The 71789-nt window shown below is 40.7% G+C and overlaps 2 protein-coding genes and 1 long non-coding RNA gene across 6 annotated transcripts; 1 reads left to right on the top strand and 2 right to left on the bottom strand.

The window, feature by feature from the left end:
• Positions 1–15755: 15755 nt before the first annotated feature.
• Positions 15756–28905, top strand: SLC46A3 (solute carrier family 46 member 3). 4 transcript variants are annotated; one of them, XM_032099508.1, is made up of 6 exons: positions 15756–15847; positions 16383–16596; positions 21793–22666; positions 23080–23163; positions 24606–24762; positions 26376–26509. In XM_032099508.1, the coding sequence occupies exons 2-6, from the start codon at positions 16405–16407 to the stop codon at positions 26461–26463; spliced, it is 1395 nt and encodes a 464-aa protein (XP_031955399.1). In that variant the 5' UTR covers positions 15756–15847; positions 16383–16404; the 3' UTR covers positions 26464–26509. The 4 variants fall into 4 exon arrangements, with proteins under 4 accessions (XP_031955399.1, XP_031955400.1, XP_031955401.1 ...); XM_032099509.1 differs by lacking the exon at positions 15756–15847 and adding an exon at positions 15903–15921; XM_032099510.1 differs by lacking the exon at positions 15756–15847 and adding an exon at positions 16114–16190.
• On the bottom strand, positions 19772–21798 carry LOC116439668. Its single transcript, XR_004238225.1, has 2 exons — positions 20449–21798; positions 19772–20200 (listed from the first exon to the last, which is right to left on the bottom strand). It is a non-coding gene; the product is annotated as an uncharacterized LOC116439668 (long non-coding RNA).
• A 1373-nt stretch (positions 28906–30278) lies between the features above and the next one.
• Positions 30279–39800, bottom strand: POMP (proteasome maturation protein). Its single transcript, XM_032099511.1, has 6 exons — positions 39721–39800; positions 38205–38302; positions 37380–37440; positions 35232–35333; positions 33451–33544; positions 30279–31809 (listed from the first exon to the last, which is right to left on the bottom strand). The coding sequence occupies exons 1-6, from the start codon at positions 39721–39723 to the stop codon at positions 31742–31744; spliced, it is 426 nt and encodes a 141-aa protein (XP_031955402.1). The 5' UTR covers positions 39724–39800; the 3' UTR covers positions 30279–31741.
• Between the last annotated feature and the right edge of the window lie 31989 nt (positions 39801–71789).

Below are 71789 nucleotides of genomic sequence, written 5' to 3'. Positions count from 1 at the left end.
TGTCAGAGTGAGATATCTCCCAACTCCTTACGTGAAACCCACAACAGAATCCCTGTTTAGATGAGCTCTGGCCAATACTGGAGTCAAAAGTACCTTCGGTGCTTTTTTCATTTCTGGAAAGATCTGTGGGGGAGGAAAAGGCTGTCCTGGGAAGTAGAAGCAAGTGGCTACACAACAGTACTTGCCACAGTGAATTAGGCAGCCTCCCATATGGCCAATTCAGAAAAACAAGTATCCCCTAGTGAGCCACAGTGCTGCTACATGACAAGGACAGCCTTTCCAGCAATCAGCTGGTACAGGAGAGGGCTTTCTCTCAGTCTCTGCTTTGCTCTCAGCCTCAGGCTTTGGTGGGATGGTGACAAAGACACATTTTAAAATGTATGTATACATTCTTTCACATGGAAGTATATGAAATACTTACTTATATTTAAGGTGAATTTAAGGCTATTTGAGGTGAAAACCAAATATACTATGTGTGACCTAACATATTTTTATTTATATGTGAAAACTGTTGGCAGGAATGTGGAGGCTGCTCTGTGCATGTGCTCCCCAAGGAGAGGGAATGGTCCTTTGGTTAGAGAAAAAAATTAAGAAAGACTGTCTTGTACTGTCCTTTGGAGATTTTTAATTTGAATATCTTCATTGTAACTCCCTCTCCACGAAGGGAGATGGCAGTTTCAGTTAGACTGCCAGCAGTGTTTAGACTTATGCCCAGCACAAGGACCTAGACATGTCCGTGTGGGCATGTAGAATCAAGAGAAAGGAAAACAAAATGAGAAAGGTCCCAGCATTTACCTGTGGTGCCCCATTGCCTTCCCACTGAGGCAGCAGCGGGCTTGTGCTGGCAGAAGCATGGCTGAGGCATCAGAGGGACAGGATGCAGCAGTGGGAGGCAGTGTTGCATCATCCACATTTAAAGTTGCTCTGTTTTTCCTTCATAAACCAAGGGAAAGCACAGCTCTTAAAAGCAATTCAGAGGAGAAGACTGTGTTCAACTGTCTTTATTTTACCAGTGGGACCTTTCAGCTTTCCTACTCTATTTGAAACTATATGCTTTAGTGCTCCAAAGTCATTTTGGAAAGGGGAAAGTGTGCATCAAGCTGCATAACTCCTGCAGCAGAGAGGTCAGGAGTTGGTTTTGCATAAAGATTATGTTATCCAGTTCACGGGGAACTGTTACTGCCAGGCAGCTTCAGAGATGGAAATGGAATGGATTAGACAGATCTTATTGCTCCTGATCACATCAGTGCTGATGAACAGAAAATTTGCTTTACAGTTGGACAACCAATTAATCTAACTCCAGCCCCCTAGAAACAGGACTCCACCGTAAATCAGTCATCAGCACTCCCTTCATGATCAGTGGCAAATGGCAGGTGCTGTCAGGCAGGGTTTCACTCCCCATGGTAGCAGCCCCTGTCCCGAGATGCCACACAGCCACTGTCAGAGCAGCACCCAAAATCTGGTATTGCTCAGCTGAAGAGCCTGCAGCCAAAGAAGCTGAACACAGTGAACTCCCCAGAAGCACTTCCTGAAGTTCAAATAATTCCATTTATTTTTCATTTATAGTTGATAATCCCAAGTGCAGCTTTAAGAATGCTAGGGTCATGCAGCTCACTGTGACACATTTGCTATATTTTGTTTTCCTGGAATTATATAGCCTTTACTTCTCTCGCAGTATCTGTCCTGTGTATCCAGGATTGATGCATCAGATAGAAGAACCCCAGAACCACAGTCAGGCTTTTTGTCCTTCTTTGGGATTCAGGGCAGAGAACAAAGCTACTGAGATGAGAATTGAGCCTTAGATCCATTAAATATTAATCACTTGTGAGGTTTTTTTTGTTTATTGCATTTTGGTTAATTTGTACCCAGCTGATGAAAAATCACTCTTCCCAAAAATAAATCACTTTAATAACTTAATGCCAGACCATGAAATAGGATGTGTAATAATCTACCTCATCCTTTTTTCAGCTGGAGGATAAAATAACCACAAAACAAAACCCCAAAACACCACAAACTGCTTTGTTTTTCTGCTCCATCCATGTCACTGTTTGCTGGGGCTCATTTGCCTGCAGGCTCTAGAGACACTGTTTCAACTTTCTAGCCTAAACAAGCTTCAGTCCTTGGGAGCAGGCAAACACTGCTCTTTGAGACAGTGAGCACTCCACAGTGATTCTGAGCTGGGCTCTGCCCGTGATGCTGAGGAGGTTACTGGGTCTCCAAAACACCTCCTTCCAGGTTCTGGTCCTTTGTGTGCACTCCTCAGAGCCACTGGGCTAGAGCTGCCTGGTTCGGCTGAACTGCCTTTCCAAGTCAATGTTACAGAGCTGCAGGCCCATCAAGGGAGGCAGAAGCTCAGGCAGCAAACACAGACCACGAGTGACTGGATGTGTCTGCTGGCAACAATTTTTGAATGTTCAGTTCTGTCACAGCTGCTAGAAGTCAGGGGGGTGTTGATTCTAGATGGACAGAAAGAAGGAATGATAGCAGTGTAACCTATAACTAGGTATACCTTATAAAAGGATCAGCTCTCTGAATCTATGGCCAAATTACTTCTCTAGCTTTTCAGATAAGTATTTTGCACAGCTGAGAAATCCCTGACTCCTAAATTCCTCCCTTTCCCCTGTCACACGACCACAGTTGCTTTGTATTTGGAAGCCCATCTGAATTTCATAACCAATAATTTTGTCACTTATTAGCATAATGGTTCACATAAATAGACTGCTTGCATATGAATGCAACCATCATCATCACCCTTCACCTTAAGCAGGCAAGATGAGTGCAGTGGGTCTGCACTGATCATCCTGCAGATTGTTTTTCAGCCTTGAAAAACTCTTTTCTTTGAGAAAGGATCCTGCTGTAATTAGCAGTGTACTGATATATGGCAGCTGCTGTCTCAAAGAAGTTGCCATGCCAAAAAGATCTGACATGTATTTTTAGACAATACTTCAGGGTAAATCAACAGCCAGGTACTTTCCAGGTACCTATGATACCACTGCTTCCCTATCGAAAATGAAAGTCTGAACAGTAAAAGAACAGCTGATTGACTTTCATAACTTTTGTGTCAGATCGCTAGTGATACACAACATGGAAAGTGGGATTCTTATGCATTACTTCTCCTTCTGCTCCAAAGCACGTATGACTCCAGCTCCAGCCTTCAAATGCACATTTTCACAGACTCATTGTCTCAAACGTGCCTGTGCCCTGTTAAATTCCCAGCTGTAGCACTGAAACGTGTGCTCCAGAGAGTCTGCCTGGCACTGGTCTCGCATCCTTTCAGTATGTATATGAAGGAGGCAACAAGAATAGTGCCAGATGGCACTGGCAATGGAAATGATATGACGTACATATGTGATGAAATTTTCTTTTTTTTTTTTTCCTTGTGAATAAAGCATCTTGTGAAAAGAGGAATTAGATGCAGTATTTATAAGTCCTTCATAAACATCCCCAAATTCCAAGCAGAAGACAAAAGGCATGAATCATATCACAGCAGGCACTATAGCTGGGGAAGTGGCCTTTATGAAGATTGCTTCCGTAATTTGGGCTCCAGAATGAAAGAGAGCTGCTCTTAGGAGATCTGTAGGAAGTTGATAATGGCTTATTTAATTGTAGTATCACTAATAAAATCTGTGTTTTCATCAGGAACATTTCCTTAGCTAAAAATGCCATGATTCTTCAACTGTAGTTTGATCCTGTTCATTTTGTCTATAAATGATATAATGCCAAAAAAATAGATTAGGACATTATAGTTTCCTTTAAAAGGAAACTTTTAGACTGTGGCTGCAATCCACACCATACAAGATGATAATCCCATAATAACTGACTTGGTATGCAGAAATAAAACAATTACTCATAAACCAGAGATCATAAAGCAAGGAAATTTGTTCTCTATCAATTATAGAGGAAATGAGACCATAATTTGCTCTTTATGACTTGACAGCTAAAAATCTCCCATTAATTGGCTCTTGTCATTAAAGGAATTCTCCCCCTGCATAATTCTCCATCAGTTTTGGTGGCAGTTTTATGCTCTTAACCTATTTGGTGACATTGAACTTGCATTGTATTCCTTGTACCAGAAGAATATCACCCCATTTATATTAGTCATGGGAAAATCCCGAAATAGAAAGGATGTGGTCTGAAGCAACTCCTGATGTCTACACTGAAAAGTGTAAGACCATCTAGATTCACAGGACTGATGGACACCAGCTATCAAATCAGAGGGATCTACACATACCAGTCATTTTCAGATGCATCTGACTTCAGACAACCACAGTGGAAAATAGCAGCTATCAATATAATTTAAAAATAAAATACAAACTGCTAACCTACCTGTTTTCCCCATTATTAAACAGCAAAAGTTTGGCAAAGCTGACAGCAGATCTCAGATCATTCAGCAATGCCAGCCCTGATTTGTAGATAGACTTTTTTCCTACTGAAAGTAGGCAGGGAATTTTTGGAAAGCATATAGTTAGTGGCATTAATGAGCAGTATGTATTGCTGCACTCAGACATCTGTGAGTACATTCCCTGTACACCTACAAGAGAAGAACACAGGCCCCTGTAAATCACAGGGAGGTGTAAGGCAGTGATGGCCAACAAATACCCAATGACTAGGTGCTGATAATAGCATAATCATCAGCCCTGATGCTGGCTTTGTGCCTTGTTTTGTGGGCCCTCCAAGGCCTAGTTTGTCGTTTCCTCACCTTTGTATCATTAACCTCCAGTGCAGAGGCTGCAGCTGGAGCCAGAAGATGAACAGAGGGCACAAAAGATGTGTGGATCAAAAGGTGAAGAAATTCTTCTTCCTGAACACAGACATTTTGGCACAATCCACCTTACCCTGTTTAAGGTGCTCAGCAGCTGGGCATCACTTCATAGCATTTTCCACTAGAGAAGTGCTCAAGGTCAGGGCAGAAAGACAGGCAGAATTCAGTGAGGAATCCTGCACAGTACCACTGCCTTGGTGGCTAAGCATCAGGAAAGCCAGGCAGAAGAGGATACAATGAGATTTTAATGGGAGTATATCACTTCCAGCTTGTTAGGACTGCAGTCCAGCCAAGGGAAGATAAGGCTGGAGCATTCCTTTGCATTTCACCATCAAATCAAAGAACTGCAAATGACAGCTGACAACAGCTTTAAGGGGAAAAATGGATGAAAGCAGAGCTTTCTCAAGCAAAGCTTCAAAGCATGAAAAGCAAAAAAATTCCCAGAGCTGTCTAGTTACAAGCAGTATCAGACTGCCTGCAGATGACTCCAGACAATAACAGTAGCCTCAAGGGGACAGGCAAGACAGGATATCATGATAGCTGCAAAATCAAATATTGCCAGATACTACCATCCCAGTCCCACATAGGGAATGGCTGGAATGATAACCAGGGCTCCCTCATAGCCATTTTATGTATTGTGTGATATTGCACAGCATTCAGGAAATTGGAGCAAATTTGATCACATTCAACATTGTACATATTTTCATCAGTAGAGAAAAAAATTCTAAAGACAATATTTTGAAAAATGAGAAATTCCAAGTACAATCAGAAAATAAAGACTGTCAGTTTTTGCTGGCTGAAGGAATGATTGATAGAAAAAAAAATTACTTCAGGGAATAATTATTACCTTGATTTCAGTTTTGTTATCTAGCTGATAAGACACAGCAACTGAGACAGGCTTGCTGTGATAATGCTGGCAGGGTCACAACACTGAGGATGACAGCTTATTTTCTCATGACTTCTTAACATACAGAGGATTGTCTTACTGATAGACATTAATATGACAATGCTGCAGCTGCCTCCGTCAGATGTGTTCCCCAGGGTTGTTGAAGCATCTGTTACTTTTCACCTTTCTGAAGTAATTTCAATTGTCTTCTACCTGCAGGCTCATCATTCTGCTGAGATATTTCTACACTATGTCCATTATTGAAGGGCAATGTATAAACATATCGTCAACAAGGAACAGCCACTCGCTTTGTCTTTCTAAATTCCTTTATCACTACAGAACACATTAATGCATTGTAATAGCTACACTTGTGACCTAATCTGCATCCATTGCATTCCTTCTATTATGTGCAGTGATGATACAGTTGTTGCACAGGTATCATTGCTAATATCCATGAAATATCACAAAGTCTCTCTCTTTTTTTTTTTTTCTTTTTTTATATAGGACCAATAGATCTAGAAATCCCACCTTGCTCAGATTTTTTTTCTATCACAAATTCATCTTTGGAAAGAATTTTCATTACATTTTAACAATCCTTTTCCTCATATGCTGCTCAAAAATAGTGCTATTATTCAACAGCCTTTCATCATTCATTAGAAGATTGGTGGGAGAGGGTGGGGGGGGGGAGGGGAGGGGAGGGAAGGGAAGGGGAGGCAGAAGAGGAACCTCTATCTCACATGCTTCCCCTTAAATTTCCTGGAGTTATCCTCAGTTTTCTGACCTTCCCTGCATCCTCTTAAAACTTGCTTCTTGCAAGAAGTCTGGCCACTGAAATGGATGTAATCAAAGAAGAATTTTCAGAACTTCAGTCTCCTGTATGGTAGTAGGCATGATTCTTTACATTTTATTATAAATTCCCACCATTTACTATGGGATTTCACATTACCCAATTCTGAAACTGGGCTGAATTTTCTACTCACTTAGAAACAAAATCCACTCTTGAAATTCTAGGAATAGTATCATTCTCTCTCTCATACAGTGTTTCCTGAACCCTGTAAGTACACCCATTTCTTCAGTTGTGCTCATTAAATAGGTGATTAGTATAATGGGTTTGTAAGAGTCTGAGGTGATTCCACAAAAAAAAGTATAACTTATTTTATGTTGAGTTCAGTATGAATGAACTGTGAAATTGTATTTGACTTTGAAGAATCGCACTAGGATGGAGAATTAAATCAGTCTTTAATCAGTAATTTCAGGATGCTTACTTATTGAAAATATGTATTTTGCTACCTTCAATTAAAGAATGCTTGAGGCTACATTCATTTCAGCAGCTTTTCAAAGACAGGTAAATAGTACCAATCTTACTAAGAAAGAAGAATCAGATATAGTGCAAATTAGTTAAAATACTGGTACCAAATTTTCTTCAGAAAATGTAAGAATGAGGATGAAGTCAATCTCACCTCACCCCAATCATCCCAAAATTGAGATAGTCTATACCACATGCCCAGGGAACAGCCTGGGGAGAAGAGAGATGGGAACCCCCAGGCAACCCAGCTCCACCTCAACCACTTTTTACCTCTCTTCATCCAAGATCTGACAAGCAGTCAACAAACAGCACACAGCACATTGCCTGTGCTTTGCATATGACCAAAAGAAATGAAAAGTGCAAATGACACTGCAACAGCAATCATGTCAGATCTCCTGCAACCATTAGCTGAATTTGCTCACAGCAACAAGGAACAATTTCCAGAGAGGGCCTCAGTGTAACAGCCAGTGAAGGTACAGTTTAGTGAAAATTTTCAGTACCTTTAACCACAAGCCTTTCTGTCACATCATGAAAAAAAGTGGTATTTAACTTACAGGGCAAAGGAAGATAGCCTGTGGCTGTCATATAGGCAAAGCATTGGAGTGGTTTGGTCAGACACTATCTGATCTGCCATAAATCGTGTCAGTGTAAAGTAGCATTAGTGGTTTGGATTGGGATGAGGCATGCTAAAATTGAATTTCCTCTTTTATTAAACCAAGGCCTGAGGACAATAACAGTGACAGTCAGAAGGGATTCTCTTATTCAGACATTAAAAAGAAATAGCTGAGCATGGAGATGAGATATCACAAATCAATCCCTACTCAATTCACACAGTAAATAAGCAAAGATCTTTTAAATAGTTACATTTGTTGTCAATATCTTCTAAACATGCCAAAAAGCCAGGCCAAAGAAACACAACTCACCTGTCACCATCTCATGAACCCAAGCTTACAGGTGGGTTGTTTGTAGACATGAGCAAGGCTGGTACCTCCTGTGCTGACAGAGCTCTTCTGGAGCCCCAGAGGAGTGCCAGCCCCTCAAGAAACACAAAGACAAGCAACAAAGGGGGAGGGGGCTCTCTACCAGATCAGTCTTGTAAAAACTAAACAAAAGCCACTGTCAGGAAATTTGAAATAGAAAGGACAAACTTCAAGCTGTGATATTTCTGAGCATGCATCCATTTCTCTCTTAAAATATTTACAGGGGTTTTTATAAAACAACAGTATTGTGATGTCAGTCCAGTCTTCAGAAAGTTTGAAAGGAAAGATGAGGGGAAAAAGAGGGTATTTCAAGTACTCACTGCTTCACATGACTGGCTTTTCTGAGGTAAACATTATTTACATTTGAATACAGTATGTATATTTGAGTATACATATATCTATGGTACTGTAAATCTGTTTTATGAATCTATTTGAATCACTGAAGATATTTAGTGATGTCTTGGCTAATGTGTTTTTGTTTCAAAAATAGTAGAAATATTCAGTTTTGAAAGAGGAACTTTTCCCATGCTGCCCTGGAGAATGCATGCAAATTCAGGCTCAAAATATTATACCTGCAAAGGGTTTTCTTGCCAGTGTAGAATAAACAGAGCTTATTCAAGTTCAAAAAGAAAAGATCTGAGAAGGTATAATCACTTCAACACAGAGACTGGATTGCCAGTGTTGAAATGGGTGTGGATGGAGCAGGACAGGCAGAGAGCGAAGCCAGCATAAAACAATAGGGAAGCTAAAGACACTGGCTTTTTTGGAGAGCAGCTTGATCTGCATGGCTTTTTGGTTTCCATCTCTTTTTCATGCTTCCAAGCTTCACTCACCTGACATCTGCAAAGAGCTGGAAACAATTACTGAGGGAGGCCCAGCTGCTTCTTTGAGGTGTCAGTGTTGCGGAATAAGGCAAGGAAATAACAGTAAGTATTCCCAGGCTTCAGGCATGCCAGGGAGACGAGAGTTCCTAAGGCCATCACAAGGCCTCAGCTAAAGACAAGTGGTCAGAGGAGAGGGGATGTAGGAAGCTGGGCATAAAATGCACCGAAGGAGGGTATGGGGTAGCAGGGAGTATGGAGTGGCAAAGAGGAAAACCATCACAACACAGTCAACGAGAACTGGCAGCAGAGAAGAAAAGAAAAAGAAAGAAGATCTTCAGGAGTCAGGCAGTACTTTTTCTGTTTGCCAAATTAATTTTGCAATTAAATCCCTAAGTGCTTTATTAGCTGTTCTTTTTCCTATTAAGCAGTTTTAGCAGCCATGGGCATGCCATACAAATCCAGTCAGGGAAAGCAGAGAGCCCTGTTATGAACAGGAGTTTCAGTGTCTGTAAGGCACACTGTCACTATCAACTCCGTTATGCAAAAACACTTGATAACTGGTTTCCAGTTGCCCCACCACAAACCTTATTTTTGAAAGAGAAAGAAGGTGAAACTTGCTGCTCACAGTGAGACAAGCTCAAAGCTCAGCAAGTTCTGATCAGGCTAAGAAAGTCCATTTCAAAGCTATCTAAAAAATACTTGTGGGAGACAGAGGAGTAGAAACTCCTGCAATTAAAGGAGGCTTTGATTTACAACCCTGGAAGAGACTAGGTCTGGCTTAATTGACAGAGATTTGTGGACTTTAAGCAAAAGGATTACAAACTTGTGTTCCTATCATTATAAGTAAAATTGTACACTGGGTGTTTTGGTGAAGGGTTTTAAAATATAATAGTGTGATTTTATATAGTTTAAGTTAAGAATGTAGATGGTATAAGAGAGACATCTGTGTGTATGTGACATGAGAAGTTATTGGTCAAGACATAGCTGCATTGCAGTGAGAAGTGCCACAGGTGAGAGGTCATTAATCTAAAACAAAGTGTCATTTTAAGTATCTATTGGATTAGAAAGTTATAAATTACAATGTAACCCTAAATCTTGTGACTAGTCGCCATTACTCGGAGGTGTTGTAAAATCTCACACCTCGACTGATGCGTTTGTTATTTTAAACAATAAATTCATGTAATTGCATAGTCCCATCCCTTAAAGTTATTTTCCTCCGACACGTGAAGCGCAGAAAACGGACAATACTTGTACCTTCTCATAGAAAAAACAACCACCCCCAGGCCCATGCAAAAAAATAATAAGTTTTTCCAGGATATTATGCAAAGTCATATATTTATACAGCTGAATAATACAGGGCAAAACTGCCTGTAAGTAAATGTTATAGCCCAAAGTGTGCATCTTCATGCAAATTTATCTGAGCAGCTTCTCCTTTTTGTTAATTCATAAAGCCTTTGCCTTGTATGCTCCCATTTTTATGTTCCTGGTTTTCATGAAATCTTTCCAAAATGCTAGCTCTATTCTTCTATCAGCACTGCAGTCCTACTGAAATAAGTATGGCCATATCGAGTAAACAAAAGTTCACCTAGTTCAAATTCCCTTCTCTAGCAGTGGCAAAAAACAGATGCTCAGAAAACAGGTTAAAGAACATTTGCTGACTGTTCTCAGGATACCTTCCCTGCTTCCAGGAATCAGCAGTTCAGGAACTTCTTGAACCAGGTTATTGGGTTTAATAGGTCCCTGAAGGACCTGTTTAAGGTGCTTAACCTGAGCTTTCACACTTATCATTCAACTGGCTAAACTCAACACCTCCCCTTTCTGAGCTCCAATTTCCAAAGGAATGGAGCTGTGTTATTATTTACTTTCCCTGTGGGAGCAATAAATAGACTTTAACAGTATTCTAGAAGAAATTAATTTATGATGATGCCTAAAGCTGGATCCAAGTGCCGTAATATTTTCAGCAATATTGGCCCATCTTCCTGTATAAGAAATCTTGCAAGGAACTTGTCTGAAAACAATACATGACAAATCTGCAAATCTGCTTCAGGAATTGTGATAATCGGAAAGAACCCAGGGAATTTTCTGGTGCTGTTCTATGATACTTAAGAGACCACCAGGAGATGTACTGTCCCTGCAACTATTTAAAAAAAAAAAAAAAGAAAAAAAAAAAAAAAAAAAAAAAAAGAAGAGTGTAATTGGGATAAATACCCAGTGATGTTTACATGCAGAAATATACAGCAGAATCATACCAGGAAATTAATTATTTCAATTAAAGTAACAGGACATATCGAACATCACTTTGCAGATCTTTCTGAACAGATCTGGGCAGATGTTTGGAAAATCTGGGAAATGGTATATTTAGATATTTCTGATGTATAGAAATAAGGACTGATAATTGTGTCCCCTGCTGCTTTGAATGTCAAGAATAGTTTTGGTGGTCAATTGGTGGAGAAAAAATGCCATGACCACCTAAACCACAGCAAAGCAGACTGAAGTCCTGCTTCCTCTAAAACCTTTCACAGGTTCACCTTTGAGACCATTTTCTTTTTCCCCAAGAATCTAGAACTGGAAAGAGCACATGAAATTCCTGTCTGGGATACAGACACAGCATCACTCACCCTAATTCAAACTCCTTCAAGTGATGAAGCCTTTGTCACTGATCTCAGGAGTTCGTGCTCGACTGCACAGGTTCAAGCCTGATGCACAGTCCTGTGGGAGAACAGCAGCAAATCTCTCACTGACTTTGAAAGATGAGAACAGCTCGGCATCTGTCACCACCTTCCTGGTGATACTCAGCTTAAATACTTGTACCCTAAACACACTGCATTCTGCTTTGTATCCTAAACACACTGCATTGGTCTTTGTGAAGCTTATTGGTCTTTGTGAAGCTCCTCAAAAAGCTGCTGCTTTTCTTGAGGGCAACAGTACATGATGAGTCCTGATCTCTGAAAAGGGAATGAAGATGGCCAGTCCCAACAACTTACTAGGAATGAAAAGCACTTTCATTTAGCAAACGGGGAAAGCACTTTGCTCTAGCAAAATTTTAAGAATAGATGAAATTTAATAGCCTCCTGCAACAGAACAGCATGTGACTCAGAGGCAGCCACTCCAGCTCCGCCTCAGCTGCTTACTTTCAGTTCCTCGTTAAGGAACTGTTTACTCTAAATAAATGGAAATTTTAAAAAGTAAAGAAACCTGCTGTTTCAGATTAAAATATGCGTCTAGGCAGAAGGATGCCTCTGTCCACTTCTGCAAACGGGTGAAGTGAAATAGAGACGGAAGAGACGAGCACTTTGCTGAGTCACGGTAACCAGGGCTATCTCCAGCGCGCTGCTGCTGATCATCGCCACGCAATACACAGCTCCGAAGGGAGGGGACAGGGAGTGGCAGGCAGCACAGCATTACCAGCACCACGAGTTATTTTTCAAAGCACGACTAAGGTGCTGAACTGGAGCTGTTAAATGGCTCACTAGAAATTCTGTATTAAGCAATGCAGTCAGACGCAAACAAGTTAAATCAGCTATCTACAGTGAAGAGCTATCACATGCCCAGTACATAAATGTGGTTGAAAGCAAAACAGGAAGGAAAACAAAAGCCCAAATCACCTCAAACAGAACCAAGCAGCAGCATAAAATAAATTTCACATCCTCAAGTAGTCTGAAAGCCAGTCACAGCAGATCTAGTAGCTCTTGTAGTTTTGTTTAGGACTGGGCAAAATCACAATGGGCTGTCTGCACAAACTGCACCTGAACACAGCATGAAGGGAGCTGCTAAATTCTCCACTGAGTCATCTAAACAGAAAAGCCACCAGTGTGAAGGGCTTTCAATTGAAATATCTAAATCCGAGATATGAAATGATCAGAGATGAGCAAGGAGGACTTGCAAATACATGAGAGGAAAATAACTGAAAAGCAAAACCACTAAATAAACCACACCATTTAGAAATAGTTGCTGTTCTGTGGTGTGTGAGATGAGCGGCCAGCAAGAACACCAGTTCAGTTAAAACTGTCTTATTCAGAAAAAATAAATATATCCTGATGCCTTACATATGCTTGAGGATTCAAACAAGCACAAATTTTCAACACAACACTTTAGAAGAGTAAGAAGTGCCATAAGGCATGGAGACTACAGATAGCAGTAGGGCTGGTGCTGTGACAGAGGTGTTCAGAACACCCCATTTTCAGGAACACAAAGTCAGTGGGATGTCATTGCCCACACCTTTGCAGTTACATCTAAACTTAGGTATGTCGCTGCAGAATTATATTACTTACTCTCGTCTCTTTCTCCCAGTGGCAAGATTTGGAGAACTTCCTTCATATATCTTTGTTTGCCCTGCTCATGGGCATGACACACAATATGAAAGGTTTCTGCAGAACTGCATTTTGTATAAAACAGACTCTCTGCCAAAAATGTGTTTCTCTTCCCTTTTCAGGTTCCTTTTTTTAATTCGTGTTAGCCGTTGTTATTAAGATAGCCTTGAAAACATGAGTTGAACATTAGTAGAAACAGTACAGTAATGTTAGTCTGTAATCCATAAATGACATGTAGAGGGCTAAGGTTCTCAGTAGATTGTTAACACAGTAAATTAAAGCCAACTCAATTTTAAAAAGTACTTAACTTCTTAGAAGGCAATTAAAATCACATTTTACATGGCAATATTATTTATTAAAGCACTATTGATGTCTTCAGTATATCAAAATGTTTCAGCAAAGCATTTCTCCAAAATGTCTTCATCTTCATCAAAAGAATCTCCTAGGAAAAAAATGTTTACAGTATCAATGATTTCTGTGAACATAATTCCTTAAAGTGCACCAGGCTTTATCTGAACATTTATATCACTGAAGGTAACAATGTCTTTGACTAGTGCTGGTGGGATCTCTCAAAAGTCCCCTAATGTTCTGAACTTTGAACTTCATTGCATGCCTCCCTTTTTGAATGCCTTGACAGATAAGCAACATACCACCTTCAAAGATCAGTAATTTGTTTGGGCTTTAGATTTTTTTTATTGGAAGCTTAGAAAGTGCTCCCTGAAAGTCTGACCTCTACAATGAATGCATGTGCTCCTTTAGTTCTTCACACATTGAGGATGTCAAAACCAAAATGCAAACCAGTGCAAACTGCAGAGCTGCAGCCACCATGTGCCCATGACCTTTGTGAAGCCTGTTCATGGGCATGTCACTCAATTTGGGCCAGTGTGAATACTGGTGGCAGGGGAGAGAGAAGGCTAGCTTGCCATGTATTGTGTTATTTGGAAATGCTCAACTTCAAAGAATAAGCATCACCCAGCTAAGTCTGATCTTAAAAGTCCAATTATATCTATTGCTTTTAGTTCCCCTTGCAGGGGGGGACTGGAAACAAATGAGGGCCAAGTCTGTTCCAATGTACATGCCTGAGGGGAATATGTTGTGTCAGCACTGGAAGATATTCATGAACAGGCTTCAAGCTGTTGCACAAAGGTAAAAAGGTGCTTTGAGGTGACCAGCTCAGGCTGCAGCTTTACCTTCAGCACTGGTGAGATTACAACTTTGCTGGAGCCACTTGGCTCTGCAAACCCAAGTCCAAACTTAAACACAGTTACTAGGAAGGAGAGAAGCAGAGGACCTCTCCAGAACACAGATCCAGAGCTCCACTCTTTGGCACTGGAAAGGCTGTCCTGAAAGGAACTGTGCTTTAAAACAAGTTTGGCCAGCAACCTGGACTGCACTCAAGACATTTCTGTTCCTTCGTAAGTGACACGCTCTTCAGCACAGCTGGATCTGGCAAGAAACTTAATGGGGCTCTGGACAATATCCCTCTGGGGAACAAAAGAAAGTTCCAGCAGGCTTAAAATTCCTTCTTCACCCTGCTCAAGTAAGTGTTAACAGCTGGATGAGTGACCTGAACAGCCCCTCTCACCTAGCAGCCTCACATTATTGTTTTGGCTTTACCTTATGACAAACAAAATGCTGTCACAGGATGAGTCAGACTTTGGACTTGGACGGGTTGAGGAGAAGGACACCACTCTCTACAAGCTGATCTCATGCCAGAGCAAGCACTTTTTCGAATCAGTCTGCCTGTGCGCCTCTGTGAGCAAGCCTATATGCTAGACCAAAGAAGCTCAAGTAAATGATCAAGGCCACTGAGACTGTACATTGGGTTGATCCTATGTTAAGAGGTACTTGACAAGCCAGTGTTGTCCCTAAAGTTGGGACTGAATGATGTGTCACATGGCAGTGAACAAGTTAAAGCATTACTCAAGATCATATGACCCATGTTACAGATAATCTGTCTTCAAATCACTTTATCAAGGAACTCAATTTTTATGAAGTTTCATGCCCTTATTTTAAGAGAGCAAATACATCAGGGAAACTTTGAAGTTCTGATGTGCTTTTAGCAAAAGGGACTTTTTGCAGTACTTGTAATGGAGAACCAGTATTCAAGACTGAAAGGAGGTCCTTTGGGAATCCCCAGCTATGGCACCTCTCCTTGGTGTACCACACCTGTGACAAGGCCAGAATCATTACTCAGTGTTGTCTTGGGAGGACAGTGCAGCAGCTGCCAGGGCGTGCTCCCTGTGCTGTGTACAGCAGGGTGGGCAGAGGCTGCATCTGAACCGCACAACTGCAGGTCCGCAGCAGCACAGCCCTTCATGTGGAGCTGCAGTACGTGCCCCAGCAGCTGTTCCTACAGGGACACAGGCCACGAGGCCTTTCCCTTGACACTCGGCACCAGCTATGCCAGACCCGGAGAGAATGAGATCTATCTCTTCCTGGCAGTGCTGGGTTAATGGTTACACTTCATGATATTAAAGGTCTTTTCCAACCTAAACGACTCTGTAATTCTAATAATGAGAGACCAGATGGTGGCTAAGAGATGTTGCTTCTGCACACGCTGACAAGCCGAGAGCACACGGAAGGGGAGCAGCTATAATAAAACCTCTATGCTCTATCAGCTGAGAGCGGAGCGCACGGCAGCACGGAGGAGCAGCACGTTGCGGGCTCCTCTTCGGGCAGGGACGGCCACTTCGGCCCTGTGCAGGGTGAGCTCCAGGCCAGGGTCGCGGTGCTAAACGAGGCCAGGGATGCCGCTGATCACGCAGATCCTCGCTGTGTAAGCAGCCCAACACGCCGCGGGCCCGGGGAGCGCTGAGCGGCGGCGTGCGGCGCGGTGCTGAAATGGCCACGGTGCGGATGTGTCGGGACCCCTGGCAGCGGCCCCGGCGGGGGACAAACACGGCGGCGGGTGGCACCCGCGGGCACAGGGACACCGCTCCGCCGCAGCCCCGCCCGCGGGCCGAGACGGGGACACCCGGCAGAGATGGCGGCACCCGGCCTCCTCCTCTCGGCGGCCGCGGCAGGGGGGGCGGTGACGGTGCGGCGGGGACACTCCTCCGCTGAGGGACGCGGCCACCCCCGTCCCGCCTCCCGGTGTCACGGCACTGCGGGCCGGGCCGGTGCGCAGGGCGGGCGGCGGGGACACCCCGGCGGGGCACGGCGGGGCGGGGGCGCTGCCGGGGCCGGTGCGCTCCGGGACAGCGGGGCTGGTGGAGGATCCCTCCCCGTGCATGGGGCTGCCAGAGTGCCCGCGGCCGCTTAGGTGTTTCGCTTTCACCTCGTGAGCACTTGCGGTTTGTTTTCTGGTGCAGGGCTTGAAGCCCAGACCCAGAAATGAAGAAGGTTCTGTGCGTGGAGCCCGTCATTTTCATCTACGTTTTTGCGTCTTTCCTGACGATCCCGCTGGTGGAGCAGTTCATCTACCGGCGGCTGTGGGAGCAGGAGTACAACTCCACTTTCGTGAGCGACAGCAATGTCAGTCACTGCGAGCAGAATAAGAGCAGCCCGGCTTATATCAAACAGAAGGCAAGTGGCGGGGGAGGAATAATAATTGTAAATAAACTTGCAGCCAGGAGGTGCTGCCTCAGTATAACCTCCTGTTTTATAACCTTAACCTTTAATGCTCCGGAAAGCCGTGGTTTTGTAACCTGCTCTCACTTCACTGTCTCCTCGCTCTAGTGTCATGCTGTAGGTAGTGAGAGTGCTTTAAAGACAAAGATTTGTCTGCAGGAAGATGCTGAGATAAACTCGTATTTTAGCGGGAGTTGAAAATCGCCTGAGAGAATGGGGACCAAATTAGCATTGGGCTGACATTGCAGCGAGTACAACTGGAGGCTCCTCCTCCCACGACCATTGTGCCTGTTGTGTTTGTGAGCCATCCGTTGTCTCTGTGGCTCCTACTATGCTTTGTAACCATGTGAAGTTTAGCACATGCCCTGTCGTTTTGAGGAATAAGATCTAGCTTAAAATATATGTGTTTCAGAGGAATTACAAGAATGAAGAATGGGGGAAATTAAAATAAAGATTTTTGCGGTTTTAAAACGTGGGAAAAAAATTAACTGATCTTTGCATAATCAAATACAGTTGATGGTTTGCCATTCAGAGTACTAGTCTGCCTTGTTGGAATACAAAGACGTCAAGATGTCAGGATCCCATGGTCAGTTACATTTTTAGCACTTTCCCATAGCTCAACATGCTGGATAGCTAGTTGCTGATTGGCACCTCTTCCACTGCACTTCCACTGCAGTTTTAATGCTACACTTAAGCAGAGCTAACTGTGAGCTGCCAGCAGAAGAGATGGTCATTCTCTATTTCCCTTTCCCGTCTCCCGCCATGTGTTGTATCTCACAGTTCTGCAGTTACAGGTTATGGTTTGGATTTGAGCGGGTCACTGATTCAACAGAAAGCTCATCTCTTGTTTTGGGTTTTTCACTTTTTGAGTGTTAGGTTTTTTTCTGAAGCAGTACACTGTTCTGGCACGCTCAGTGGCCACATGATTGATGTGTCTAACATGGGAATAGCAGAGGGAACATATTTTCAGAAGAGGTGCAATAGAACCATACTTGTCAACAACAATTGGCACTTGAGTTGGATAAAGTGAAAGATGAAACCACTATAGGGTCAGAAAAGTAAATGATTCAGAGTATAAATTATACAGAAGTTGGGGTTACAGAAACAGTCAGCTGGCATTCCCTAACACTGCTGAAAAGGTGGTAGGTACTTTTTTGAAAATTTTTGCTCACATCCCTTATTTGGATCTCTGATGTGCTGCATATGGGCAAGACTCAATGCCTGAGCTTATCTGCCTCATTTGTCATATATAAAAGGACATTGTTAATGGTACATGCTTCCAGTGAAGGTGATCAAAGAAATAATTCAGGACTTGTAGTGTGGTGTAGGTTCTTTGTCATGTGACAGAAGCTGGTCTTAGTAGAAAGAATGTGAAAGTAAAAAGGTCAATAAATTGCAGTCCAACACTGGCTGGACTGACCCATGGAGGTAATTACCAATTACTGTCTGAGTAAAGCTTGTATGTTACTCCCACAAAGTGTTTTTTAGTATTAGCCATTTAGCATTAGCATTTGGGGCTGTGTCTGGCAATTTTCTCCAAGAACATCATACATGGTGCATACAATTCTAATTGCAGAGCCCATCAAGCAATCTATGTTACGAATACATCTTTGCATTTTGCAATCCCCTCAGATTCAACCTGTTTTTCAAACTGCCATCACTTATAGTTTAGGATATAAGACTTTGTATTTCTTTTTGCAAAACACTAAAGCAGAGTGCTTAATTTCTCTAATTTCTTTTATTAGATAGCATCTCTGGTGTGATGGCAAATTCACACTTTACAGGTCGTTTGGTTACAAAGTACAGCTAATTTGAGAACATGAGTCCTTCGAGACAGCGGTTGAATAATGGCCAACAGAACTTCTTCGTTTCCCTGTCCTGCCAAATTTCCATTCCCTGCATTTCAGTGATTGACAGTAGGGCATGAGCTTTTGAACAATTACGCTCTTGTCTGGATGCCTTGCTGCATTTTTATACCACATTAGTTACCATAGCGTAAGAATTTAAATGCTCAAACACGCATTAATTTAAGTGCAAATGGGCCTCTGTGCTGAGTAATAGTCCTGTGTATGGGCCAAAGAGTAGATCCAGTGACTTCATTCCAAACCCTTTCGCAAGGAAGTGTGAAGTAGGTGTTCTGGATCTTCCAAGACCTTCCTAACTGAATTAGGTTTATAGGTGTTGTAGCTTCTGCTGTAAGGCCCTGTTTGGCATTAATGTATAAAGAACATCTCTCTTAATAGTTAATTTAGTGTAAGTCCTTATGTTCTGAGGATGAAAAAGCTTTATACTAATCTCACCTATTTCGAAGCAAAATGTAAAAGGAAATTGAAGACAAAAATCACTTGGAGCCTGCAAAAAAGGTAGAATATAATTAAAAGTGGTTAGTCTTTGCAGAATTTAGATTAATTCTTAACTACAATTTGAAAAAAAATAGTCATCTTGTATTAAAGTGAGTTCAAAGTAATCTGAATACAAGATGAAGCATTCTGATCACTGACTTGGATAATCCTTTTTTAATACCTCAGAAAGAGCTATATTATTAATCATTAAACATTATTTATCATTCCATTTATTTATTATCCAATCCATGCATTTCCCCTTGCTACTCAGTAATATTTTATCTTACGAGCCTGTCAATTTATCATGTCCTGTATATTGTTCAATCTCAGGTGCTGCACTTCTCTCTTAATTTATATCCTAGTATAAATTACTTGCTTCTTCATTTTCATTCTTTTAATTTTGAAATAGGTGATTTTATTATCCATTTCTGTCCACCATGAGTAATCTTTCAGAGTAGAGTGAATTTGCAGATTAAAACACTACGCCTTTCTCTTCAAATATATGTAGTTCCATTGATTATTTAATGGAGTTATGTGATTTAAAAGCAGCTGAAGGTGTGACCTATCATTTTCTATATTCTTTTCCTTTGGCTTTATAAAACCATAGAGTGGGCAGTTGCGTGCCTTACACTCTAAATGGATTTTTCCTGTACTTAAGTCTTTAGTCTTCTTGTCAGTAGACATCAAGATTTTTTATGCCAGCAAGTTCATGGTCACGTGTGGTATCTGGATGTGGAGCCATGTTTTTTATGTTGCACAACTTCTTCCAAAATAAGGACACCCAAGTATTTTTTTTAATTTATTCGTTCAGTTTTACACTTCATTATGGTTTGGCAATAATATTTGTATTATGTGGTTAATGTAGGTTGAGATGATACATATTAACTTTTATTTTTAATGTAGTAGCATTTGTTTGATGCTCATCTCTTTGAACATGACGATCCTAGTAAAGTCATGTCTGCAACTGTATAGAGTTCTCTTTGTCAGCAGCAGAGGAATTAAAGATCAGAACATTTTCCATCTCAGTTTGTTCAGTCTTCATGGTTTTGACCCTTCAAGGGTGACAACAGTGCTGACCAGTGGACAGGACGTCTTGAGTCCTAAGGCAGTCAGACACCATAAGGGAAGAGAGCACTTCAGAGTGCTGAGGATCTTGAAGGCTTTCTTTGAGAACCTCAGGTTCAGTTGAATTTTCCTCTTGCAATAAAACCTGGTATCTTGTAAGCAAATGAAGACATTAAATTAGAAACTCATGGTCTCTGTAAATAAAAATATGAATTTATAAAGCATTCAGCAGCTTTTAAAATTGCCCAAAGTACATTCCCATACGTTTTAAAGGTTTTTGATCATTTTGGATGCTGCTCAGTCAGGATTATGTTAGCTACAGAGGAGATGTTTGAAACGTGGAGTAGAGATGGCTTGAATACAGGTTGAGAATGGCGTGGGCAGACTTGCACAGCTGTACCTGTTGCTGACTGAAGAGCATAATGCCTGCCCAAGTCAGTGTTATGCCTCAGAAAACTCCAAGAAAACTTTCAGCATGACTTTACTCTCTGCATCTGAAAGTTTAACTTAGAGAGTATAAAGGGCTTGTGTGAATAAAGTTGCTTCCTTTTTCCTTGCTGCTCTTCTGTCTGATCAGGTGGCTGTCTCTAAAGGGCTGTTGTGGCTGCTCTCTTGTCAGGTCTGCATCTGTGCATTAAAAACAAGATCTGAATTAGCTTGCTGAGTGTCCTTTAGCAGCTGGCTTCATAACAATCTTTTTTTTTTAATGAAACTTTCTTGAGTTCTTTTTTTCTGCAGCCATTCATGCTCTGTTAAATGGTTGGTTTTCAGCTACATTTTATTTTTATGCTTCTGTTAAAACGAACTCTGAAATTTTTCCCATAGTGGGTGTTTACAGTTTATTTTTTATAGTGTTAGCTGCTGTTCCTTTTGTGAATACCTGCTGTGGTGTATCTGTAGAGAAATCAATGTTTTGGACAGTTTCTGAACCCAGAGCTTTACAGTGTTTGCAAAATCAATTAATTCACATATCTCTGAGTCAGTATAATATTTAAAGTGGCATTTCACATTTTTCACTGTTATTACTCTTTGTAGAAGTAGTAGTAGTAACATTGTACAGTGGGATGTCAGAGCAAATCCTGATCTGTTTACTTGCATAATATGCTTTAGTCCATGAATTGTTTCTTGTAACCCCCTCAGTAGAATTATTTGGGAGGAAAAATTATCTCCTGTGAGGAGGAAGCATGGGGTGTGTTCCTTAATCAAAGACTGGTTTACTACTGATTTCTGGGCAGTATTAAAATTGCCCAGTGCCCTTTTGCCATACCCTGTATTGAAGGAGATACTTGCAGTTTAAGATACTTACAGTTCTTTTAAGTGCATGTTCAGAAGAATCGTCCTCTTGTCTGCATTGAAACTTCTCTGTCAACACACTAATGTGTCTTAAACACTAAGTTCTGGTTTGAAATGTAACAAGGAATGTTTGAGGAATATTGAAGATCAAATTACAAAAGCAGCAATCTGAATATGCAATTCCTTTGTATTAGTGATCACTGTAATATAATGCATTCTTATAAAGATATAGTAATGCACTGTATTTCATTATAGCCTAATATAATGCCATATAATCTTATAAAATTACATTGTATGTATTCTGTTTTATAATAGTATAATTTATGATCTATAAACATGTACAGTGATATTAATTATATTGCATACTAATAATTATGTATGTAATATTGTTACAGAATTTTTTTCCCAATGTATTATAGTATTTACAATTATTTTTATTTTCTCTTTGCAGGAAGTTCAAGAAAAAGCCTCTGTTTTTAATGTGCAGTTGGACTTAACTAGGGCCATTCCCAGCCTTTTAGTTGCCTTTGTTATTGTAGCTAATGGGGATCGCCAGGGACATAAAAGGTCTTTATTTTTGCCATCAGTGGGAGCTTTGATTTCTGGTATAAGCTTCACTGCAATATCATATTTTTCCTTGTCACTCTCTGTCCTGTTTGCAGTCGCATTTATTACTGGACTGTTTGGGAGTATGGCAACTTTCCTTGGAGGAGGCTTTGCTTACATAGCAGAGGAGTGTCATGATGAGAAGCAGAAAACAACACGAATAGCTGTAGTGGATATGATTTTTGGAGTTGTATCTGGATTGGCAGGACTGTCATCTGGCTACTTTCTAAGAGGAATAGGCTTTTCATGGACATTTGTGATAGCATCTCTGCTCCATGTCATTAATATCATCTATATTGTATTTTTTCTGGAAGATACTCTAGGCATGTCTCAATTCCAGCATGAGGCACCAGTATCCTGGAAAGAACTTTTTAGGGCGACATTTTCTGGAGTGTACATGCTTTTTAAAACTGCCCCTTACAAAAAGAGAATTTTAATAATTGTGTTACTTTTTACATTTATGACTTATTTTTTTACTCTGCTGGGTGGGAGTTCACTTTTTACACTGTATGAACTGGATGAGCCGCTCTGCTGGAATGAAGTATACATTGGATATGGAGCAGCTGCATTCACTTCCGTCTCTCTGACCAGCTTTATAGGAGTTTACTTACTTTCCAAATGTCTCAAAGACATTTATATTGTCTTTATTGGGATATTTTCTTACATTGGAGGAATGATCATGGCTGCCTTTGCCAAAACTACCCTGCTCATGTTTTTAGGTGAGTTCAGAATCGGTTGTTCTGTGGTCAACAATATATATGAAAATACTGCTGTGTTATTTGTAGCAAATGCAGGTGTTGGATATTGAACATAACACCTTGAAAGGGTCATAGAGAGGTAAAATACACATGGTTGATCAGACTGATCTAGGATTTGATTAAAAGATGAACTATGTGGAGAAACGATAGAATTACTTGCTTATGATTTGGTTTTAGTGCAATAGAAATATATTTGATTTATTAATTTTCCTGTGCTTGGATAATTGTGTCTCAGTGCATATCCAGTCTGACTTTTCTGTTGCCTTTTACTATTTGGGGAACTAAGCGTTCAAAAGTATATGACTAACACATTTGCAATATATTTGTAAAATCCTGGATTTTAATTATTTCAATGTCTCATGACTGCTTTACAGTGAGAGTGCCATCTTTATTCTGCTTTATGCCTATTCCTGTTCTCCGATCCATGCTGTCAAAAGTGGTTCTCACTGGTGAACAGGGTAAGTAGAATTTGATTTTGAACAATAAAATAATATGGTGCTTCAGAACAGAGATGTATGAAGATTACCTTTAAACAAACAGAGCTGTATTGGTATTTTGAGACTGCTTTTCTTTCAAGTTCCATATAATATGACCCTGTGTCTTGACATGAATGGCTTCTGGTTCTGAATTTAATATAAACAACATTGTGTTAAAAACTACTGCAAGTTTCAACCTTCAAACGAAATACTGCTCTTAAAGACCATGGGGAACTTGAAGCAGAAGAATGCTCAAGAATTATACAAGTCTGATTTCACAAGGGCTTCTGCATTTACAAGATCTTGACATGCAGCAAAAGATATATTTCTGTTACTTAGTGTCACACCTACTAATTTAGAAAGGTAAGCAGTAGGTGGTCAATCTTCAAAGCACTTGGAAACAACTGGACTTAGATCCTCAGCTATGGAGGAACCCAGCTTCATGCCTGTGGCTTCTAAACATGTCCCAAGAAATGTAACATACTACTTCTCAAAGTCCTTTCCTTGTGGAGCACAGAAAAAAGCATGTCAGTCCTCAAAATATGGCTATAATATCCTGTATTTTGCTTTTGGGGAGCATCTATTTTCTGGATTTTGAGAAATACCCACTTTCTATAAACATTTTCCTGAGTTGCTTTAATTTTTTAAAATATTAATCTTTGTACACTAAAAAAAGATCTCCTTGTACTAGCTGTGCTAACATACATGTTTGGTATTGCAGTTTCTTGGCATTCTTCACAGCTTTGGCTACTTGAGTAGTCTGATGCAGGAATCAGGTTCCATCCTTTTCTGCTTACCTAGTGTGATTTTGGTTATGGTCCTGTGATGACTGTGAATGCAGCTTGGGAATATGCATTCAACGAGACACTCATGGGATAGACTGCCACCCCAAAGGGTAGTTCAGTCCAAAAAATGTTGTTTGTTTCTTTTCAAAAATGAGAAGGCAATGGTTATAAGCTGAACCAGCAGTCCTGGTTGAATCAGTCTTTTCCACATATAAGAGTGAAGATTAGAGAAGGAAGAAACAAGGAAAAGTAAGAATGAAGAAGAAAACTGGAAGGGGGTAAAGGGTGGAGATATGCATAACATGGTTAGTGAGGATGAACAGGTTAAACTTCATGTGAGAAGCAAATCCAAGAAAATAGGCATGGTAACACAATAACAGTAAAGAAAAAATAGTTTCCGTCAGCAAAATGTGTTGTTTATTTGGTTTTTTTTTCATTTAAAAAAACTAGCATTTTGTAAGAGTTGCCACAGAAGACAATTTCATAGCAAAATATGATCCTCTAGTGCTTCTAACTTGCATACTTGGAAAAATACTGTCAGCAGATGTATCTTTTGAACCATATTTAAAACTTTTAGTACTTTGAAGAGTTTTTGTTTTATTTTGTTTTGTTTGTAACTCACCCATTTACTTTTGGCAGGTGCTGTGTTTGCTTGTATTGCCTGTTTAGAAGCTGTGACCGGCACTATCTCACTTTCAGTTTTTAATATTCTCTATGCAACTACTGTTGCATGGTTTTCAGGCTTTAGCTTCCTCCTATCTGCAGGCCTTTGTCTAATTCCACTGTCTGTCCTGTGGTAAGTATGGATGAGGAGGGTTCTTCGACTGCCTTTGCCAGTGATTTCTATTTTGATGTGAACTGAAGCTGAATGGTTTAGTGTGGTAGTTCTCAAACTTTCCTGTCTGCTAGTGTGCTGTAGTGGCTCTAGTTTCACACCTTTTCCCTGATCCAGCTACCTTCCAACAGCTCTGTGCTGTGAATTTCCCCCAAATTGAAGTCTATCCTGAATGTACTGCCAGTGGGATACACCACAGCCTTGACTGCACGTGTGCCTTTCCTTGGTTTGAGACCTTTACATGGTCTTTCTTACAGGAAAGCCTTTCCCACAGATCACGTGAAAGGCATAAGCTTAATTTTGCAATCTGAGCTCTTCTAGATGCTAATGAGGGTTATAAACATGACCAGTCACCCACTGGGTTTAATCGAAAGCTATATATCCTGGTCTTTGGTCATGGGTACCTTGTGATCCAGTGCCACTAAAATCTGTCAAAGATTTTAAAGCCCAAAAGAATAAACCTCTAAACATGTTTAAAAAATAGGCCTCTATAGCAGTTGTTTCTAATCATAATCTATTGACTCTCTAGTAATACTGACAGGGAAGTATCATTCACGAGTACTCATAAAGTAAAGGTCACTTTACATTATTTCTAGTATAAATATTACTTTTTAGGATGCTGAAAAAAAAATCAAAATGACAGAAGAATTGCTTTTCATTAGCTAGATTTACAGGTGGGGGAAAGATGTTTTTCTTAAGAGGGTGGCATTCTGGCTGGAGACTTGTATATTTTTTCCTAATACTTAGACTTCACCTCAGCCGCCTTTTATCTCTGCATCAGCTGCATTTTAAGATTTAAATAGGCAGTGAGAATGCTGTAGATTTAGAACATTTCACATAATTTCAAATCTATTCCTGCTTCATTATAATGCTTTACACAGTCTTTACAGAGAAGCTACACTAATGGTAATGATGGTATCAGGTAGTGATGGGTCTTAGACCTGAGGGAATTGAAGCAAAAGGGTCTTGCGTGTGTGAGTAGAGTACTTTCCAGTAAAGTAATAAAATAATTGAGAAATTCAGTTACATTAACAAAGGCACAGTAAGTACTTGTTCTATTAAATATTATCTTTAGTTTAGTTCCGTGTCGTAAGGTAGAGAAAGTTTCTGTTAAGAAAGCAAACTACTGCAGAAAAGGTAACAGATATTTACCATCAATTAGTCCATCTTGCAATCAGTATTGTAGTACATCATCGCCATAAATTTTTGAAAGTTATTTTTCTTTACCTTCTGTCATTATTTCCAGATATCTGACCCTTTGAATACCCTCTCTTTGCACCTTTCTTTTTAGCATGTCATGCGGTGTTACAGATGGAGAGCAGAAAGGGTAGTTGTTCCAGTCTGTAAGAGGCAGAGTGGTTTAGTACTGTTCTCAAAGGTAGCAGTAATGATATTGTCTGATTTGTGTAATTAGGGCAAGTAGTGTCATTGCTTTTGTTTACTAAGACACATCAACAGCTTGGTGCCACAGAGCATGGCTGTAGAGTGCTATCCAATATGTTTGTTGGTGCTGAATCAGCATGCTGTACTGAACTATCTCAGCTAAAGATACCTGTCCTATCTTTGTCTTACAGCTGGCTTCTGTGCACAAGCTGGAATGGGGAGGACTTGGCTCTGCTGGTACCTGAAGAAGTATCCAGCATAGAGAGTGCTGATAGTTGAACAAAGGATCCACACACCTGGGATTTCTAATCTGACACGCAGTGGCAGAGATCGTTATGCCACACAGAAACCACAGAGATAACACAACACAATTTCCAAGTGCCCTGTAGCAATAAGCACTAAATTGGTACCACTCAATACCCAGATTCTTTTTAGCACTTGACTAAAGCTAGCTCTTAACTATGCAAATAGGCTGGCAATTGAGATTAATGTTGCTTCAGCATGAAGGAAAAAATAAGGTAGGATGGTACTCTTTCCACTTACCCTTTCTCAAGTTTGAGAATGTCAGCTGTGGGTTGTGATACATCTTGTATCACTCTAATTTGGGTGACAGAGATAAGCCTATCAACTCAGAGGACGCTAGCAGTTCTGCTGGAGTCATTGGAGCTTGTGCCAGCTGAGGATGTGGTCCACTGTGTACATCTTGAAAGGCCTGTCTTAACAGTGAAGCCCCTACACTGTCTAAAATTAGTAAACTAAAAAATAGGTTTTTTCAGAAAGCAAGCAAACTGGAGGCAGTACTTACACCTGCTGTAAGTACACTTACTGTTCTGCAGCTAGCAGAGTGTTTGTGTAAGTTTAACATATGATGTGTGGACCTTGCCTGTGACTTAGTTCTTGAAATGGATTTTCACACAGAACTGTCAGGAACACACTGCACACTTGCAGAGTGTGAAGTTCAGCCTAAACCTACATTTTGCAGAGGCCATATTGCACATTTATCATTTTCCATATCTTAAGGACTGTTTACAGACGTCTTTTTGTCCCAGAGATAGTTCTTGTTTTCTAGTGAAGTTGGTACTTGGCTTAAATGTTTCTTTTAGTGAAAAGCTGTGATAGCATTTCTTACCAATAGATCTTTATTTTTTAACAACCCTGAAATGAGGTGACAAAATCAGAATCATGAATCTAATCATCTTGCAATGAATGCAGCATAATTTATGAGCACTTCAAAAGCACTTCTAATCTTCAAAGCACTTTACAAATGCTATTCAAAACGTCCTTCCATAATAGATACTATCCTCCCTGTTGCAGAGAGAAATTAACAGAGAGGACAAGTGACATGCCCAGAGCCCCAGTGCAAACTGGTGAGAGTGGCAAACCTAGGAATCAGTTTCAGCACTGACTCCTCACATTTTCCCTTAAGATCTTTAAGTAGAAATTATCCTGAGTATTAGGTTCTGGAATGCACAGTACAGCAGAAGTGTGAACACCATGCTAAGGACCACTCCCATCTGTTGATTTTGTTAGGAGTTTGACAGCCAATACTGTTCTGATCTCTCAAAGCTGTGTGTGACTCTTGTCCCCCAAAACAGATAGGTAGAGAAAGCAAAACAATGTAAACTGGTTGCCATTTAGAGAATGAAAACTCTACAAAAGCAACTACAATGACCTCACATGCACACAGCGTAGGATAAAAATGCAGCACATAGCATGTGCTGTATAATTGATGAGCTGTTTACAGCCACTGATATCCCATCCTATTAACGGAGTACTCCTGCAGAACTCCTCAGTGGTACTCCACCAAGAATAGTAATACCAAATCATGATGATACTATTGTAGATCGTTTGTAATGGAATGATTGCATTGTTTCCAAGTTATGTATCATGATCACAGAGAAGCCTGGAAGAAGGTTCAAATAAATTAAAGGAGAGCTTACTCCATTCAGGAGACCACTGTCTACTCATCACAGGTGAAAACAGGGCCATTTATCCAGGCCAGAGGGAACATGCTAACACCTCTAGCTGGCTCTTAAACTCCTGACATGAGCCAGAAAATAAAACTGCTTACTGCCTTTGAGGTGGCCAATTTACTGCCAACTTGTTGGAAACATGAGCTGAATTCTACAGTAACCAGTGGGTCCAAAACATAATGAGTACTTGTAAAGAGATTTAAGAAAACACTGATGTAAAGGATTTCAGCACAAACACGACATTGTCTTCCTTGCCTCTTCATTATGCAGTTACGTAAGGCTTTATGAAATTAACTATTTCATGCAAAACTGCCTGGAAATAAAAACACAAATGCAGAAGGGGTGTGTACCTTCACTTTCTCCTTCAGTGCACACCTCTTCTAGCACTCGGAAGCTCACATCAAAGCAAGCCAGTTCCACAGTGGTGGTGTGTCAGTCCAACTGAGGACAAGCACGTACAGTTCAGGAATGGCTTTGTTATGATTTGATTTTACTGTACAAAGTACATGCTGTTTGCAAAGTGCTTCTGGTAGATGGAGCATTTAGAACTGGCTATAAATTTAGGTCAAAACACATGGAGGATATGGACTGTATTTTTAAAATGTCTAGCACAGTGCAAGCTGAGCAACCAATTACTAATATGCTTCAGACTATTAAAGCAAAATCTTCTAAGTTTATAATAATTTCTTTATTTGTGTATAAATACAAATTATTTTGACATAATAATAAAATTTGGTTTTTTAAACTCTGTTGCATGTGTAGTTCTTGCACTTTTAAATTTTGTTTTGACAAATGGCCAATGGCAGGACTGGTAGAGGATTGTTGGTGTAAACAGTCAGAAGCAGCACTATGCTATCATCTATTTTTTATGGTCATAACAAATGAACAGCAGAGCAGGAAGATGTGCTTTGGCTTCCCTCCTGCACCTGGGGAGAGGAAAGAATACTGCCCATAACATCAGACCAAGAGGAGGTGGGGAGTTGCAGAGTAGGGATAGCACTGGCACCTGCAAGAAGTCATGGTAGGGGCTTGTGTTGCACCTGCCAGACCACCAGAGCTGGAAGTGCCTTCCTCCTCTTACCCTGGCCAGATCTGTCCTAGCTCCACTGCCCATCACACCCCACTTGGCTGCCTCTGTGGGTTACTGTGTGCAGCAGTATTTACAGAATGAGGCTTGTACAGAATGGGAAGAATAGGCTGGGGCAGGAGGGCCGGTCCACAGTCCAACCACCTGCAGCACTGAGAAAGTGTAACCCTTCCTTTTTACCTCAAAAGCTTTTTGCCTCAGTCCTGCTTGACTCACATTTCTCTAGGAGCAGCATCAATTCTTGCATGGGCCTCTTACACATACTGTTTACTTTCCAGCCTGGTTAACCCCTAGGATTAGCTTCCTTACAGACACAATGAACAATGCAACTTCCTGGCTCTGAACAGGGCTTGATCTTACCCATGATTATTAAAAAGTATACTAATCATTGAACAAAACTACCTAGAAATTGCATGCAGCCTCCTAATTTGCTTCTGGTTTTACACTGCACTAATGAGAAACTCTAGTAAATTACTTGTCTTGATGTAGTTTTGCTCAGATGGAACAGCATCCAACTTTGAACCAACACTAGAAAAGGCCAACCAACTCAGTACACTGAAGTGGGGAGCTATAAGGTACCAGTAACTGTGTACAATTGTTGGATGGCTCCCTGTTTTCTTGAACAGTGCTGGTAAGATGGCAGACCTCCGAAAAATCCATGCCAGCACCTTTAGCTTGTCCTAGATCTGGCAATGTAATCCCTCAGCTTTTCTGGCCTGAGCCTTGAGCAATACAAAGCCTACTGAACCCCAAGCTTGCTTTATAACAACAGTTTAGTTTTGCTTTACACAAAACTGCAGAGGAACTTGTCAATTATAAAACAGCAGCCAATTCTGATACTTAATAAAGTATCAGAAGGACAAGGACAGCTGTAGAAAACAAAAATGTGAGTAGGTCTACGCTTACATGTTCAATTTATTGGTCCTATGTTTAACCTCCCTAAGGAAAAAAAACCCAACAAATTAAACAGCTTGTACTGCATAGCACAAGCCTCTAATCTCTACAAGTCTCAAGTGAAAGACAATTTCAGAAGCTTGACTTACTAAATGAAACAAGTTTATATATAAAACCAAATAAAACCACCACTGAAGTAAGTCGTACTATCATCTTAATGTTTCCAAAATGCTGCAACATTTTGCACATAAAAGCACTATAAAATTAACAGGACAGAAACTAGAGGCTTTGGCCCACATGGATAGGGGATTTGTAGTAGCTATAAGCCCACTGAAAAGCAGAAGAGATGTTTGCAGCTGTGGTAAGAGGTTTATAGCAACATTCCTCCTAAAATTATCTACAACAGAACACTAATTACATTTAACCAAGTCATTAAAACCCGCTGAATAAAGATAGTTCCTGTTTTAGAAATACTGTTTCAAGTTCTTCATATCTGACAACAGAACATTTTTTGAACCACAGACTTTTTTTCCTAATAAACCACATTGTATTAGCTGCCTTGTAGGATTGATATAACATATACAAATGTATGACACCAGAAATAGTTGTTACAACCCTGAATTTAAAAAATAAAAACACTCAAGCACACAAAACCCCTTCCAGTGGTCTGCTCCTTTAAAATGCGTATTTAAGTATAAATCTCTCATTCTTCCTTAATTAAGATCTGATTTTTGTAAACCCACAAATAATTATTTCTGTACGTGTACCACCGTATCTTCATGTTCTTACTGCAGCAGCTTTATTAGGTACTTTCATAATTCTGCATTCTTTCTGAATACTAAAATACCTAGACCTGGGAGCGCTCTTTTGGATTATGTTCACAAACAGATTTTAAAACATCTCTTTAAACCCCAAGTGGAACTTGCTTCCACTTTCAGAAACCAAAATACCCTCTCAGAGACACATTAAGCCCATTCTTACAGCAGTATTTCCAATGCTACACAAAAGCTTAAGGGCTCACTCATAAACAGCTGTCAACAGAGGGGTACAACGTATGTAGCAGGACACCACTGGCAATGCCGAAGTTGAAGACCTTTAAAGATATGCAATAAAAAGGGACAACACTGTGTCATGGATAAGAGATTCTTGATTTAGGATTAAATATATTTTGGAACGCAACAGCATTTATAGCAAACTTTTTTTCAATAGTTTAAAAAGTGTATGGAAATTTTCATGAACAAAGAGTTACGCAACGGAAAATACCTTCCTCTTCCTCCATTAAATGCATTTACCACAGTAGTCAGTTTTAAAATGCGTGGGTATTTTTGAATTTCTTGCATACATACTTAGAATTTCCATATTTAAGAAGCTATAGTCCTGAGCAGTTCATGAAAAGGCATTATTTAAACTACCTAGTTACAGGACATTTGTATGATTGATAACAAGCACAGAACAATTTATAGACTTTAAACATTTAATGTGCCTTTTCATTAAGGAAGGCAAGTGATAACTAGGCCTGCTTAACACTGTGTCAATTTAGTACCATGTACTTCAATCTGCACTAGAAAGACACACACAAAACATTTTTGTGAAGTGTATTTTGTTACAATAAACCGAGCTTGTGCTCCATCATCATGTGTGGTTCTCCCATAACCTCACTCTGGGAAGGATCTGGAAAAAGAAAAGTTGACAGTATGAGGCCTTTACCAAGCTACAAAGACCAACAACAATTAATGACGGTGAACATTTTTTTTCATTATAATGCTTAGTGCAACAGTTACTTGATTGATTTTTGACAGTGTTACAGAGTGTAGATCTGTAACTCAGAAGTCTCTATCCAAAGCACTGATCAGAGAACAAACACATACATTGTGGAACAGCTTGTCATAAGGACACACACATTTCAAGTAAAACCAACCAGTTTTACGTAAGCACATACTCCTACTGCCTGAATCTCAAAGGGATTACACTACAAGTTTAGTGTTTGAGAAAACTCAAGTCTGACTGAACGTTTTTTCCATTGTTGGCCTACACCTCTTTCCAATACAACTTCCCTGCACAATAGGACCTCACAGTTCTCCCTTCTGTTAGCTGGGACATACTCCTGGTTTCTCTTCTCCACCCAACTGCCTAGTTTCACAGAAATTCTACATCTGTAAGTCTCTCTGAGATTTCCTCCATTCTGTACAGTATAATTGACATTAGCCACTGTACTCAAAGGCTACCAAGGAATGTGCAGAAGACACAAGAGAGACCAATACTGACAGTATGAATTTCTTTTCCATACAAAAAAATTTAAAAAAAACCAACCAAACAAACAAAGAAAATGAAGAAACAAACCCAGGGCCAGAACACAGGTTGTGACTGGGAGAAGTACTTCTTTATGGGTATATCAATCATGTCTTCCTTCCATAAATAAGACATATTAATGCCTCAGATTCCTCCAGAGACAACAAAAATATCTAATCCACTTCCACCTGATAAATATAGCCTTCTCAAAAACACTTGTGACCCACTCACTCCTCAGCACTCCATAAAAAACTAACAGCTTGTTGTGAGCAACGGTAAATAACCAAATTTCTACAAATTATGTTCAGCATTGCTCTACCCCCATAGAACCACAAAAGCCCAAGATTCCTTCCCTTGGTCCCTGCATACCCATCTCAGAAAATAACCCCAGATTTACACCATGTCTCTAGATTCAGATTTGTTCCTCCATTATTTCCAGCTTTGTATCTCCCCACCTATTGCCATTCTCCAATCCCACTTCCATGATACTCTCTGCCTCCAAGTCCTAACTACAGCTAGAAATATTTTGCTCAAAAGCCGTTTTTCCAGGTTTATTCTATTCCACCCATACTAAAAGTCAGCAGACCACTGCACAAGTGCAGCCTGTTCAGCTCATTTGAGGAAGCCTTTCCCCTGCTGAGTGTCTGTTTAATTAGTTCTGTATCTCTTCTCTAACACCTCTTCTTAATTACAGAACTTAAAAAATTTTGCAACCTCTGCTTGTCAAAATCTGCACAAGTACTTCAAAAGTTTCTGAGGAAAGAGCATGTATAATCTACTCCTTTAGGAACCCAGCCTACAAGCAAATACTGTCTTGCTCAGTATTTCAGAGTAATTGCCACATAACTTACAGCTGAACCACATTTATTTCTCCTTCCCCAGTGCTTCTTTGCTTTTAGGATTTAATTTTGTTCTTTGTATTTTGGGAGTTTAATTCTCTTGTTCAGTAGAGGCAAAGAACTTCACAGCTCCCAAATTTTACCTTTAATTGTTTCCATAACACTAAAGCCAGAATGTATTTACCATTAAGGATATCCTCAAAACCAATGCATTCATCATTTCCCCTCAAAATATCCATTGCCATGTTTGAGCTGTGAAGAAATGGGAGACGCTGGACCTGTAAAAAGAGTTCAAGCAAGAGTTCAAGTTTCTGCGAGTCTGAAATTGAAAGGGTTCATATTTGGATTTCTCAGTCTGGGAAAAGTCAACAGGCAGAAAAAACAACACTGAAATAAGAGAACTACTGGCACACAAAGACACACAAATACCATCTTCCTTTGGTTATCTAATTGAAAAGAATACCCTTCAAATAGATTTTTAGCTTTCACTGTGGTGTAGCTACTACAGCAAATACTACACTTCAAAAAAATAAAGAAGTACTTACTTTCTCCTCTGTAAAGCTCCTCTCACATAAAGCTGAGGAGCTTCACTGCAAACCTCCACACCCTGAGGTCAGTACTGGGCGATTGATGTATACTGCAGAGTTTGGAAACTACATTCTAAGCCTCCGACATCTCTGACACAAGTCAGGAATACAAGTGAAAGAGCTATATTGACTTTCACATTCAAATATAATCCCCCTTTTAACTAATCTAAATCATAATTATGTCTCTGATCTCAACCAATTCTTAAGCTTCAAGTCCAGTCCCAGTTACTTTCAACACTCTTCTGTACCCTTCACCCACAGTATTTCCAAAAAATTTTCAAGTGGCCCACACAGAATTCAGAGCATAAATATTCTGAGAATGCATTCAACGCTACAAGAGATACTTCTGTTAAACCACAAGAAAACTTGTATATCCAACACGAATCTGGTAGTGAAAAACCTTCTGATCACCATATTTCTCCCACCCATCTCCCAAAACCACTTCTGGAAGACCCACTAACAGGATATCCTCACCTCCCTCCCTCTCTGCAATGTGCTAATGTACATTAGGAAGAAGATTCCTCAAGACAGCACAGCTGAGACCAAGGGATGTTTTCGTAAGTCACATCCTGACTTTTACATCTTCAGGACCAGTAACTTCTGCGAAGCTTAATGCAGCTCACTATGGTTTAGTAGCACCTGATCACTCAAAGGGAGTACGAAATTGCTCTAACTCACTTGGAAAAGCTACTCTTAGTAGCTTGACTACTTTCAAGAAGACAAAAAAGTTTACTAGGACCAATGAGTTTTCTATGTTTCCCTTTCTCCAGCTACCCTCAATCCTAAGAGAAAAGAAGAAAAAGGAGACAGACTGAGCTTCTCAATTAAGAGTTAAAACCTTTGAACTTAACTCCCTGTAGACCTCCCTTGATCTTACAAGAAAGGCTGCGGAACAATAAGCACATAGCAAATTCTCTGTTTCAGGTTTCACATTACCTCTGTATCTACTCCCAAATCACTACCTGCTTCAGACCCCTAAGTCTCTTTTCCCTACAGGTGCAGAGATTCCTTCCCATGAAGGTCATACATTCTGCAGAGGAAAGTATTAATTTTAGGAATCAAGACTCAATTCCTCCTGCTTTTCTCTGAAGGCTTACAGGAAGCTAGTTCAGAGACTACAGCAGTTACCACTTCATCAAATAACTAATAAAACAACAGCAGCTAAAAGGCTTTAGCATATTGACTGTTCTAAAAATTAATAACTGCACTGTTTGGTTCACTGTTTTTAACAGCAGTTTCTTAATAGTGAAATAACTTCTTTTGGAAACATAAGTTTTCTCAACATCTCAACAAAGAAAGATGTGCCTCTGACAGCATGTTCCAAAATAAACATTTTTTCAAATGGCTTAAGTTACACCAGTTGGATAAAAATACCTACCTGTTTCACTGCTCTGAATTCCATCTGCAGCTTTAAAGGTGCATGGATTCCTTGAACATTTCTCAGTCTGGCAAAGTTGGTTTTATCTTGATTTAACTGGAACTGCCACAAACAATATTGGTTTTTATTTTAGAAAAAGTTACTTTCAAGTACAGCCATAGAAGAAATTTGTGACATCCTACTTAAAATAACCTACTTACTAAATTTGTATGTAAAAATTCATTAATACTATCAAAAATGTCTCAAGTGTAGAGGAAAGAAAGTGCTCCAGTAAGATTTGTTCTATGAAGCTGTAATTGGTTTTTGCTGGATTTTATTCCAAATTAATAGCAGCAATTTTATTTTGCTATTTTTTATAATCAGGACATGTAACACCACCAAGTGGTATAGTTTTGCACTACTTTACTACAATATTGTCTGGATGAACAGGAAGCTAAGTCCAGTTTAAAGATCACAAAAGCCAATTTGATGTCACTGTTAATCATCAAAAACTATTTGAAAACACTTGATATACTTCTTTTCTGATCAAGCAGGAAAACAGAGCACCACTTACACTCCTTATGATTGTGAAAAGCAAATGAAAACTCATTTTTACCAAATGCTCTCAAAGTGATCAGTAAGTCAAATAAAATCTATTTAGTAGAGGCTTTTTAAAGAATAAGTGGTCACTCATGCATACTGGAGTACAAAGTAGTAAGTTATACTTAATATCAAACCTAAGCATAAATAATCAAAAAAATACAAACCTCTAATTTTAAAATCTGTACTCCACCACCATGACAAAAGACTCTTAGTATGAGAACATCAACCCATTTATGAGAAGCGATCTCAAAAACCAACAGGAAAATACAAGTCAAAGGCATAACAAGCATTTTCTTTGTAACAACTGTACTGAAAGCTCTTCAAAAGTTAGCAGAAAATACTATTTATATGCCTCATCCTAACCGTATAATTCTGGTTACATTATTTTTCCGTTTCTTTTATTTTATAGAGATAAGGATTTTTGGATAGCAGAAACATTTGGTTTCTACCAATGCTACTTGGAATAACCTTTTTAACATTTTTAGCAGTAAAAACAACCATAACTATCTCAGGCTAAGCTACGTCTTTTCCCATTCAAATATACATGAAAATAATTCTTAAACTGGCCTTAAACTTACAGAAAATTTAACCACATGTGGGAGAAACAATTTAGAAGATTCACATACTTCTTAGGGGATAATGTGGCCTGTTTTATTTCTGTGCCTTTTTGTCTCTTCAGCATCTTTTAATTACGCAGGTTTTATATAGCAAAAGAGACTTATCAGAGTTTATAAAGAGTTAAAACTAAGTTACAGCAATCAGTTAAAAAAAATCAATTGACAAATAGCTCTGAAACATTTATAGTATTTATAAATAAGCTCATGAAGTTGGTGTCACAATAACATCATCCTGTTAATGCAAGGCAACACTAACACTGGCTAAAATTAAAACATATTAGACATGACAGCCAGACTTGTCACGATACTTAACCTAGCACTTTGGAACATTCTATCAAAATAATGTCTTTGCTTCAGGATAGTTTGATACATCGTATCTTCTGTGCTGACAAAACAGGCACCACAGACATTCAGTTCAACCAGCAAGTCCGGTCTCCTTCTACCTTTGACAGACCACTTCAGAATGTCCACAAGTGATGACTGAGCCAGACCAGATTGCAAACACTTAATGGCAAACTGCAGGTATAAAATGTCTAGATGGGATCAAGCAATGTATTGAAAAATAAATTTTCACAGGCTGTGTTCACAGGCTGAAAGTCTGAGAATAAAGATACATGGTAAATCTACAGACAAAATTGGAGGATCTGCCTTCCAGAGGTGACAGGTATGCCCCTGGCCTACCTATGGAGGCTGCACACACACTTTTAGATGACTAAACCTGACCACACACAAGTCCCTACTTGGAAGGCTGCTTATGCACTTGAACTGGAGAGATATAAAGTAAGAGATTAACAACATAGAGATTTGTCAACTATTGTTGAACATCTTCATTCTCTTAAGACCCTGCTCATTATTTGTTACTGCACAAAGCAGTCCAGATAACCACATTGTAATTTACACTTTGTAATTAGTTAACTGTGAAGATGGCTACATTTGATGTTAAACTTACATTCTTTTCTGTCAGCTCCAGTGGGTGGCTGGGCAACAATTCATTTTTCACACTTGTAAAGCTAGAAGAATAAGTAGAAAAGACATTAACTTCAAATTAATTGGGATATAGTTTTTTAAATTGCATTTCAATTTAAAAATTGTATCTGAGATACAAACACCAGCCCACAGAGAGACACAAGTAGCAAAGTCTGAACCACAGAAAAAAAAGATTAATAGTGAAGCAGCAACTAAAACCTCTAACTACAGCACTACCAGAAGAAAGTTTCAGACATCCTTTATGCTTGACAAAATAGAATGTGTTTTTCTTTCGTGATTCCTTTCAGAAAGAGATGAAAATATTAATAAATGAAAACATTACATGTTTAATTATGCCCAAGCTACACTGTATCGTATTTTGAAGTCTCCAAGCTTTCGCAATGGAATACTGTACATACCTTCCCCCCCTAATGCCAGCTGTATGGCATTTTAAATTCCATGAACTTATTTTGGATTCACTACCCAAGACAGAGACCTAAGTTTTGAACTCAGGTAAAAATGGCAAACTCCAAACTATTTTTATTATATTACTTTTGAGTTTTGTCCCAATGCTAAAATTAACCATTTCCCACACTGTTATGACACACTTACATAAACGTATATTAAAACTATCAGATGTTTCACAATTATCAATACTTTGCTGTTTCTTTTCCGAAGAACAGTAAAAGAGGTAAAAGCCTGTTTGTAACACACCCTCCAAGAAACTTCTGTAAAAAGCCAACCTTTAGCATTTACCGAAGTTCAACACTGTCTGTGACACAATTCAGCAAGCAAAAGTAAAGCGTACCCTCTGCGCAGAAGATCATGACCTTCAAATAGCCCTGAGGCTGCAACGTCTGTAAATGAGATACTATCCTTCAACAGAGAAGCAGTGCCTCTGGAATTCTGGAACAAAAAGAAAAAAAAAAAAAGAAAAAAAGACGGGAGGATTACTTCAACAGAACCAGGCCACTTTTGTATGGGCCACCAGGCCAGGCAAATGAAAGGAAGTGCTCAAAGTCTCCTTAAAATACTCCTGGACAAGCCCTAGACTTTAGGAGTTTCTTTAAAATAGAGACGAGACAAAAACACAAACAAACACCCCAAAACATAAACCCCACACTAATATAGAATTCTTTCAGAGAGTCTGACTAAAACTAAAGGTACTGACAACATTTTTGGATCTCGTTGACCCAGATCAAGTTAAACTCACACTATACCCCCTGTTTGTTCCCACCCTGGTCTACAGGGATGGAAAGGAAAGAGGCAAGTCCTGACAGCTGACAGGACAGAAAGGAGCATTCTTTCATTTACTGCAATACTGACACAATTAAGATCAAATCGAATTTAGCCATGGTTTGAGGCTGCCATAAAGAGGAGAAGGTGTATTCAAGCAGTCTAGTATGCCACTTATCTGAAAGAACAAAGGAAAATAATAACTTGTAGTGAATCACCAGAAATCCACAGACTTACTAAGTACTATTTACTAGTAAACTAGGCCACTAATTTCACTCTAACCTAACCGATTTTACTGAAGTGATTTTAGGATTGCTCATAAAAATTGCTCCACCAGTAGGGCAATGTCTAATAAACAGCAGAAGGTGACAGGAATAATCTCTGGAAGGTGACAGTGACGAGCATTTCAGTGCAAGGGTTTCCTCCAGCAGCACTGTCAGATCCAACAGAAAGCTCATGCTTACAGTTAAGATCTTTTGTACCAACATGTGAGCTTTCAGTAACATAAGAGCTATAAGACAGCCCTCCTGTAGTTACATGCGTATAAAGCATCTACCAGTTTACACACTCAGAACTGACCAGACCCTTGTGAGACTGCTGTAAATGAAAGGATTAAAGAGATATGATACCTGGGGGACGTGACAAGAGGGAAGATCAAAGTTAAAGTCACGGAGAAAACCACGGAACACTCCCCAAAAGCAGCACTCTCGAGTCACACCAGTGCCCGGCCCGTCTGAGGCGGTCCTAGCACCGCTGCCCCCCGCGGAGGGCTGAGGCGTGACCTCCCTCCCGGAGAGCTGCGCCGCACGAAGCCGCAGGCTGCGGGAGGCTGGGCTCCCCGTCCCGCCCCGCTCCCAGGGAAGGGCTTTAACCACAGCCGCCACGCACCCTTCGCGCCCATGAGGAAGCCCGCCATGGCCGCACCGGACCCCCGTGACTCAGCGCGGTCCCGCCGCCCCCGGGGACACCGAGAGGGTGAGGGGAGGGGGGGGCTAGCAGAGGTGGCGGGGTGGGAGGCCTAGTCCGAGCCAGTCCGGCGCAAGGACACCCCTGCCCGCCCGCCCAGCTCCGCCGCCGCCCGCACTCACCATCTTGAGCCCCCACCGCGCGCAGCCACTTCCGCCGCCGCCGCCCGCTCACTTCCGCCCCTCCCCGCCCCGCGTCAGCCGTGAGGGGGCGGGGCCGCGCTGGGGGCGGGAGCGGGTGCGCTGAGGGGGCGGGGGCTGATGGCGGCTGCCCCTCCCTGCCCTCAGGGCGGTGTGAGAGGTGAGGGGGTCATGTCCCGGCCTGTCCCTTCCTTGGCCGTGGCTTCCGTGCTCGCAGGGCTGTTTCTTGTAGGCCGAACGCAGCGTTCACAGAAGCACAGAATCGGTTAGGTTGGAAAAGACCTATGAGAGCAGCGAGTCCAACCTATGACCAAACACTGCCATGCCAACGGCATCATGGTACTGAGTGCCACATCCGGTCCTTCCTTAGGCACTTCCAGAGACGGTGACTCCACCACCTCCCTCGGCAGCCCATTCCAATGTTAAATCACCCTTTCTGTGAAGAAATGCTTCCTCATGTCCAACCTGAACCTCTCCTGACAAAACTTGAGACGATTTCCTCTTGTCCTGTCTCTTGTTATCTGGGAGAAGAGGCCAACCTTGCCTGGCTGCATCCTCCTTTAAGGCAGTTGCAGAGAGCAGTGAGGTCACCCCTGAACCTCCTCTTCTCCAGGCTAAAACTCCAGGCCGTTCTCACATGCCACCAAAGCCCAGCTGTCTCAGTGCCACCGTGGCCCCAAGCAGGAGCTGGAATTGACTAATACCTTCCCATAGCGGACCAAGGCAGCCATGTCTGTGGTGTCTGGTGTGGGGAGCTTTTCTTGGTCAAACCCATCCTGTCCTGCTCAGCTACAGGCAGCAAAAGCTGCTCGGGTGACACCAACAGCATCACAGTGCTGACAGCCTGAGGTGGTGAAACCAGGCAGTGATGCTTCCAGTGGTAAACACGGCCTCAAGCTCTGGGCTGGCCATGGAACCCTCCTGGGCATCGCTCTGCAAACAGGAGGTGTCAGCATGAACTGTCCTGGCAGGGGCCTCAGGCAGCCCTCAGGCCTTGTCCTCAGTGACCAACAGGCCGCAGCAGGTTAATCTTCCTGAGTTTTGAGAATGGTGGATAAACGCTGCTGTGTTAGTAGGCAGGTACTAACAGCCACAGTATCTGCATGATAACAGAATTAGTATTAGCTTGCACTTAAAGAACTTTGAAAGATTTTCTGTGAATCACGAGAGAGTTTTCCACATATTTCGATGCATAGCTCCACATGTGTATCTGGGATATCTATTTTATATGTTTCTTCTGAGACCTGTAGCTCATTCAAACCTTTAACCTTTTAATTTGGGTCACCCTTAGTAACCTAAATTGAGCTGCTGTTGCAAATTTTATATGTGGCAATTAAACACCATCTCTCTCTCACACACACACATGCACATACACACACAGAGGCAGTATTTAAGTAGGAATTTTATATATGTTTTAATGGTACTCAGATTTGAAAAAAAAAAAAAAGACTGAAAAATTAATACACTTTATAATCAATTTTCCTCTTTCTTGTGCAAAATCTATCCACCTCTTAAACCGCTCCCTACCCCCGCATTCTCAACCCAAGTTCTGGCCCTTTGTATTCAGGTCTTAGGTTTAAAGCAAAAACTTCAAAAGATTGAGAATGGAGGACTGGAGTTTTTAAAAGAATTTTTAGGAAAATGAGTACCACAAAGGTTTCTCTGATCTTATAATTATAATGGGTACTTGGTTATTGTGGTGCTGGATTCATTATTATAGAATAGATGTGAATACAAAAAACAAATCAAGTTCCTGTTTAACTGCAGCTTACAGAAAGCTAGGTTTTGTCACTAAATGTATTTATTTATTGACTGAGTTTGTTGATCAGGATATGACTGTAGAGATGAAACATCTAACTTTCAAAGTCATTCTTGCAGGACGCAGACAGGATGCAATCACTCCATGTACATTTTTGACATCACTGTGATCCAGTCTAGGCTGCATAACATAAAAGGACATACATTGCAAGAAAGAACTGGTTTTCCTTTAGAGGCTTTCACACTAGGGAAAACTTCCAGACATAAACACAAATCACACACTTATTTTTCTCATCAGATTACCAAGTATTTCAAATTGGAGCGAGGCTTGATTTCTTTCACAACCAACTTTGCTTTAATGATCTTGCAGTGAGCATCTCAACAGTGAGTGATTGGGTGCCTCTCTGCAGCCCTGCTGCAAGTAAACAGGAGTTACATGAGCAATTGTCAGGCTGGCCAAACGTGTGATCAGAAGTGAGAGCCCATGGTGAGCGATGAGCACTTTGACCGCTCAGAAGCAGTGGGTATGGCTGCTCAGCGTGTTGCAGGTGATTTCAAGGCTGCCACCAGCAGCGGGGTCACCAAAGTGCAGACAGGAGCCCACAGGCCCTGCACCAGGCACAGCAGCCCCGGCACACAGTGCCCTGTGTGCTGAAGCCTCCCTGCTGGGGAGCGGTGCTGGCTGCAGGGCTGGATGCTCTGCCTCAAGGCATCTCCCTGGCAGATGGTAACGTGATAGAAAGTGAGATGCAGTGACTGCAATTGCTAAAGGGGCCTTCTTGTCTGGGGACACTCTTTTAAGAGGATGTGGACATGTTAAAATTAGTGTGAAAGTACCTATGGCTTCTCAAAATTGGTTACTTCCATAAAGTTAGGATGTTGAATTTCACGTTGCCTTTAAAGATAAACTCCAAAATTTTTTTTTTTTGAGAATTTTTTTTCATCACTTTGTGTAGAAGAGGTCTGAAATATATGACTGTTTCAAGTATTTTTTGGATATTTTTTACCACAGCATTTTTGGAATGTCAAATCTGATCTTTTTGGTTTAGCTACAGGACTTCACTGAAGATTCGAGCTATTCTTAGACTATGGATACTTTTATCTTTTAGAAATGAGGGAAGTGTTTCCTCTTTTTTTAAAAAATGGTAGTGTTCCAATGGTCTTTTATCAGTTAAATTGGTATTAAAAACCAAAAAACCTCAGTAAACAAAGTTTAGACAGCCTGACCTAAAGCAAATTCTGGTTCCAGTTACTTAGCTTTCTTTTGCCTGGATCCCAGCGTGGCATAATTTTGTGGAAGGTCTGTACATTTCCCACTGAAGCCTCCGGAAGAAAGGTGGATTCAAAAATTGTCACACAGAGGCACAACATTAGCTCAAAACCTGCTTTAACATAGCAGTAGAGTTCCCAGAAGAGACCTACCTAACCCTAACCCCAACCCTAAAGATTTTTGTGGGTGGGGCAAAGGCTGCTGCATACCAGCCTCCTCTACCTGTGGAAGAGGGGACCTGCAGAAGCCAGTTCTCTTCTGGGAACTCTACTGCTATATTAAAGCATATTTTGAGCTCATATGTCCTGATTTTCCGCTAAATTAGGTTGTACTTTTTACCTCTCCCATTCCCAGAGCTTTGTTGTGTGTAAGGGTTGAAAGATGGAAATAACTATTGATTTACAACGTCACTCCTACTTAATAGTAGCAAAAGGAGTATGTTCTCCAAGGAATTTGTCTTTATATCCATGTTTTTTAATATTGATGCAGCTTTGCCACTTTTCAAAATATAATTCCTTTGACATATCAGTGTCAGCAATCTGTTCTGACTACGTGAACCTCTATCAGAAGAAAACCTTTATCCTGTGGGACTGGGAAACTCTTTCACTGGTTTCTGTCAACAGCCAGTTATAATTTGTTAAAGTGAAAGTACTTTTTATTTGTTTTTAATCAAATCAAATAAACACATTTTCTTTGATCTTTAAGAACTCCTTTCTTGTTAACTTGCTTTATACTTTTATGTTTTGGATTCATTGTAAATCTAATTATTTAAAAAGTTATTTTGTTTTACATTATTAAACCTTTTCTGAATTTAAGATAAACAGGGGCATGTTTTGTTAAAGATTAAAAATAAATTTCACACAAAACTGCAAAACGTAGCAAAGATAATAACGTGTAGGCGTCAGAGTGTTCCAAAACAAGACTCTCTAGGGGCTCTTCTGAACACAGGCTTCGTTAAAACCATGTTCTGAAAGGGCTCAGGAAACCCCTGTCTCTAACCCACCCTTTCCTGAAGCTGGTGAAAGTATTTAGAAAAAAGTTACTGTTGCAGGGAGACAAAAAAAAAAAAAAGAAAAAGAAAATCCCACGTATTGCTGAAGGAGATTGTTTTTTCCTGTTTGTTTATCAGCAAAATCTACAATTTGTAGGAATTTGTAGGATCTTCTTTAGTCAAAACTTTCCCATCCTCATGGTTCAAAAGCAGCAAGCAGTCCAATAGGTGACCAGAAAGACAACATTGGGATCTCTATGTGAATGTAGATTTTTTAACATGCTGTAGCATCTAGGCATCTCGTGGGGAAATAATACTAACAATCCCTCATTTCGTTATTTAATTTATAAGTCATCAGTGAAATTTAAGTGAAAAGATAATGTATCTGTAAAGGTGTGTTCAGTTCCTTTTTTGGTAAGTCAGACAAGGGAAGCCAGCTGTTTTTTTAATCCAAGTAATGTGCTTGGATTAAAAAAGGAGTCCTTGTTCTGTAGAAGTGATGACTTATTTTGTAGCTCGTCAGTGCTTCTGTAAGTCTAGGAGTACTTTATTTGTACTAATCCGTTGTTTGTACTCTGTGAATCTGGGCTTCCCTGCGCTCTTTGTGCAGACTCAGAAAAGCAGGATGCTGCACTGGGAGAGCCGGTCACTAGGGGATGCTCAGTACCCAAACACCCCGCGCCTGCCTCCCTCAGCGCTTGCCAGCCGCCTCTGCTCAGACTCGCTCAGATGCTCCTGGCTGGGTTTGAGTACTTTTTCACTCGCAGTGCTGTGAGAATTATGACAAAACAAGGTCAAAAGATAAAAAGCAAGTATGTGCAACAGCTGAAGCTATATGGGCAATACTTGACAGAATGCTGGTAGGCTTATTTCCCAGTTAATGGATTGATAACTATTTTCAGTAAGCTCTGTTACCTCCCTGTGACAATATTAAACCCTTCAGCCTGAGTCCAGCGTTTAACCAAGCCAGTGTTCACGTAGTCAGGACCTCACTGCTGAGGTCTGAAACCAGGTCCCTCATGAGAATTCAAAGGAAAATATTTTTGTCTTTCCCCTTAATCTGGAGTGATTTGTCTCCCAGAAGCACACCCCCTCTGAACATATAGGTGAGACTGAGAGCACATTTCCTGCGAGAGTGTCTTCCTATGGGAAACCTTGAATTTAATTAATGGTAGTCACAGCTGAAAGAATTGAATGGAACGTTACTTCCTAGTCCTGCTACTGTGCAGGAAAAAAAATCACACAAGAGTTTGCCAAAATGCCTAGCAGCAAAAGGGGACTCTGAGACTGCTCTGACTCATAGCTATATCCATTAAGCAGCTAAATAATCAGAAGTCACCTTAATTTCCTCCTCTGGCTGAATACAATAAATGAACCCATGATCACCAAACTGAAAATTTGGCATTCTGCACAGAAAACAGGCATTTTCAGCAAAAATATATGCATCAGTAAGAATATTTTTTCTTTTGCCTCTAAGAAGCTGTCAATCAAAAATTTTCTCCATGTGCGTTTTCTGTTATTTTAAAAATGAAATTGTGACAAAGTTTCTGATCCAGCCACAATGTGCTACTTAAGAATTAGGCACATGGATATCATGGTGGCGTCTGGCTTAAAAATAGTTAAGGCTTGAATCTTCAAAGGCAATTATGTGTTGAACTCCTCAGGATGTGAGCCAGCCAGTGCCTAGGTTTAGCCAGCAAAATCAGAAGTAGGTCTAGAGCTTCTCAAACATTGGCCAGGCTTGGGTTTAGGTTCAAATCTGATGACTCATTTCTGAGAAAACTACAGTTTGCTTGCTTGTAGGGAGACAGAGGTCATAGCTTACAGTAAGCTCACATGCAAGCCCTGACACCCATAGAGGGCTTGCTCGACTTACAGAGGGTTCCACACAAGTGCAGTGATCCCACAGACTGGAGACTGGAGTTCACTGAGGGAGCAAAATACAACATTGTTTTTGTAATGGAAAGCTATTGCACTGTTTCTGCAGGAAAAGCTCTTATTGCATTTAACAATATTATATTGTAAAGGGTGTTGGTTGGTAGTTAATTTTTTCTAAGGAGAAAATAATGTATTGCAAATTTTTCTGTTGTTCCTACTTTTTTTTTTTTGGGGGGCGGGGGGGAACTATTAGTATACATTTTCCATGGATGATTTTATTTGTACTTCCTTACTGCAGGTTTTCCACATAATGGGCCTAACTTGTTTTGCTCTTTGTATTGCATCTCTTAATTCTGAGTCTTTACAGCTACCTGTTCTATGGCATGAATTACTTTTTTGTTATATGTGTCATACTAACAGCTTAAGTCATGTTCCTGTGCTCCAGTTTATTGCTGTGAGATGCTGATCGTGTGTTGCTGGAACTTTGTTACAATAAGATTTCCTATTGAGTTTATACCACATCATGCTTGTGACGGAAACTGTCAGTGAATTCAAAGAGTGGCAGCTTTGTACTTATTAAGTACTGAATATTGCAGCAAAGAGCCAATACAAGTTTTTTTGCACAAAGTTATTGAAGCACATACCATTACAAAGTTGTTAAGAAAGTTTTGAATTTAACATATTGAACTGAAACTAAAGAGAAAGGAAATAAACTAAGATAATGCCACTGGGTAAACTCTCTATTTTTAGCTCTATTATTGCAAACAAAGATTGTGGATCAGCTTCAGAGTGGCCTTCAATGGAAAGAAAGAAAGAAAGAAAGAAAGAAAGAAAGAAAGAAAGAAAGAAAGAGAAAAAGAAAAGAGAGAGAAAAAGAAAAGAGAGAGAGAAAGAGTGAAAGAGAGAAAGACAAAAAAAGAAAAATAATTAAAAAAATAAATAATTAGATTTAGGCTGGAACAAAGAAGATGCAAATTAACTGTGAAAACTTGTGTGGTTTCTTCTTCTTCTGAAGGACTTTTTTAAGTTGAGAAAGATTACCGGAAAAACAAACCCCAAGCCATTTATTCAAAGAAGCAAACAGTCCTGAAAGGGTTTGGGAAATATATACAGTGGACTTTTCAAGACAGACTGTCATATCCTCCTCTGAGGGTAAATTTGCGTGAATACCTTTGTGGTGAAGGATCAGAGTGGGCAGATCAAAGCAATATACAAGCTCAAGGGAGATGAGGAGGGGGAAGGAGGTCGACATTTGGATTCAAGGGCTCCTCTTGGCTTACTGAGTCCAGTCCACTGATGTTACAAAGAGCCATGCTATATAATTATTTTCATAACATCTTAATAAACTTGAATATTAAGTTAACTTGATCCCATTCCTCTTCCTTCTTCCCTGACTGTTCTTATTATGAGAAGTTGTGCTTGAACCTCATTGTTCTGGTCATGAAAACTTCGTGTCTGGACAGAAATCATTCAGAGCCAGTTTATACCTATTTGTTCTGGTGGCTTTTAGTTCACATGGTACTTCCTCCCTGAAGAGGACACAAAAACTCTGCATCATCTGTTCCTTTGATAATCCCAACAACCCTTCCCAGATCACGCTCCAATTTCACATTCTTGAACATGAGTAGTCTAACACAGATGAGGTCACATCAGTGCATACACAGCTACAGTAATACAATTCTTCTCATACAGTTTAGGATCACATTTGGGTTTTTTTATAATTGCTTCACACTGATGCTTCATAGGATACTCTCAGGCTTTCTCTTCACCACAGGTGTTTAATTGATAAGCACTTAGTTTGCTGTGGGAAGTCTTGTTTTTAATCTTTAGTCAAAAATCTTGTTTTATTCTGTTGCATTTCTATTATTCTCATGTAGTTCATGTGTGATTAGTCTGATGTTCCTCTGGTTTGAGACTTCATAACTTTCTGGGCTGTCATTAACTTTAATTACCATATTTCTATTTCTTGAGGGACCATCAGCTATGGAAATATGAAAAAAGATTGATCCTAAAAATAGATCCCAAGGAACTCCGGTATATGCCGAATCATCGCATTTCAAGGCACTTCACTGTAGTCTTCTGAGTAAAGTTCTATTCAAATTTCAATTCTACCATTAACACCTTTCTTCTCAATCTTAAACATTTTTCCTTATGATGTTGTATCAAGTACTAAACTAAAATTATACTAGATGAGAGCTGTACTTTACTATTTTCAAAACTTCCTTTTCATAGTCAAGGAAGGATATCTTATTGCAATGACGCAGCCTCCTCTTGAAAGTTGACATTTTTTTCGGTCTGTGTTATTTTCCAATCACTCAATGCCTAATTACCCTCTCCTTCAAAGTTTATTATAAAATTATGCATATTGTTTGAATCAGATTATTGACTCTACTGTTGTCTAAAATACTCCTTCCCTCTCTTTCCTAAATAAAGCTCCTGAGTGTACCACAAACTAACAGATAAAACCAATATTTGTAAGATTTATTGAAAGCCCTTATTGTAAGATTTGTGATTGCTGTGCTGATTCTTTGAGAACTGAGGATGAAAATCACCTAAGCTATGACATTTTGGCTATTTGGCTCTTAAAATTTTTCTGCCATCTTGGAAATAGATATTTCCAGTTCTACAGATTTCTTCAAAATTACCACTCAGTCTTGCTGCAATGTCATACCTTCTCATTCTGTTTGAAAACTGAGGAAGAATACTCTTTTTGGTGGCTCTTCCCTGGCTAGAAATTGGATCTACACCAAATTTCAAGAATGGCTGTATCTGCACTAAAATGATGGTTATTATCTTTTCCAGATTTGATTTTCCCTCTAGATTCCTACTAAAGCTGATTGCAGTAAGAGCTATAGATTTTGTCTTTTCTTTGGGAATAACACACTGACCATCCTGAAAAGATAAAAAAATCCTTTGAAAAAAGAGAGGAAGGAAGAGTGTCTGGAGCCTTCTCCTCTGGGATATTTATGTCTAAAGAGCAAAAATAAGGATCATACCCTAAATGATGTGCTGGATTGTATCCTCTCAGTGCACAAAATTTAGCTAAACGAGGCCAGATTTTTCTTTTTGTAGTACAGAGGGGATATGTGGGTCCGCTCTGTGTCCAAAAGAAACAACCTACTTTTCATTACATGTTGAAAATTAGTAATGGGATTGGGTGATAAGGTGTTTCAACTATTCTCTCTCTCTCTGAATGGTAGATGTTTTTGAATATGCTTCTCCGACATGTTTATTCCCTGAAGCAGTGCTCAGATCCAGCCTAAAATATGTGCTTCTCCACATTCCTGGGTGGTTTTCAAAGACAGACTAAAAACAACACTCATTCTTTGGTACACATTCCTGAAGGTCTACTAACTGGAGCCCACCAATTCATCCATTAATAATGAGAGGGTGACTGGGCATTGGAATGGGCTGCCCAGGGAGGTGGTGGAGTCACCATCCCTGGAGGTGTTTAAGGGAAGACTGGCTGTGGCACTCAGTGCCATGGTCTGGTTGAGAAGGTGGTGTTCAGTCACAGGTTGGACTTGGTGATCTCAAAGGTCTTTTCTAACCTACTTGATTCTGTGATTCTGTGATCTCAACTAGCTTCTTACTAGTCTGGCAGTGAGAAGCTAATGCAGTAATCTACTATTCTGTTTCAATGCCACACTTCCCAACACTTTTTCTGGCAGGTTTCCTTAAAGCCTGTGAAATTATTCATCCATCATTTCATACCTAATATGCCATGAGCTCATACTTTTAGTCTAATGTCAGATATTATGGAAAAAAATCTGCTGTTAGTTGATATCTTCATCTGCTCTGCTTCCAGTGGCAACTCACACATGTAAGGACTGATAACTTACTGAGTTTGGTATCTCTGTAGTTTCCCGAAAAGTTGCCCCAGATTCCAGAAGAAGAGAATTCCTCTGAAGGAAGACTACAGAGATAAGGAGCATGAAGTGATGTGTTTGGCCCTCATTCTAGATACACTTATCTATTATTAACTACTGTCTGGCATATTTGAACATAATAAGATGTGAATGTTAGGCGATAAGAAGGAGAAGAGTAGATTTCAGGATTATTTCTCTGCTTTGACATCTGTCCTACCCCCCACTTCCTTTCCTAGCATTTGAAACCACAAGATACTGAGTTATGATAATACATTAGCCTTTCTAATACTGCTAAAATAATTCTATTATTGGAAGATAATGAAGAAAGAAACTCAACCCAATACATTTATTCAGCAGTTAAAAGCCACAGCAATAATTATGGAAGAGAACTCCTTGAACCTCCATCTGTGTTTATTCACAATGAAATATTAAGAAAACATAGCTGTCTTGTAGCCAAAGGAAGGATGTCATGTGCTTACTTACTGAAACAAGAAAGCTAAAAAACAGTTTTCCATTGTCTCCCACTCACATATTTCTCTTGCTTTTCTTAATTTTCCTGTAGTAAAACATAACTTGCTGACTTTGCAAAATACGTTATTAAAATTTAGGAAAACATTTCCTATTTTCTGCATGAATTCTGTGAACACAAGCGTGCCAGATTTTCCTCGAAGCTTTGAGAGTCCAGGGAGTCAGTGTCTAAGTATGGAGTCATGGCATGCATTATCAGGTTATCTCTATATTCTCTTACTTTCTTTATCTTTTCCGGAGCATGGAGCCTTTTTCTTCTCTTGGAATGCACACTCCACTTTGGCCTTCTTCCTTACCAGCAGTGAAATCCATATTACAGGTGTACTTTAAAAGCTCTTTAAAGAGCTTTTCAAGCACGAGAGAAGCAGAAGAGAAAAAAATAAAGACACAAAGTATTTGCTTCTTGATGACAAGAATACAATCTTCTAGGTGAAGATTGTACAAGAAGTCATTTATAACAGGCTATGAGCCTTAATTACAGAGTTTGTAGGTAGGTAATGTTTAGTTCTCACACCGTAGCCTCTTCCTTCCTCTCCAGATCACTGTTCCTTGGAGCTCACAATGTGTCTGCATTTTCCTAAAAAATCATTGTATCTTCCTCTCCAGGAAGTGGCTTGTTCTTTTATAGCAAAGCCAATCTTTGTCTTCTTTAAAGGCCATATATCCTCTGCTGTCTAGGGACAACACCCCTGGCCACATCTGTCTAGACATGCTAGAGTATGCCTTCCCTCTTCCTATACTGAAGGACTGACATTCCCTTAAAACAGACTTTAGAGCTAACTTCTTGTGCCCATGCAGATGCAGAACTGATTTTGAGGGGTATTTGTCCTTACAACAGTTGTTTTCATAAACATGCCTGTAAGATGAACCACAATTTTTCATAATAAGCCTGTATGGGTCACTGCTCATCCATTCTTTCCCATGCTATAAAGCACAAGAAAACAAAATAAAATACATCATGGGGTTTTTTTTTTGAGTAAGCTGGACCCTAAGATTTCAAGAATAAAGGACAGCCTATTCATTCCCTGTTGATTCTTTGTGGTCCACTGGTAGGGAATGTGGGGTGTCCTATAAATGTTATTTGATAAAAGCTGAGGCTAGGCACCCTGCTGTTTTTAAGGATCATGCTGAGACGAACTGCTGGTAGGATATGCAAGAGAGCAGATTTGTTTATCCTTATTTCTCCGCTCACATCCCTGAGCACACATGGCTGCTGTTTTTGTTTTGACTAATTTTGACTTTTTTAAATGTGAGAAAAGTGGTTAAAATGAAGTCATCCCTGTCTGAAGCTGGGACTCGTGTGAAACAGTGGAAATGCTGACAGGCCTCTGGAGCAGAGTGAATAGCTGTCCTCCAGGGCTGGATGCTCTCCTGCCCTCCCAGTCCCATTCATAGAATTGTTCTCAAGGAAGAGGAAACCAGGCAATGGCATAAGAAAGCCCACATGCTTCACACACTCTAGCTCATTGGGATTGCCCAAGACTTTGTAGCAACCGAGAATCTGGTGAAAAGTTGCAGTGATATATTTGCTTTTCTTATGCGCTTGAATCTGCCTTATGATTTTCCCAAGAGCCAATCACTATGGGTTTAAGCATTTTGAATCACATCTGGTCATTAAGGTCTGCAAGGAATGACAGTGGATTGTGATCATTTTGTGTCCCTGATGTTACTTATCCGTGAATAAATAGATTTTGCTGGTTTCTTAAGCTAGAAGTCATTTTCTTCCCATTCAGGTTTTCTGTTATTTAAAAAAAAAAGTAAAAAAATGTTGTTCATCGATAATAGTTATTTCTATTTGTGTGAAATATGCAGGCATCACAATATAAGACAAGGGTCACAGTCTACTAGGTAATGTGCATAGAGAGAATTAAAAGATCATTTTCACTGTAAGATGTTTACACTTCAAGCTTAAGAAAAGTCAAGAGATGGAGCTTGTAGACCAGCCCTACAACTTTTAATTTTTTGTGTCATAGCTGAGTGATATGGATTTAAAATGCCCTTGGGAATACAGACGCATGCTTATAAGAATGTAAGCCAGTCTGTGGTATAAGATATTCACATCACGGGTAGGAAGGCTCTGCAGAGGGATCTGGACAGGCCAGATTGATGAGCCAATGCCGCTTGTATGAGGTTCACCAAGACCAAGCACTTGGTCCTGCTCTTGGGTCACAACAACCTCATGCAGTACTACAGACTGGGGGCAGTGTCTGGAAAGCTGCCCGGCAGAAAAGGACCTGGGAGTGCTGGTCAATGGCAGCTGAACGTGATCCAGCTGTGCGCAGGGGGCCAAGAAGGCCATTGGCATCCTGGCCCGTATCGGCAATGGTGTGGCCAGCAGGACCAGGGCAGTGACGGTCCCCTGTCTTTGGCACTGGTAAGGCCACACCTCAAATCCGGTGTTCAGTTCTGGGCCCCTCACTACAAGGACATGGAGGTGCTGGAGCGTGTCCAGAGAAGGGCAGTGGAGCTGGGGAAAAGTCCAGAACACAAGTCTGATGAGCAGCAACTGAGGGAGCTGGGGTTGTTTAGCCTGGAGAAAAGGAGGCTCAGGGGGACCTTATTGCTCTCTACAACAGCCTGAAAGGAGGGTGCTGCCAGGTGGGTGTCAGCCTCTTCTCCAAGGTAACAAGTGACGGGACAAGAGGAAATGGCCTCAAGTTGGCCAGGGAGGTTTAGACTGAATATTAGGAAAAATGTCTTCTCTGAAAGGATTGTCAGACACTGAAAGAGGCTACCCCAGGGAAGTGGTTGAGTCACAATCCCTGGAAGTATTAGAAAAATGTGTTGATGTGGCATTTGGATATGTGATACAGTGGTGGAGTTGGCAGTGCTGGGTTAATGGTTGGACTCAATGATCTTAAAGGTCCTTTCAAGCCTAATGATTCTATAATCAACTTTAGCTAACTAAATTAAGTCAGGCTAACTGTAATTCCAGGAAGAATGTCAAAGTGGAAGATATCAGCAGAGAAAGCTGTGATGGGACACTCTAGAAGCATGGTTAGGAAACTAATCTTGGCAGCAGATAAATTGGTAAATTAATTTGCTTTTTGAGACAACTCCTTACATTTATATCAATAATAAAGTTGTTGGGAGAAGAGTTTCACTCCAAGATAGATTTTTTCTTTTACTGAATTCAGGCTTGTGGGTAGAGTTTCACTTTTGCTTCTCTTATATATTGCTTCACCTACTGACTCACCTGGGGAATAATCTCATTGGGATTTGTGGAAAATGCAGGCAGACAGACCACCACTTAGAAATACAGGGCCTAGCGTCTACTAAGTGTTATATGGAAGAATTCATGTCTCATTTTTGTGGTGATCATGGCACTCAAAGAGTGCAGCGCAAAGAGATTTCTGCTGTTTAAAGAACTTGCAAAGATCTCTGTGTTTGTAAGCAGTCAATGTACTTGTCTTAGGACAGTTCCAGAGGCATTTTTTCCCAAGAATCATTCATATTTAGCCCAAGTTTAATTGGAATCATTTGTTTCTCATCCAGAATCTTATTTCTTGGGAGTCATTGGGACAGCTGTATGATTTTAATGATCTAGTTTTTTAATACAGAGATTACAATGTGGTTTTGTCAATTCATTATTGGCAACGATGCCAAAAAAACCCATCACCAAGTGCAATTATTAAGACCCTGAGGAAAAGAAAGATCCATCCTATTTTTTTATCCTCTTCTGGTTAATGCTACTTCTGAAGGCTTGAGGAAGAAGTTTTGCATCATATCTTCCTAGGTGAGACTCTAGTAACCAAATCCAGATGCCTACATAATAGATTACTGGAGCTAAACCTCCGAGCTTTCCTGTCCATGATGCTCTTATGGCACAGCTTGTCTTACAGTAATACAAATGATTCAGAACTTAAGGAGATGCATCTTCTCCTTTGCCCCATTGGAATCCACTTGTGCACTTTCTTTAAGTATTATTGAAGGATTCACAAATATCTAAGTATTCACAGATTTATCCTTTTACTTAATAAATCAGCAGCTGACTTACAGTAAGATTAAGATATTTGCTCCATATCAAAAAAGCCTATGAAAAATGTTGTAAATGACAAATGATCTCCTTGGTTCCAATCTGGCAGGCTAGACAGAACATCCTTCCCATTTTCAGACAATTTGGAACCTGTATATAGTCACTCTCTATATCCTGCAGCTATATTTTTCTCTTGATTCTGCTTCAGCAATAACTCAAACACATACTTAAAGGCCACTAAAACTAAACTGGATTTCAACATGTCTTCCTGCATTGTGTTTCTCTCATGATCCTGTAAATCATATCATCATGTAATAATTTCAGTTCAAGGGACCTTAGGACCTCATTTGGCCTAAGCCCCCTCCCCCACTCCAAAGGGAGTCAGCTTTGAAATTACACCATGTAGCTCAGGACCTTGACTACCTTTGAGGATGAGGTTTCTGCAGCAGCCTCTTCTCCCACCTGGCACCTCATTAGGAAGATATTTTCCTTATATCTAATAATATCTAATAATTGCTCCCCAGCTGCAACTTGCCTCTATGAGAAGAATCTATTTTCTATAACCACCCATAAATTAGTTGTAGACAACAATCAGATCTCTCCTTTGGCTTCTGTTCTCCAGGCTGAGAGAACCCAGTTCTCTCATTCTCACTCCCTACGTCATGTACTCACCCCTTTAAACACTTTGGTAGCCTTTCTACTGTTCTTGCTCTAGTTTGCCCTTCTTGTACTGAAGATCCCCATACTGGACACAACAGATCAGATTTCTCTCATATACATGGAACAGAGGAGGACACCACTCTGCTCAGTCTGCTGGCTGTGACTGATGCAGCGCGTGGCTCTTGTTCAGTGCTGCACAGCAATACTGATGCAGAGCAAGAAACATGGAAGAGTGGGCACAAATCACAAGCACTAAGCAGGTCCTGCATTTATTTATAACCATGTGAGATTTCTGGTTTTTGCCTGAGGGCTGACTCCTGCCATAAGCAATGAGAAAATCAGAATGGGAAAGATCCACAAATTCAGCAAACACTGACTGCCTTTGAACTTTGGTTCAAAACCCTTTTTAGTTTCAATACTGCATTTGATGATTTATTCATTAGTTTGTCACTGCTTAATGCAACATATTACTTTAATGTGTGCCTTCCAAGTGTCCCCACTGAGCCACAGATTTTTCTCACTAACATTTGTGAAAAGTGCTGAATGCTCTGGGTAAAGGATGTGCTCAGCTGAATTTGGCAAACTCAAGTATCTCAGACAAAAATCAATTTGTGGTGCACCTGTTTTACATTTGGGGATTCACACCAGCAAAAAAGTATGCCTTCATGGTGTAGGTTCAATTTTGAGTGATACCGCTTCATTTTATCAGATTATAAGCCCTGTGTAGGAGACCAAACCATGAAATCAATCAGAAATTATGCTATTAGTCTCTTTATATAGTTGCTGGTTAATGATTGTTTTGAACTCTCTGACATTTAAAGCTAGAGAAAAATGGGATAAAAGAGAAGGAGAACACTAGAAGATGTTAAAGCTAACAGAAAAATATGAATAGTGTTCTTAAAAAACTAATCCAATGGATGGGCAAATTCAAAATTAGCAGTAGCTAGGATCCAGTTTTTCATCCCTGACCACTACCGAATAGAATTTCCTGGCTGGGAGTTCAGACATACTCTTTGATTCACCTGCAATCCTGCAGCCAGACAAAGCCAAAACATATTCGAATGAGCTCTATGCTCTAAACTCTCACTGAATTCCTGTCCAGTATGTACAAGATTTTCCTAAATCAAGCTCTGAAGAAGTGCACAGACTGGAGTGACACATGCCCTACTCCAGTGAGTTTGTAGCACCAACTGTTGCGTTCACTGTTTAAATAAAGTTCCTTCTCTTTTGGATGACTTAGCAAACATTTAAGGCCCTTTTAAATGCTTAGTATTTGCCTGTAAACACACGTGTCAATTTTTAGGGGGTGGGTTTAGTTATTGTTCATAGCCTTTTGTGGCCTCTGACTGACATTTCCTATTATTTAAACAGCTAATTAGTCCCTTTTTTATTAGGTGTAAATGTGTTTCCATGCTTTGACTGGCAAACACTAATCTCTGAACTTCAGTAGCATGTAGGAATTTATTGCCTGTTAATTGTGCCCTAGGGCATAGTGACTTTTAAAAGTGAAATAACAATCGTTACTTCTCCATATATATTACTGCAGTGCCTGAATTGTTGTAACATATGTCCAGTTGGATTATCAGTCATACACAGGGCAGCCATTCAAAACTATACTGATTTTTCAAACAAGACAGAGGTTCAGATATTAATACTAAAAAAATACAATATCTGGTTGTTACACTTCAGTTCACAAGTGATTTCTTTCAAATGGCTTTACCTTTTTTTAATTTCTGTCTATCCTAGTGACAGTATGAGTGCCAGATTGTGTGGGTGTTACCTGATTTTACCCTTTACGTGTAATGATTTTAAATGCTTTTACATTCTGCTGCTTCTGTAAGGGCTTACTTTTCATTATACTATATACTTGAGATATTTTCTATGTTCTGTGTCAGCAAATGTGCTTCTCAGTGTGTGATTCAGTGATAACACACTGAGTTTTCATTTCACTTATCAACACATTTGCCTTTTTGTCATAAAGGCTGAATGTTTTGTGGGATCTTATTCAGCCACCCACCTCCTTCTACAGGCCTTTTCTCAGAAACAATAAAATTAGTCAAGATTCCTCTTTTTTGTCTTGAAATATATTCCTTAATGTGACAATGAAGTCATGCAAAGGTTCATTATCAGTTTAGGGCTAATTTAGTATTTATTCTCTTTATTTTCTAAGCTAATGTGCATCCTTGAAAAACATACCAGGTGGAAAACTCTGAAGGGACTGAAAGAATGGCACTGTACTCGTAGTGCTGAATGTTTTGGTCAAGGACTTCCGATGCAAGATACTATAGTATCAAATTAATTCATTGCTTACACATTTTGGAATCCAAACGTGATTCCCTTAGAACTCCTAAGGAAATGACTCCATAACTGTGAGTGATTAGATACAATATAGAGACTGTGTGTGTGATTGGAAGGGGAAGCAGTGTCCTTGATTGCTCAGTTTTATTCTTTTTGGGCTCCATTCCCAAGCATCTAAAAATATTCTGTCCTGATCCCTTTTATTCTGAGGCTATATCCTACTTGTTACTTCAGCTCCCACTTCCTTTTGGCTTACCTTCCTTTCATTCTGACCCCAAAAGATATACTGTGTAAAATTGCTTCAAACACAGATATCTAAAACCAGACCACCCAGTGGGTAACTGTGTCCTGTTGTTCCAAAGGAGGAACATTTGTACCTTCCATCAACTTCATTTAACAATGTCAATTCTTAGCACCTTTAAATGAAGGAAATGTATATTGATGCTAAGACAAGAACCTCAGTATGAACTTTTTATCCTGTGTCACACTTACAAGTCTTTTTCAGAAGACTTGAAGAGCCCACAAGCAGAAAGAGTAATGTATACTCCATATTAATCCTTCAGTTGGGCTAAAGTAGACTGTGCCTCTGCTTTCTGTTCAGAAAAACCACCAATATTTTGATGGTAAATTTTTTTTCCAAATAATTCTATATTACTACTTACCTATTGCAATGCTGCTCTGGAAAGCTTTGGAAGGATGAGTTTCAATGGGAAAAAGAATGTTGTTTGAAAAATGAACTTGCTAAAGTTTTGCCCATGTGTTCACAGAGACGCCACACAATTTTACATGTACTACAGAGTGTACAGAAGGATGAAATCATCATAAGCAGACAGATCTTGAACAGTAAGTTGCATTATCTGAGTGAAAGGGAATAGGGAATGAAGTCATACTGAATAGTTAAAAATAGAGTCAATATAATCACAAAAATGATCAGCAGGAGATACTGTAAATTTTTAAAAATACTTTTCAAGAATACTTTTCCCAGTTTCCTTTCACAAACGTACTTTTTGCACCTAATAGAAGTGTGCTTGCCTTTAGATCAGCAGTACAGGAGGAAAAAAAATGAAAATTGAAAAAGTTTCAGGAGGGTTAGAGAAACATTGTTCTTTTGCAGCCATGTTACAGGACAGAAGAGCACATCTTGCCAGTCCTGAGGGACAGCTGCAGATGGAGCTTGGTGCAAGGTACTTCTGCACTCAGTGGGCTGGATTGTGTCTCGTAGAGGTATTGGTCAGGGCTGGAGACTGACTCTGAGATCAGTGGCTGGGTGCGGTGAGGCTGTGTACAGTGTATCCAAGAGTTGGTCAGGGAAACAAAACCCTCTAAGCTCCTTGATAAACTTGTAAACTCCATTTTCATTCTTGGATCATTTTGTTTTAACTTATTTTGTTAATGGTCCAAAAGTCTGAGATCAAGCAATTACTACTTTCAGTAGCAGGAATGTTAGGGCAATTCTATTGTTACTGCGTGGGCTGGGACAGAATTGTTATACTTCTCCTCAAGTTTCTTCCTCCTTAGTGTAACAGCTTCCATGCTATCACCAGTATCTCTGTGGTTTACAGCCTTTCCCACTCTTGCAGTCCTATCTCCTGATATTACTGTCATTTCCGGCTTCCCTGTCACTCCTACTCAAGAAATGATGAAGTAACTACTATATTTACCAGTTGTCAGAGATTACTTTGTTGCCTAATTTTGCGGGCAGCTTACATGCCAGTCTCCAAAAGTCTTGAATTTCAGACCCTGCTGATTTCTGAAAACCAGATTCACTTAATAAATTTTTGTTGGGCATTTATAATTAGGATGCCCAACACCACTACTTCAGTGGTGGAAATTCTGGCTGTGATAGGCGTGTTTCTTTCCTGAATAAGCATTTTGACATAGGACAGCTGATTGACAAGGTTAATTGACAAGGTTGACAGGTTATTGATAAGATCCTTCAAGGATACAGAAGCCCATGTTATGATTGTTTTCTTCTCTATATGGCTACTTCTTGTGCTCTGTGAAGATTCTCACAGCTCCTCCACCAAAGTCCATGGACCCAGAGGAATATCCACCATTACTTTATGATCCACTGCTTTAAAGATCCATTGCTTTAGTCAGCCTTTGAGTCATTGTGATAGAGAAGGTGAGATAAGTTTGTTATCAATTTTTGTATTTACTGAAGTCTGGGCTTGCCATAACCTTGTGTCAATTATAAGACAGAGGAGTCGTGTTTTGTCTTTCAATAATGGCTTTGATTCTGGCTGGTTGCATAAAACCCTGTTGAATAAGAAAGTCAGGTTAAGTTAGGGGAGGTAATTCGACAGCAACCTGGGTCTGTGAATGACTCCAGTCTTTCTTGGCTAGAAAGGCGTATATAGCTCTTGCTCTTGAGCTTTTCTTAAAAAAAAAAAAATTAGAAAAAGAAATTAATTAATTTTTAAAAAAGAAAGAAAAGATAAATGATTGGAGGTAAGTAGGTATTAAAATAAACCACATAAGTATAAATTATGCTAATTTTCTAAATTTTCTCTTGTTCTATGTTGGTAACCTGTTCTGCAAGTTCTGTTTGTGGTGCTCAGGAGTGTGTCACTAACTGCAATGGGTTCAATGAAATTCTGGGGTTGGAATAGAAAAATATGACTACTTTCTTAGTTGTTTCCAGCAACTTCCAGTAGCCTGAGCAGAAGAAAAATATTTTAAGGTATTCTCCATCATTCTTCTTAGAAAAACATACTGACAAAGGATTGGTTCATCTGCCTGCTATTAACTGTCATATCGCCAAAACAATTGATTTTTATGCGACTATTTTTTAATACTTTCGGGCTTCTACAGCATTAACTCCTGTTACATCCTTTGATTCTGGTGCTAGTGTTATTTTTCTTTCCCTGTGATTAGTTAATGACTACTTCCATTTCTGCAGCAGTCATGTTACTATTGTTTCTCTGTCATTGTGCCCAGGCCCAGTGCTATCTGTCAACACATTTCATGTTTTGTTTTTTTAATTGGTAGCTGGAAACACACAGTAGAAAAGCACAAAGTGATGTATTGGAAAATGGTCTGTGTGATAGCTTTGAGGAACTACTCCATAAAGCTGTTAAAAACAATTTTAAAGGCTTAAATATTTAAAACATTAACATTTAAAAGAGTGAAGTGAATTATGACCTGGACATTTTTCCTCTGAAATTGCAGAAACTAGAGAGATTGAAAAAAAGATAAATGTATGGTTATGATACTTAAGCCAGATGGCAAGGGCTCTATTTTCTGTTCCATGACAGAGGTTTTTTTTTTTTTAATGATACAATTATATTTCAATTTTCTTGTTCTTCTATTTCTTTCAAAAAGACAGGAAGATGTCAGGTCCCTTTCAGCTGCTTCAATAAGAATTATTGATTTCCCAGCAAGTATAACTTAAGTCCAGATATATAAGCATAATGTGAAAGGAGAAAACAATAAAAGGAAGCAATACCCCTTCTAGATAAAGTTAAAAGTTTCTATTAGATAAAAAACCAAAGCACTAGCAAGAAGAGAGAAGAAATATACGGAAAATGTCACCAAAGAAGTGAAGGAAAGATAATTGAAATGGACTTTCAGATCAGCAGCCTTTTGACTTGCAAATTCATACTAAATAAGATGAGACCTTGGAAATGGTTAAAAAAAAACCCCAACAGAATGAAACTATAGACAAAACACTCTTAAAGAGTGCCAACTGAAAATGAAACAGTGTACTATACACTGTCACGTTTCCCAGCACAATAGAAGTGAAAGATGCCAAAAAGAAAAAAAAAAAAATAGAAAGGTGCAGGTGAGGATTAACTTATGGGGAAACACTTAAATGTCCTGATGGTTGCGATGAGGAAACATCATTAAGTCTCTGTTCTCTGAAATAAAAGGAAGTTGTAAACACAATGACAAAGAAATGTGAGCGAAGTGACTGTGGCATCTGATTGTGTGCTACACACTGCTCAGAGGCAGACAAGCCTTCTACAGTACTACCCAAAGCAGAATAAAGAAAACAACTGCTGACAAATAAGGGAAGCAGAGATTCAATTTCTCAAAGGAATATCAGTTCTTCCTCCACAATTCCTCCAGCAACTGCTTGTAGGTTAATTTTAATCCTGGAAACAGTAAAGTACAGAGTAATTTTAATTTCCGTATCTATGCCAGAAGACCACATGCGTTCTCCACTCAAGCAGGCAAGTCAAATGAATCAGGGGAAAACAAACATAAAAGCAGTTTAGCCAACTTTTCACTGAATTAAGTGAAAAGCTCTGTAACAACACCTCTAGTGATTGTCTTTTATGCCTAAAAGTTTGGGTATTCTCTGCATTAGAAAACACTGACAAGCCCAGAAACAGAGTGCTAAATGGAGGGGGAGAAAAAAAGCAGCAGCAGATGTTCCTCATACAGTTTATAGGTTTAAAGACAGCATTTAAGCAACCACCACCCTAATAAATTTGGGAATACCTTAGGTGTTATGATAAGGCCTTTTAACAAGGAACGTCATCAAAGTTTTACGTATGGAAGTAGAAGCTGTGTTCAGTTTAGATTTCAGCAGGAATAGAAATCAATATCAGTTACTTAACTACTACTTCTGGTTTGAATTGTTGCTGACTTCACTGTGAAAAAGCATAAGTGGGCACAGAATGGATACTTCTAGAAAATATTGATTGTGCTGGCAACACAGCATAATAAACTGACAGAAGAAGGTTTTCAGCACAAGAAAAAAAGACAGGAGAACCAGTACCAGAGATTTTAAACTCATTTTCTGAGAAAGGAAAAAGATTCAGGAAGCCTTTCAGTTTTCTTGCCTTCTGGGAAGTATGTTTCTAGTTGACAATAAAGCAACTGCATTCACCGTCTTCAACAAGACTTGGTTGCTGAAATAGGCAGGCAAAAGGCCTTCCAACTTAACTGTTATTCCACCTTTGCTTAGGAGAACATCCTAAGGAAAAAAACTATGTCTGCATAAGACAAAAGCACCCAGAAGGTAGATCCTCCTTGCAGAAACCAGGCCAAGTCCATGGAGCACTTTGCAGTAGAGTGTTTCAGTTCAGAAATAACATCAACCAAACATGACTGTACTGTTTCCAGATGTATGCTGGCTCTATTCAGCCATCTCAACCCATTCATCTCCTTAGTATTTCCAGTTCAAAAGTTAGCAGTACTACCAGGATGAATTGAGGTCTGTCTGCATCCTTTGGTGCAGTTGTGGTTGGGTGCCTACTTTGGTCCGTGTAGCTTGTGATTTCTGTTGGCTCACTCCAGGCCTTCAAAGGTGTGCAGACAGTAGAAAATATCAGTTACAAGGATTTAGTCTAAATCTAGGCCTAAATGCCTTTGCAAGTAAATTCCTTAGAAAATGCCCGGTATTAAGTGGCATTGAATCACAACGCATTTCAAAAGCATTCAACAATGTCTTGGCTAGAAAAGAAGATAGAAGTATCTGAAGCATGCTAAGAAAGAAGCCTGAGGGACAACTCAGTTGTCCAAACATTGGCATCTGGTCATTGTACACAGCCCAGGGAATCCCTTCTGGATTCTGGCCATTGCTTCTGAGAGGCATGGGCTCTCTGCACCCATGCAGCTCTGGATGGACAGCTCACATGCCACAGGTTTTTACAAGTAGGATTAGACACCTGTGTTTGGCCCTGTGTGGGGGCCAAAATGGTAGGGTTGCTTAAGGAACATGAAGAAGTATCTGAAGATTTGTCTCCTCAGCAGGGCTGAAGGAAGAAATAATTCACATTATGAGTCTTCAAGGAGCACTCTGTCCTGGTCAGACAGGGCTGGCAAAGACTTTTCAAGCCCTCAGTACATGGGGTCACTGAGAAGTAGGCTGGCTCAGAAATGAGTATGTTGCTCATTTTCAAAAAGTTGCAGAAGTTCATCTGTTGCCAAAGCATTCACTTTCAGAACCTCCTATTTGTTTTTGAATAGACTGGGTTTTTGCAAGCACCTTGCATTTTGTTTCTCTTGTGCAGCCATCTTTTGAAAAAGTAGGCAAAATTTGGTGGTTGAAAAACTATTTCAGTTTCGTTTTTAGAGGTTTGTCTCCTGGAACGACAGTATATTTTTTTTGGCTTGTCTTGCAATATTCTTTTCTGCAGAAAGCGCTTCTCTCTTTCCTTGGCCAGATCTAGATTTTATTCCCTGTAGTTGCAAGTCTCACATTACAAAGCTATCTGTGTGTATATATATATATATATATATATGAGAGACCAGAAAATCCCCAATAAAACCAACTTTCAAAATTTAGTATTTTTGTACATAAGGCTTAAAATAACTTATGACAACCTGTGAGTCAACCTGTGAGTCAATCACAACTTCATGGAACCAGGAAGCAGAAAAGTACAGCAACTTATGTTCTGAGCAAATTCCTCAGAAATATCTGCTGTAAGTTTGGCAATCATACATTGGCCATGACTTAGGGGGAAAAAAAAAAAAAAAAAGAAGATGCATTCAGAATCTCAGAATTGTCATGACCCATCAGTGTGAAACTGCCATGAAAAGGCAGTGTTTTTGCATGTTTGGCAATTGAGTTTAAACTGGGATAGCTGTAGGGAATGTCTGTGGAGGCACTTCTGTCCTGTGAAAAGAGGCAATTATAGTGAAAATAAAGTTGATTCTCTGTCTCACTTAAGTATTTATCAAGGAATAAATAGCTGTAAATACGATTAAGCTTGAAGGGAAAGTCAGCATGAAATCAGGAAAATGTAATCTCAGCAGGAATTAACTTGGGCTGGAAATCGGAAGAAATTCTCTAAAGTAGGGGAATAAGTTTCTGTGACAGCAAACAATCTAAGCAATTAGCATTGTTTTTTAAAGAAATGAGAGTTGTATGAGCAACACGAATACCTACATGGTTCTTACCTCAACAAAAAGGTTCCTCCTCCCTTTGGAATCTGTTGACCAGTTTGAACTGAAACTGATACAAAGGAATAGGCTTTAAAAGTAAGTATATTCCTAAAACTTTCGTGAAAATAAGGGCTAGGTAAAGAGAACCTGTATGAGAAGCAATAGAGGGAAAGTATTTAGTGTGAATTCATGGTCTTATTAGTCACCAGCATGCCCCTGAGCTCACTAGGGCATTTAAAAGGCATGGGAAAGGCATTGAGCAGAACCCACACTTTCTCAAGTACAGGATCCTCACACTACACTGGAAAACAAGTCTCAGTAGTTCCTCTGATCACATGTAGTGCATTTCTAACACTGGAGCCTGGTACACACTGAAAGGGTTTGAACAATGTGTTTCTCTGCAGAGGGTCTGGTTTTGATGACTTCACCAAGAGAATATATTTTCTGGCCCAGTCACTCATGCTGTGTGAAATTAGACACATAATTTCATTTTGACTTCTTATATTTACCCTTCACAAAGCAGTCAAACTGACACCTTCAGCTGAATTGTACTTTAAAGTGTTTGAATTAGATGTGTTACTAACAGCAGCTTTTTTTTTTTGAGTCATATTAATGATGAAAAGTTATGGATTTTCCCCCATCTGGATGCAACAATAATTTCAAGCACTCTGAATTTTTTTAAAAGGTTTGTACTGTTCTGAGAAATTACAGGTAGAGGGGAGATTACCTTTTGGGTGTTTTTCTGATTCACAATAATGAGATATTTCTGTGGCAACTTCAACAATAGCTTTCATGGAACAGGAAATACAAAGTGTTTATTTTTAGGTGTTCATTTGGTATGTCCTATCCCTTAGGGCTGTGCCTATTTCCTCTCTTAATAAGCCTCATCCATCTCTCAAAAATTATGGACATCTTCATTTCTGGCTGAGTCCAATGTAAAAGTGGATGACTAGCCATTTCCCAAGGTTCTGAAGTCACAAGCATGCTTTGTGTTTTGCCTTGAGGAGGTCCTACATATACAGACATGGATGAGTGCAAGGAAAGGATCCCTCCCATTTCCAACCTGTTCCCAACAGAGACCCAAGCAGGCAGCTAAAGTGTTTTTCCATGGCTTGGTGACAGATGTTAGCAGGTAGCAAACTTTTTTCCATGGCTTGGTGACAGATGTTACCATAGGCATTGTCTGATACTCAGTGACCAGCCACCACCAAAGGGACAGGAGTGACAAACTTTTAACATTACAAATTTACTTCTTTGGTCAAGCCTGAAAACCCCTTGAAAGCAGAAGGTGGCTGGTGTAGTAGCGTGGTCTTGTGCTCATGGCAATCTCCCCGTTGTTCCCGCTACTGTGTCAGACGTACTTGCTGTTTCTTCAGCTGTTTCTCGGCTGTGAAATCTTGTAAGCAGAAACTTTTCTCCTTGTGGTCCTTCTCCCAGTGAACTCCTAACTCCCGACTTGGACTTGTGAGTATGCAGATGTTGAATAACAGCAGTAGCTACAGCAGCAGCAATAATAAAGGAAAGTTTAGCGCTTTGCCTGTGTCAGACTGTGGGTACTTACGTGATCTCTGTAACACAAATCGTGAGCAACTTTGTAGATTATCAGCGGTATTTAGACAACTACATCCCTCATTCTGATGGGAGTTAGGCACTTCAATGCCTTTAAGGATTTGTGCCTCTGGGGCTTTTTCCAGATAACAGAAGTCTATGGCAGAGTTGGTGGGAGATAAACTTGAATTGCTCACATCTAAGGGCTGGGGGAAGGGCAGGCACTACCGCCGACAGAACGAGCGCAGCTTTTCCTGCCTGCGGCATTCCTGGCCTTTATAGAAAGCCTGAAAGGAGCATGGAGAGCGGGCATGCTGACTACCTTAAAAATGACTGTCTGAAGTTAGACGGGAGCTAAGGACCACGGACGAGAGTTGGGCACGGTGTTGCAAACTGTAACATAACCCAAACCTACGTCTCTGTGAAGGGGTGCAAGGGAGTGTGTGAGTACAGCCGCAGGGTTGCAAGGCCGCCAGTGACATTCAGCACCTTTCATAACCAGCTGTACTCAGCAGTGAACACCCTGCAAGCTACTGGAAACCCGGATGATCTGTTTTACATTGGGGTTTTTTTTCTGTTATGCTTTCACAACGAAGGAGACACAAAAAATGGGCAACATTTAGTTTTGTGGGTTTTTTTTGTTTTTTTTTTTTTTTTTTTTTTAAAGGACTCTGCTCTTTGGACATAGGAAATCCCATTCTGTTTTTGTATAGAAAAGTTTCTAAATCATTCTTGAAGGTTCCTCATATTCTCTTTCCCTAAATTTCCTTTAACTCAGCCTATCTACATGTGTAAAGAGGAACATTATGTTTTCTTTTCGATTGTGAGCAGGCAGGTTTAAAGAAAATGATTTGCATTTTCTCATAATGAGCCACTGTCAGTCATTAGTCGGCCAAAGTGTTTCCATCCTGCAGGCAGCCAGATGCCAGAAAACACTCGAAGCAAGAGACTGACCCTGCTGCTCTTACTGGACATAGACTTCCCCTGGAAATGGGTTTTGTATCCCACTAAGAAAGGCAGGAACTAGCCTTTAATAAGAGCTAATAAGAAAGTTTATAAGAACTATTTTAAGAATAAGAATTGTTCTTTCAAATCCTCTCTTAAGGAAAGATTCACTCTAAAAATTGTTTAACTGGCGATAGCATCAGCAACAATGAATCTATCCGTATATCCAAAAGAATCTATGTACCCCCTCTTTTGGATTGACATGATCCGTCTAGAGTAGGAATAAAATGTCTTTATTACTTATTTAAGGGAAAGCAAGCCACGATATTTTTAAAGCCTGTGACAGGAAAGCATGTGTCCCAAACTGCTTTTGGAAACGCTGCGGCTCTTCCTCAGATGTTACTTATCTTTTCCTGCTAAGAAACTGCTGGGACTTGCAGCTGGCGTGAGCACCGTGTACCCTGCGTCCAGGTTGGTGCGGAGATGGAGCCCGTCCGCGGAGGGGATTCGGGGCATCCACACCCCAGCAGCCGTGCGGGCTGGCCGCCCCCGGCTCCCCGGGCGCCCGTAACGGGAGGCGCCGGCAGCGCCCGGCTCCCACCCGGGAGCGCCGGTATCGCCGTGCAGCCGCGTTCCCGAGGCCAGGGCCGGCCGCCGGGAGCCAGGGCAGCCCCAGCACTGACGGGGAAGGCATTAGCTCCTTCCCGGTGACCGAGGCTTTGTAATATTTTTACATTAGACCGGGGTTAAGTGAGGGGGAGGAGGAGGAGGAGGAAGAGCCTCCTAATCCCTGGTGTCTTTGTTCCGGCTTGCACACATCGGAAGCCGGGCCGAAGCCGTGTGATCGCTTTGCATGTAAGAGTAAAGACATTTGCAGGCACTTTTACGCATCCTGGCCTCCTGAGCGGAACTAGAGGAACGGCGAGGGACACCCCGGTACCTTGCTCCGCCGCCGCATCCCTCCCAGCTCCCAGCCCGCACCCGCTTTTCTCTCCACAACCCTCTCACCCCCACCCACCCCCCCCAAGATCAAAAGCTCCTTGCTGTTGCAAAAGGACTATTTTCTCAGGCGCCCTTCCCCACCACGCTTTGTGAAAAGGACAATAGACTCCTGTGTCAGTGCTGTTGGCACCAGCCTTGCATAATACAGGAAGCAGCATTTCCTTTCGGGGGTGGAAAATTAACTTGGACCGTGCGTTTCTCTTTTTATTGCTGACCGTACACACCCCGGGAAATTCGGCTCGCAGGCTCTCGGGAAGGGAAGCGGCAGCAGCCTCTTCTCCGCATCCTCCCCGGCGCAGGAGGAGACCCGAGCGCGGCTCCGCTGCCGCGGTGGGAGCGCGGCCCGCCCCGCCCCGCCGCCCCCGCTCCGCCCGCCGCGGCGGGGAGAGCCCGGCCGGTGCCTCTGCCCCACGCCCGCCGCCGCCCCCGCCCCGCGCAGCGCCCCGGAGCTCCCTCTGTCCCGGCGTCTGCCTTGGGCTGAAGGTGGCACGGCGACTCACAGCCTCTCCTTTTCTGGGAGTGACAACGCAGCCTGCTTAGCTCCTTAGGGAAGGAAAAAAGAAAAAAATCTAAACAAAAAAACCACACCAAAAATAAGGGTCTGTTTCCAGTTGGGAGAGGTAAAAAAGCCAAACTGAGAGCTCTGCCCTTTGGCAGCTCATGGTACCCGTAGTCTGATTCTACAAAATAGGTTTTAATCGGTTTCTTCTAAGGATGTTAGCCTTTGCACAATGCCTGTCACAGGAAAGCCACACACTTGTTAATAGAACATGAATGCCTTTCTAATCCAGTTCTCCCCAGGAGAGATTATAGGGTTAAAAAAGACATAGCCCTGTAAAGATATAGATCTTTGGGGCAAATTTGACTGCAAAAAGACTGTGTGTGCGAAAAATATAATACACATTCCATAACTGTCCCTCAAATGATGTTATAGTCTTCACTGCCTTGTGGTGCTCAGGCAAAAGTTGGTTTGGATTCCGTGACTGCAGCCCAGTTCTGGCTTCTCCGTCTTCCCTCTGCCCACTATTGGGACTGAGGAAAAGCCAGTGCAAACTCTGGCGATCTCAAGAGAACTCCTGTCACCAAAATCTTCTGGTCTGCTCTTCTTGTCTTTCCCCTTTTTTTTGCCAGCGGCAACCTAACCCTTAGTTTCAGGGGATGACTTGGTATCTTTGCAAGGTAAGGACATACATGAACCATATCAGCAGGTCCTGGTACTTGTGAGGTTAGTTTGTGCACAGATCATTCTCCCTCCAAGACCTGTAATGGATTCTGTGTGCTGGACCTAGTGACATGAGATTACATGAGATCACTCCCGGATGACATTTGTAAGCACCAGTTGGGCAGCTCTGAGGCTTGTTGAGTCAGCAGACAACCCTTTTCTGATCCCCCATTCATGCTGATCTGCCAGTTAAGGTTTTCCTGCACCGAAGGAAGCGAAGATACTCATTTCATAGCATGGAAATGACACTGTTGCATCACCGATGTAATGACTGCCCACATCACCATGAGTATCCCATGCAACTAGAAGTGAAACAATCTTTTAACTATTCCTGTCAGCTAGTTTAATTGTTTTAACACTTCTATGTTTTTTTAATGTTTTTTTTTTTCAAGGAAGTGTTCTGTGGAAAAGAGCTATCTTAAGACTGTTGTCTTGAAAATCTCAGTTATGACTAGGAATGAAAGAAAAGAATTTTAGTGCATTTTGGAGGAAGCTTTTACTCCCACTGGACCAGTGGAGCTCTCCTTAGTCTTACTCTGTACAATATCATCCTTGCTACTTGCAGATGGAGCCAGAGATATCTCTGATGTGGTTTTGGGCAAACAGTGCAGCTAGAGACAGCTATGTGAGGTTCTGAGCAAACATTGTAGTGGGTCTTTTTTCTTTCCACCTGTCCAGTAGACTTGCATTGCTACTGATTTAACCCAGTTTAGCCCTGGACCCAGAGTTCCAAACTTGTGTCCTGAATTCTGTCTCCTGAAATGCCTTTCCTTGCGGTTGTGTAAGTGAACCAGCACATGGAGCATGGAGTACACTGATCCTGCTATTCGGGGCACCTGTCGTGCAACCATATGCATTACTCTGGTGCTGCAGGACCTTGACGGTTCTGTATGCATCCCACATTTCCCAGTACAGCTCCCAAGACACTTCTGTGAACACCATTTCTGTGGCCAGATAACGGTTTGCTTTTGTTCACATTTTGTATGCGATTTGTTCCAAAAAAATCAGGCCATAGGCATGTGTGCACATCACTGAGTCACCAGCTTCTCTGTGCACAGCAGCTGTGTGGGCTCCCAGCATGGAGGCCTGGTTTGTGTTACGGTGAGGGAAACACTAAACCTCTGGGGGTTGGTGCTTGGAGTGGTAAGAGGAAAAGAGCTCTACGTTGTAAGTTTGGTTTTCTTTTCATGGCCCAATATTTTCTTGGGTTGTTTTCCCTTTTTGGTTTGGTTTCGTGGTTCTTTTGCTGACCTTCTGGTTGTCTTTCCCACTGAAAGTCAGTGACCTTGGCCCCATTCCACAGGGAGGATCTGCAGTCAATCCTTTCATGTGGTCTTGACTCTTTCTAAACACTTATCCTGGTACATTCATGTACTTATGGCTCCAGGAAAGGCATATGTATATCCTCTTGGATAAAGAGAAGAAAAAATGGTTGGGAACTAAATTTCAGATGCCTGGGAGATGAAGCCAAGAGCATTACGTCACCACCACACCAACCCTGCTATGCTGAAAGTAGCTCATTCCCATAATGATGCAGGTGTGAGTGTGAGTGCATGTGAGTGGGGTCCAGCATACAGTGGAAATGCTTACTAGTATTCTTCTATTGTACTTGTGTTTTTCAGGGGCAAAAAAAATCTTGTTCCACTCTTTTTTTTCCTGTTCAGTAAAATATTGCTGAATGCATATATAAAACCAATTGTGTAGTGTTTTGTAAGAAAATGTGCATTGTACCAGATTTTGCTTTTAGTAAGGGGTTGAAATCACTGGCATTCTGCTGTATGGTCCTGACCAAAAGAGGAGATGTAGGCAGACCAAAATCATGTTGGCTGTGCCAGAGACCAGTGAGGGCCAACTGATTCTTAAGTGAGCCAAGGTCAGTAAAACAGGAGATGAGAGCAGTTGCCACACCAGCAAGGAGCCAGAATGTGGAATGACATGTTTGGGTCAGGATCAGGTCCAGAGACAGTGATCAGGGTCAGACCCTGTCTGGTGATTGCCCAGTAGGGCCCCAGTGGTGGTACAAGTCTGGGCACAGATGTACCTGTGTGAGCTGTGGTGCAGCATAAGCAGGGATCAGCGGTATGGCTTCAGGTTCAAAGCAGCTCCCAAGAGCAGCAGGAGCAGACTCCCTCCTCTGGCTATCACCTACTGCCGGTGAAGGCGGTGACCTTGTACTGGACCAGCTGAGCTCCAGCCACTGCAAATCCTGGAAGGGGATACTCTCCATGCCCAAGTATTCCAAACTTCCCAATAAAATACCAGGTAACCTAGTTAATTGCTTATGCCAGTTAACTAATTACAATGAAAAATGAGCAGCATCAAATTACATGCTCCCATTGCCTCTACTTTCTTGTTATAGTTAGACAGCTGCCTGCTTTGCCTGCCCTCAGAAATGAACCTAAGTTTGATGCAGGTGAACACTGACTGGATACAGAGTCAAGAGTCTATACAACGTAAGGTAAAGCTCAGCCTTGCTGAGGGAAAGCACCACCACAGGTGTAGTTTATGTTTCTGCATACATTTACCTGTGCATGTGCCTGGGGAGCAGGTGTAAGTAGCTGTCCCAGTAAACACCACAGTACAGAGAAGAAGTCTCAGCTTCTGCTTCTCACAGTCCATGAGAAAACTAAGGATAATGATGACGGTAAATGGGATTTACTTGATAGTGTTCTTCTTGAACTCTGTTCCTGCCAGAGGATATCAAAATAATGGTGATTGGAAACACCTCATTGAAAAGAGAGAGGAAAAGAGTCAGAAGGAAGGTCTTGGGCAGAGCAGACCCAGTCCATCTCACCTCACATCTTGCTCCAGGTTACAGTCTCCCCAGTAGTTGGATCAGTACAGAAAGCACCAATACTCTTCTAGTCCTCACAGTTCACTGCATCTCCCATTGTATGGATGTGCTTGCTGTAAGCTGTGCCAGTAAAATCATCCGGGTTATGTGACTCTCCATAGAAAGCATGCAAGTTACATCCTGGATTATTTCATCAAACTGTTTTAAATTGAACCCCAGAAACTGTCCTAAGCCTCAAAAATAGCTATGCCAGTGGAATTGACAAAGGACTATGGGGATGGAGGATGATAGACAGGGAGCATTGGAACCTTTCACACTGGTTCTGCAAAAATATTAATGTTTTCAGGTGATCATCTGAAATAGTGCTTTGATTAAATTTTCAATCCTGGAAGCACCCACTCATCTTAAATGAAGTTGGCAGATGCAGATTCTGCAGAAGATCTGCAGAGGGAGATCCAGTCTGCTTTGCTTTGAC

Source organism: Corvus moneduloides, chromosome 2, assembly GCF_009650955.1.
Source record: "Corvus moneduloides isolate bCorMon1 chromosome 2, bCorMon1.pri, whole genome shotgun sequence".
Lineage (NCBI taxonomy): Eukaryota > Metazoa > Chordata > Aves > Passeriformes > Corvidae > Corvus > Corvus moneduloides.
This window is presented reverse-complemented; position numbering and strand designations above follow the sequence as displayed.

Excerpts from the sequence above, each read along its gene's own strand:
- POMP (XM_032099511.1), bottom strand. Across the intron at positions 37,441-38,204 it reads CATGATCTTCTGCGCAGAGG|CTTTACAAGTGTGAAAAATG; the intron begins GTACGCTTTACT and ends TTATTCTTCTAG. Across the intron at positions 35,334-37,379 it reads TGGAGCTGACAGAAAAGAAT|TTCCAGTTAAATCAAGATAA; the intron begins GTAAGTTTAACA and ends TGTTTGTGGCAG.
- SLC46A3 (XM_032099507.1), top strand. The coding sequence starts at position 16,405 with ATGAAGAAGGTTCTGTGCGTGGAGCCCGTCATTTTCATCTACGTTTTT. Across the intron at positions 16,597-21,792 it reads CGGCTTATATCAAACAGAAG|GAAGTTCAAGAAAAAGCCTC; the intron begins GCAAGTGGCGGG and ends TTCTCTTTGCAG. Across the intron at positions 23,164-24,605 it reads GGTTCTCACTGGTGAACAGG|GTGCTGTGTTTGCTTGTATT; the intron begins GTAAGTAGAATT and ends TACTTTTGGCAG.